Below are 65,248 nucleotides of genomic sequence, written 5' to 3'. Positions count from 1 at the left end.
GTACTTACATCATGTACTGTCACTGCTCTCTATGGTAAACTTTTATAAAACATCTTGCAAATCGCAAACAAGACAATGAACAACCCACTGCTTGATGTTTCACTTGAAAGCATGCAAATACAGACGTTTCCTTTTTGTGTGTTCCGGTATCTGCATTCAAGTCTTCTCTGACCTAGTGACTGGAAGAAGTTTGCTCGAGTCTGGTTCTTCATCAGTTCTAAAACCAATAAGACTTCATGCTGTGGTATATAAATGGTACGTCAGAAGAAATCATAAACTTATTGTTTAAAGGAAGTTGATCCTTGGAAGATTAAAGGAAAAAAGACTAATGTACAGGCTGCACTTCTCTAGATATGTTTGGATATTTCTGTGTGGAACAGGAAAGCTTCAAAGATAATGTTTACTGTTAAGCTAGTGTATATAAAGGCTAGTAGTAATGGCTACATATTAGGATTGGAGAGCAGAACGAAATTATCCAGGCTAGACTTGGGTCTTTGGCGGTGGGAAATAAACCAATGAGGGAATGATCTCATGCCACAAAAATGACATTCCAAAGTCTAAAATCTGATTATGAGTCATTATACATAGAAACAAATGGTAAGTTCAGTTATGAGGACCTGTTTGGGCCAGGCTATAAACTCCAGAGATGTTGGATGAGTTAGTGTGCATTTGGACATCATAACTAGTATAGGTACAGCAGGGTGCTCCTGCTTGTATGGATGCACTTCTGGTTTCTAATAATCCCTTCATAACTGTATATAAAATGTAATGCTAAACTATTTTGCTCTCAGGAGTGATTTTGGATGATATCAGCTGTATTCAGTGAAATTATGTAATATGGATTAAACTGTCTGTTCCTGAAATGGTTAGAACTTTGTGTGCTTGCTTGTGTACATAAATGTGAGAGTGTGTCCCTGTTACTAATAAGAATAAGTGTTGAAAAAATTGTGAGTCATCTGCCAACATTCAATATTGTGTATATTGCAAATTACTTGCTTCCACATCCTGAATGGCATAAGCCTTGCAATCAGAGTTTATAACACAATTTATTGACTGTGCTTTTAAAAACAAAGTACAATAGATAACATGCTGGTTTAATGTTACTGAGGATGCCTAAAAGAATCTGATCAACACAAAATATTTTCCCTTTTGTTGCTCAGTCTAACGTGATAAGCATTATACCAAGCCCAAGGTGTTTTTAAATCTGTTTACAAGGGAAGACTTCCCTTGAGCAATTTATCAGCATATACCCTAGCTTTACACAGCTGTAAAAGCATTGGACCTGTACACTAGGTGGCAGCTTATAAGTTGGTATAAAATGAATAATTTCAAAACTTTGTAAATATCTTAAGTAACAGTGAAATTCTAACATTATTAATAGTTACAGTACTATTGTGCACAGCAGGTAGTTTGTGATAAAACTTCAGTATTGCTTATTGTATACACAATTAAGAAAATAAAAACTGGACAGCCAGGCTATAAATACTAGTTAGCATGATTAGTAAATACAGCAAATGCATTGGGTTTTCAGAAGACTTATATGTGCTTGGATAAATTGTAACTATAGATCATCTGCTGTTTCTTAATAGAGAGGATCTTGGTGTATAAGCTTGAAAGAAAGCAATTGCAAGTAATTGTTGAAGAAGGAGGAAATGCACACACCTTGGTACCTGCAGTGTTGCCTGTATGATAAACTGAGGCTGTGATGGTGCCTGTAGCCTGATTTTTCAGGCTCTGATTCATCCTGCACTGATGCAAACGGTGAACAAAGCAAGCTTCCCACAGTGTACATGTATTTTCTGTGCACAGCAAGTAGGTGGCAGCCTAATATTGCAAGTGTGTGTAATGAATGAATGGAATCTGTAAGAGTAGAAGTTAGTGTTGTAGAGTAATGGGAGATTTCCAGTAGTTAGGCTGTTTCATACACAAGATAGGCTTTCATAGAAATTGCAGACCCCTCCATTGAGAATCTTTTTTCCCGGAGAGGTTTTCTATATTTTAATTTATTGTGATTCCGTCCATGTAGCTGTTTGATACTAATAAACCATTCCATACAGTACTCCTCTTAAAGAATTTTGTGTAAGAAGCCTCAGGAGCAATAAAGACTTACCTTAGCTGTCAAAAAGAAATGTATAGAACTAATAAAATAAACAGTGGCTATGTTGGAAATGAAGTTATGTCTGGTGATGTAAAGTGATGTAAAGATTTTGTGTTCATTTCTGTGAACATTCAACTACCAATCAGCAATGGGAGTAAGTGATTGATAGTTGGTGGAGCTTTCATATAGATATTGGTTGGATTTGTTTTCTTGTTAAAAATTTCATAGGGGATGTGGAAGTCTGTGGAAATAATTGCAGATAATCTATAAAGAGAACTTCTGAATGTGGCTTTGAGCTCACATAAATCCAGTTAACTTTACTGTTTCACATTTGGGGCCTGTAGCTTCTGGAATGGTTAGTGTGATATGCTTAAGATGTGTTAATTTAGCACAGAAATGGCATCACTGTTCCATCTGGTCATAGTAGCTGAGTAACCTGGCCAAAAATCCGGTCCAAGTTGCAATCCTTTGATATTAAGAATGTTATCCTGAAAATACTCATTGGAGAGTGCAGAGAAAGGGAACATGGCAATAAAGAAGCAGTAGGGCTAGAAGAAAAGTGGAAGCGCCTTAATAATAATAATAACATTCGATTTATATACCGCCCTTCAGGACAAGTTAATGCCCACTCAGAGCGGTTTACAAAGTGTTATTATTACCCCACAACAATGCCCCTGTGAGGTGGGTGGGGCTGAGAGAGCTCCAGAGAACTGTGACTGACCCAAGGTTACCCAGCTGGCTTCAGGTGGAGGAGTGGGGAATCAAACCCGGCTCTCCAGATTAGAGTCCCGTGCTCTTAACCACTACACCAAAGTGGCTTAGAGGAATGCTTCATAATACAGGATTGACTTCTTATCCCAAATGCCTTTTGTAACTGACTGCTCCTGCCTTTCTGCCTCAATCCCTATACCAAAGAGCTTAAAGCCTCAAAGACAACATTTTGGGCATAAACAGGAGTGGGTATGTGCAAGACAGTGATGCATGTTGAGGCTTTGCTTGGAGCTTTGTGTTCAGATACGTTTCTTGCCACCCCAATACTCTGCTGCCTCTTACTTGCAAGTAAAAAGAAAATTATGCAGCTATTTGATTTAGTGTGGTTAATTTCCACTTTTATGAAATACAGTAATCTTTGCTAAGTTTTCAGCTATATGCATTTTAAATGTTTTAAGCCTTTAACAAAAATTGCCATTTTGTTTCAGCTTATTCTTGAAGTGAACATCACCTTCTGAACAAGGGAGTTGCCACTATACAAAGGACAATATTCTGTATTTTTGTTTCCCTTTGTGACCTCTATGTAGGTCCCTTACAATTACAATTCCTCCTCCTTACACGCTACTGATAGTTTGAGAAAAGGCTTTCCTTTTACTTCATTTTGAAACTGCAAACTGGGCAGATCTTACAAAGTTACATTCATATTTTCAACCCAATTTGTGTTCAATATCCTCAGTCCCCTCTGCAGCACTGCACACTTAAATTAGAGGTACTGATAGGGAGAGAATAAACAGCAACTGCACTTACCATGATGAGCTTTTAAAACACACCAAGACCTGGTTTCATTTATTCTTGAATTGCCTTCAAAAGCATATTCTCTGAGCACAATCTTCAGATGATGAAGTACAACAGAATACCTATGCTAGCTTGCTAGCTCACATAGGTTACAGAAGATTTAACTCTTCAAGTAGTAATTCTTGCTGTAGTGTGTGTGCTGGTGCTGTTTTTCCCCCGAGAAGAGTGCCATTGCTTTGTAACACTGTTAAATCTCTACCAGGGTTAATGTATGAAAGCTCCTGTGAAGAGAGTTTTTGTTCAGTCAGCATGAGGCAAGGTATCACCGCTAGATGGCAATAGTTTTTTATGCCAGATCTTTTCTGGAAATGCTTAAGCGTGTCCTACTAAGCAGTGTTATACTCTGAAGTGTGTTGGTTAGGATGGCACAGTAAGCAATTTTCAGGCGATGTCTTCACTTAAATATGCATCTTTTGGGGGTTTTTTGGTTTTTTTTGCACCGTGGGGGGTGGGGGCGCATTGTATTAGTCCTTGACTGGTTTAAACGTCTAAATTTTCTAGTGTATTATCTACTCTAAACACTTGGGATTATGTAAAAAATCAAATGAAAGAAGTAAAGTTATCAAATGGCTAGTATGTATATCTTAAATTGGTTAAGCTGTAATGAATGAAAAGAAGTTTAATGGTTTGCTCAAGAGCTGCTTGAAAGACAGAGGAAGACTTTCCTCTGTTCCTGGAGTTTGCTGGATTCTACACCCATGACTAGCGAGATTGAAATTTTTAGGAGCAAACAGAGACTGGATAATTCCTTGTGATGTCCTAAATAAAAGAGAGCCCCTTTTTTAGAACTCTTGATTTTGAAACAGGACACTTACAAATTATTGGTCTCCGTTTAACCAAGGAGGGAGAGAGTAACAATTCATGGCAGATTATGTTAAGGGTAACTAAAGAGCAATGACGGGAAAGGAAACTCCAGGAAAAATTCAAGTGCTCACATTTCCTTCTGAGTAATAGCCATTTGTTGCAATAATGTTCCCAGTTTGAGTATGTCCCGTTTAATGGTACACAGTGTTTGTGTCACTGTACGTCAAGATGTCTATCAGATTTGATGGCTGTTCACACCAAAATTTGTTTAAATGACTATTTGTTTCAAATTTCTATTCCGCCCTCCTTGCGAGGACGGAATAGAATGTGATGTTGGGCTACAGAAGGAATACACCATTTGTTCCAAAGAATATTCTAATTATGGCAAAAAGCCTACAATTTCAAAAATGTTTTGACTTTCCAGTAAATCAAAAAAGGAAACGTTCACTATTGATAAAACACTGAAGAATTTCATTTTTGTTTATACTTTATTTGAACAAGTGCTCAAACTTCCCAAACAAATCTGTAAAACAACACTGGGAAGCAAAATAGCTTTTTATAATGGTACAAAAATAAAAAAAATATATATTAGAAACAATTCTAGGACTTTATGCAAATGTACAACTTTTAAACTGAAATTCTTTATAGCAGGATGCCATTTAGGGAATAAATCCAGTCTATGACACCATACTAGTCACACAATCTGAAATACGGAGCCAAATCTGATTTTTGAATACAGAAAAGTGGAGTAGTAATCAAAGATGTGAGACTTGTACGGCAACCTTGCTTCAGAATGACTGGAATCCTTTCCACTGCTACCTCCACTAACAAGTGCTGAAAATTAATACCAGGGAGAGAAGTTTCCAGTGTCTGGCAGTTTTGTGTGGTTTTTAAAAAGTAGTCTTGTGTTTTCTCCTAAACATATTATCTATCTTGTATCAGCTGACCCTATTGTTTTCTGATACTTACATGTTATAGGTGAGAAGCAATATGTTATGTAAAACCTTGTAAATTCAGCTTCTTTCTCAATAAGATTTAAATAGACAACTCTCTGGAGAGAGGCTTATTTTTACTCTTGGAATTTGTGATACTTCAAGACTAAATTTTACATTGCTACAAATGTTAATGCTACTTCAGATCTTGAATATTGAGCTGAAAAAGCAAACTGTTCTCTCTTTTGAAAAAATACTACATGATTCCTGTAAGGGATGGGCACGCTTCTTCCAGATCTGTTTGCAATTTTCTTAGGGTTTTTTTTTTTAGCATTCTCAGAAATATCCAGGTGCTGCATTCAGACATTATGACAGATTGCAGTTAAACTCTGGATCCAAAAACAGTTTGCTGCTGCACTCCCCCCTCCTTTGGCACACAAAGATCAAACACTCCAGTTCTATCGAGCTTCAGTTGCTGAGATTTAAACTAGGACACAAAGTCGCATTTTTAGATTCCTGCATTCAGATGTCACAAATTGGAGCTTCAATAAACCAAGAAGATTTTTATCAGTCTTCATAAACGAGAAGGTGGAGAAAATGAGGAGGATGTATATTACAGCTGTAATAGATTCTAGTGGGGCACAAATATAACTGCAGTTGGTTATGATGTCTGACTGCTGCCTTGGTCATTCCAGGAGGTTGGAAAGATGGAGCCCTGTGGGAATTTAACTCAAGCCCTTTTCTACCACTACCATCCAGGCAAATTTATTGTGAGGGAGTGGGGATGGCTGGTAATAGAAGAATCATAGTAGGGTTCACCCCAATACCTAGATGTTCCTGAGCAGGGTTCACAGCATGTTTTCTTGTGTGAGAGTTGATTTTTCCAGTGCCCCTTGGTCCAATTCATTAAAGTAGGGGGCACTGGAAACAACTCATATGCCTGTTTGTAGGAAAGGATGTTCATTGGGCTTAAGGATAAGGCCTTTGTTAGGAGTCAGACCCAAGCTTAATGAGGCTTCCCCAATTCAGAAATTTGCCAGCATCATTACCATTGCTCAATGAATATTGTTACACTAAATCATAATTAATGCAATGTAAGTGGTCAGTAACTAAAGTACTTGTTATAATTGAAGATATCACTGTTCTGAGAATACTTAAATCAGCTAGATTGAAAAACAGATACAAAACCTTACGAGAAGGTTTGCATTGTATGTTAGTATTAAGCCTTGACATTATTAAAAAATTAAGTATGTCACCACACCCTACAGACATACTAGTTGGGATTCAATTAACAGCTTCAAAGGGAAAACTGAAGGAACAAAAAAACCACTAAAGATGATTACTTAACAATAAACTATAATGTCAGTGAAATATCAGCAAAAAAAAACAAAGTGTTCATGCATTATGAAACATCAGGAGGGGTTTTCCAGTTGCTCCTTCATCCGGCATGGGCCTGAGATGCAGGTGATTATTGTCTTGGGGAAGAGCATGCACAGCACAGGACAGCTGTTACACAAGTGTGCCAGGAAGCCAGGAGAATGGAGGAACTCTGCAGCCCAAATGGGCTTCAGTTTTTCTTACTCTTACGGCTCCTGCTTAGCCTAACCACTGATTGAACTTTGAGAGACTTTTAAAAACTCAAGGATCTGATAATTCTGAGATCGCTGGTCTCTGAAAACTGGCAATAAGTAATGAAAAGTTGCAATAAGTAAGGCTACCAAGATCTAGAGTCTTGGTGGGGGAGAAACCTTGCACTGGAAATCCTTATAAAGAGTCCGGATTTCTTCCCAGCTAATGTCTGGTTCCATTCATTCCTGCCCATTTTTTAAAAAAAGTTCTTCCCCCTTCTTTTGGCTTCACCCTGTTATATACTTAAAGCAATTTTATAATTATGTAATGATCAACATTCAGAGACTATAGATAGTTATGTTACGTATTTGATGGAGCTATTTTTTTCAGAATTTTGAAGGTTGTCAACTATAGCTGGACTTCTACCCTAAAAATGTGAAGTTTTCAATTTCTAAGCCTTATGTAAATTTCTTGACTTTTGAATTTCTTGCATGGTTTCCCACTATATATTCAAGCCTGTTTCTACAGCCTTGTGTACTAGAAAATTAGGCTCGAGCACAGTTAGGTGTCCTTAACTGTTGAAATCAGTGTGATTAGAAGTCCTGATTTACTACGAAAGGAAAGTTAGTGCTATTTTATGATTTATTGAACTGGATTATTATGGATTCAACATCGAGTTTGCATTGTTAAAGGTTTCTCCACTGTTTTAAATGTGCAGTGGTTTTGAGGCGTGTACTATTTTGCTTTGTACTGTTCCATATTCTCTAGGAGGTGAGAAATTTTACACTGTATTAAAGCAACAGTGCATGGCAATACACCACAGGCCATGTTACTTTTTGAGTTATACAGGTCAGTTACATATCTGTGTGAATTAACTCATGCATATGCATCCAGGGGAAAACCAGTGCTGCTGGTTTTAAATAAGACAACAGTTTGGACAGGGTGTCTTGATTCTGTGTATCTTATTAGTCGTTTTTGAAAGGGCTACTGTCAAACTAAATTAAAAATGTTCATATAGATCTGTCCCATTTCCACTATTAAAAAAAAGAATTCTCATTAAATATTCATCAGTTTTTCTGCTTTCCAAACCAAAGAGAGTTTGTGACTTGGCCCACAGCCTGCTGGCTGCTAATATCCATTTTTTTACCACAACCTATTGTGAATTATTGTTTTTTAAAGTCTCTTGTAAAAATATGCTTTTATGGGAGTAGATTTAGTCTTGACTGCTTCATTCTAATAAAATGAGATTTAAGATAAGCACACCGCACATGGTAGGCATTCCATTCACCTGGCCTTTCATAAAAATATAACATAAGGCCCTCTGGCTTCATTTCCTTGGCACTTGAGAGATCTATCATTTTCTTCCCTTTGCCTTACTTTTAAAAGTTTGTTTATAACCAGTTGATGGACCCTGGAATGTTTTTTAATCTGCCTTGAGACAAGCACAAGAAAATGCTTGTGTCACCTACATCTTTTGATTTTCCTCAAATTAAAGAGTTATATGAAAATACCTTAAATTATCTCTGCAAATTTTAATCTGAGATACTTTCCTGTCAGTATCATTAACATAAAAGATCACTTAATATTTTATGTAAAGTCTATGAAAGTGTATTTAGACACATCCTGGCTTGGATTTCTCATATATACATATATACATTGTAGCATAAGAATGATGCAATTTACCAGTATTGACACAATACGATAAAAGCATAATTCCTGATAAACTCCAAGAAAAAAACTGATTTTGGTTTTAGGATGAACCACAACAGCAAAGTTGGCAGCGGAGAAAATGCTGTATAAGACGTTTAAGTTCAACCTAGCGTGTCCTTAAAAAAAAAAAAACCAACCAAGGAAGGGGGGGAAATCTGCAGTCTTAAAGTGCAATTACTGTTGTGCAGTCATGTCAGGCCATAGATCAGACTGGTTGAAGCTCAAAATAGAAACAAGTGAGCGAAGTTCAGGATGGAAGCAATTCTTGGCCACTCAAATGTATAGTTATATCTGTCTCCTCTCTTTTATTTTCCTGTGTCCTGAGGCATGCACCATCCTAGTTCTTCATCTGAAATTGTATATAGTCTCGACTCCTAGCTGTAAATACCCAAGTGACAAACAGTACAAATAGTCAGCATCATAACCAAAACAAAGGCACGGGGATTCCTGGCTCGGGTTCCACTGCTGTACCATCCTAGTTTATTTTCTTCTAATGATCCATCTGCTCTTGGGGTTGATGAAGTACACTGAATTAAGGGCATCTGGTATGATGTGGCTCTCTTCTCTGGCCTGTCTGGGCTGGATCCATCACTAGGCCTCTGACCATTATACAGCAAGTATCTTCCCTTTGCATCCTGTTCCATTTTGAAGATCTCATACTCTGTATGAGGAAGACGGATTCCCAGAGCAACACAGCCATTAGTGTGAGTAACATCCTGTTGTACCCCAACTTGCCATGATCCTTCTGCTCCACACTCATTTCCATTGAAGACATTCAACAGAGAAGCGGTAGCTATGTCCATAGGAGTGACCTTCATATGATTCACTACAAAAGAAGCAAAAAGAGATTTTAATGTGATTTGGAATGACATGAATTTGTCGTAGTCCAGACTGAATTCCACTTCAATAAGAACTTGATGTTATTTTGTAAATGATTCAGAGCTCATTGATGTTCCGGTTTGGGCCTTGAGGGTTGCTAATAAGAGTAATTGTGTAGAGTGTAATCAAAGCAGTTTTAAAATGGGATTCAGTAAGCAAATTGCAAGCTAGCCAACTGTCCAGCCAGTACAGCATCATTTTTCCAAATGCTTCTCAGCAGCCAGAAGCCCAGCATGAAGCCAACAGCACCCAGACACTGGTATTCGGGGGCATCCTGCCTCTAAATTGGTTGGTTCTGTGTTGCTTTTATGCTTAGTAGCTGTTGGAAGATATGCTTCTTAAAGTAACCTCAGCCAGCCAGCCACCACCCTACCTTCTGGCAGTAGGTTCTGTATGTTAAATTAGCATTGTTTTCAGAAGTTTTTAAGTCTTTTCAGTATTGGCAAACACTAGGGCTCAGATCCTGTCATAGGTCTGCACGTGCAGGGAGTGTGATTTTCTCTGTTTCCCTCTTCAGGTTGCTCCTGGGAATCCCCTGAAGGGGCATTTTGGGCTGCGGGGGGGTGGGGGTGGAACCCTAGGAGGGTGCATGGTTTATTTTATTGGTATTAGTGTTATATGACCTTCTTGTAGCAACATATTCTGCTTTGCTAGACAAAGTAATAATGGTTGCTAATTTTAACACTGGACACATTTAGATAAAATACATAAAAACTAAGCAATGAACTTTCAATGTCATTTCAAAACAGGCTAAAGAACAGTTGTAATGCAGATGACTTCTACAGTAGTGCTAAATGTTCACCTGTTAAGTTTTTAGGCTGGAAATTAATTTGTCAAGTGTTCTCCCAAACAGTCACTGGCCACACCCACCCCATGCACTGTTGTTAGTGGCTCCTTGCTTCCTCTGCTTCTTCCTTGGATGATCCCAGCCAGTTACAGATCACAGAGAATGCAGTGACTTCACAGAAGGTAAAACTTATTTAAGAGCCAGGATAGAGCTTCCTGATGGGTCCCTGCCAATTAGACTGCTGCTGCTAAATGCTACCAAATAGTTTTGCAAAAAGCATTTCCTGTTCTGGCTCAGTTCTTCCCCACCAGCTTGTCAAACTGCTACAGAATGGGGACACTTTTATTATATATATTAGCATGCAGAAATCTTCAAGAAAACACCTAAAAGCATTCCTAAATGTTGTATTTAGTAATTTGGGGGGTGCTACTTTGCAGGGCCGGATTGAGGGGGGCAGGGGGGGTAGTCTGCCTCCGGCACCACCAGGGAGGGGGTGCCGGGAGCAGCTGCCAGCGGGCGCAGGCAGCAGCCCCCCGCACTGCCTTTCGCCTGCCCTGCAGGACGGGGCAGCCAGCTTGCCGCACCCCCCTGTCCTGCAGGGCAGGCAAAAGGCAGCACGGGGGGCTGCGAGGACGCCTGCGCCATTTGCCTGCCCTGCAGGACGGGGCGGCCGGCCACCCCGTCCTGTGGGGCAGGCAAATGGTGTGGGTGGCCATGCTGCCTTTTGCCTGCCCTGCAGGGCAGGGGGGTGCGCAGCAAGACGGCCGCCCCGTCCTGCGGGGCAGGCGAAAGGCAGCGCGCAGGGCTGCGAGACCGCCTGAGCCATTTGCCTGCGGGGAGGCAAATGGTGCGCGTGGCTTCCCAGCCCAGCACGCTGCCTCCGCCGTTCCACCCTGCGTGATGACGTCACCGAAGTGACGTCATCACGCAGCGCGTGCTGTGCACGCGTGTGAGGTGGTTAGCCTACAGTTGCCCCGGGCACGGGCAACCCTAGATCCAGCGCTGCTATTTTGGCAATATTTTACTTATAACAAGAAAAATTAGATGTTCAATCCAGCACCTCTTTTCACGTTTCAACTTGTATACTGCAAATATACTTAGCAAATTGACTAGAATTGGCTCTGAAGTTTGCACATAATTAGCTTTTTAGGAGGAAAGGAAACAATCTTCCACCCAAAGGCTGGTGTCTAGATTGGAAAATCAGAAATTTAAGTGTTTGTTTCAGAGTTTCCTCCTTTCTCTCCATGCTCTGTGCAAGCCTACAAATAAAACCAAGCTGGTTTTCATGAGAGAATAAAGGGGGAAAGATGCTATAAAACCCCACTCAAATTTCATTTAAAAATTGTTCTAAGGCCAGGATATAAAGTTATGTCTTTTAACATATACTTGCTCACAAAGTTAATGAAGTAACCAGTTCCAAATGGAAACCAAAAACCTCAGAAAATGTCAGTTCCATTACCATCATATATCATCCACACTTTTAAGGCTTCATGTGCACAGCATCCTGAGAAATGGAGAATCTATAAACTTCAGCGCTTTAAAGAAACAACCTTGATTTATTTCAGCCAAGTTCTCCTGATCTGAAAAGACTGACTAGATTTAATTTAAAAGTAATTTAAATCATTTAGACTTCCAGCTGAACTGAATTGGCTTTGGAATTTCAAGCAAACTGAAACTGGCCTGGGTGGTATAGCTGAAAAAAAGTCACTAAATTAAATAAAAATGCAGACTTTCTTGGAAATTAGTGAATAGATGCAATCCTCTTAGTTTGTTTTGTTTAACTCTTCTGATAGTTTTTTTCACTTTGTTTTATAGTTGTGTGAATAATTCTGTGACGTATGGGTTGAATTCTAAGATTTCCACACTTGCAATGGGAGATGGTTTTTGCCAATATCACCCACTGCAGTCTTCCAGTTTCCCCTCAGAAGCAGAGTTTTGGGGGGAGATTTTGAGCTGCAGTGGGGAAAGCATAAAATGCTTTTTTATCTGCATTTTAATTTTCCTCATGATTTCCTCTGATAGAAAAGGCAGAAACAAGAGCTCCTTGGAGCTCGGCTTAGCAGCAATCTGGGCTTCCTCCCTCTCAGGTAATTAGGAGCAGGCACTGACTGCCCTATCCAAATCCATAGACACTTTTCATTTTATATTTGCTGTGTGTTTGATTTATTTTAAGCAAAATTGTGTAACATGCCTATCCCTGGGATTTTGCATAAAAGCCAGGAAGAGTTGTTCTCTTTAATGGTTTCTACACAAGGACAGGCTTTGTGCAGCATCTCAATTACTCCTGCCCATACAGTACTGTGGCAATGGAGCTCCCATATAGTAGGTTGCCCTGGTCCCTCAGCAGCAGCCATCTCCCCCCCCCCCGACCTGTTTTGTCCCCCACTTTTTAAAATGGCAATTGAATATCATTATATCGATAAAACATTATAACAATCCGTATACCAGGGTCTCTGAATTTCTGCCTTTCAATAAAAAAAGAAGTATCTGGCCACTTAAGTTGCAGAGAAATGCCCTTTCTCTTATCTTTACAACAAAAAGGGATAGAGACTTACTTTTAAAAAAATGAAAGCTGGAAATTCAGAGAATCTGGTACATAAATTGCTATAACATATCAGTATTCAACTGTCAATTTAAAATTAAAAAACAGAGGATGCTGAGGGGCATGGGAATGAAATGGACACAGCAGGGTCAGGGGAAATGATGGTCAAGAGTGTGGGGAAAACCAGAATTTACCAGCCGTGTGGCAGCTAGCTGGGCTTTATTGGGATCTTTCCAAACGTTTGCAGCAAAAGAGGTTTGAGAAAGGCTGCAGATAAGCCAGAGAAATCTCAGGAGGTACATGAATGAGGCACAATGCTTTGAGGAATGGGGGAGGGAAGGAAATCACTTTCCAACATCATCTAACAGGGCAAATAATCTGAGTGGAAATGGCTTTTGTTCTTGAATCAGTTAACTGCAATCTTTTTTTTTTTAAACTAACTACCCTAAGGAACAGAGACTCTGCTTGGTGGGTTCCCTTACCCTGCAGATTTCCGTTACACAGCTCAGTGATCAACCCTTCCCTTGTAGTGGGTAAAATCTCTGGGTAATCACTGAATCTTCACATTTTAGCTGTCACTTATCTCTCATGATATTTGACTAACATCCTCCTCTGCCTTTAGCTGATTTCAGTTAGCAGGGATGTGCTCAGTATATGAAAACATTAATTTCCACATAAACCATCTGCCATTTAGATTAATGTTATCTCTTCCGACAGTGTTGCTCCCCAGCCTGTTTCCTAGGCACAGTGCTTGAGGTTTGTATGTGACTCCTCCACTCCATCCACACTTCAAATTCAGTTACCCAAATCAGTCACTTCCTTTTCAGAAACTGTTGTGCACCTATCCATTTTAACAATTCCCATTGCTAAGTCCTTCAGCCATGCTCCCTGTTATGTATCTTGACTAGCGCAACCCTCGTTTCACTGGCATTCCTCACTCTCATCTTGATCCTACTTAGCTCTGCCCAGAACTCTGCTACCAGGCTTATTCATCTTACAGCCACTCCAAGGTCCTTCTACTGTCCTTTTGTCCATAAGCCACAGGCTCATCCCTACTCTTCTCTCTTGAGACACTTTCCATTACACTCTTTTCTTACAAGTACTTAGCCTCAAGTCTCAGTTTCAATTTTCACCTCTTCTTAATTTTTATACAAATGGCCTTTTTCTTCTAAATATGCAGCTCTTTAGTAGTTACTGTAGTTATAAATGAGTCATCTTGTGCTTTTCTTCGTTTTTATGTTATTGCAAATTTAAGCTGTAACTCTTCTCTACAGCAGGCACACATGTGCTTTGAAAAATGTTCAATGCTTTATATGTCAAATAGTCATCACCAGCTTTTATGACTGCATAGTGCAGTGCATGACTAGAGCAGATTAAAATCAAGGAAATCATACCTTTGAACACAAATTCTGTTCCACCCATCACTTTGGATGAATGCACTCCTCGGCTGTAACGGCCCTTGGCATAGATGGTGAAAGTAGGGTGCTTGCAGATTGGATCAGAGTAATGATAGTAGTGACCTTCCCAAGTATTATTATTGTCATGGAAGATGAAGTGCCTGGTGAGAAAAAGTACTTCCGGACGCACTTCACAGCGTTGGCTCACCCATTCCCCATGTAATCCAATAGTCAAATCAGCCTTTGGAGGTAAAATTGGAGGGTGGTGTTCATCCGACCGATAGATGATCCTGCATGCTATACATGAATGGTCATGGTTCTGAAATAAATACAACAGAAATTTGGTAAAGACATAGAGCTAACAGTCATTACTTGGTAAAAAAAAATAGTAACTAGCTGATAACTTCTGTACAGCTTAAAATTCTATAGGAATAATGGCTCCTAACTGTTAGAAAGTATTTTCCTATAATGGTTGAATTGATAGACCGAGATTATTAGGCTCCAGGTCAACTGCTGATACTTGTAAAAAGGAAAAAATGTCTAATGTGTTAATAATAGCACATTTCTATATTTTCTGACCAGAGTAATGGGTCTTGGTTTGTAAGCTAGTATGGAGTACCAGTGGAAGGGAAGACAGCATGGTATATTCTAACCTTGGAAGAGAAGCAGGGTCAGTAGGTGGATGGGCGACCACCAAGGAAAACCCTGCAAAGGAAGACAATGGCAAACAACTTCTACTTCTCATTTGCCTTGACAACCCCTTGCTAGGGTTGCCATAAGTCAATTGCGACTTGATGGCACACACACTCAAACACACACACACATGGAATACCAGTAAGAAAATGGACAAAAGTACCTACCATCTTCTGCTTTGAACTCCTTTAGAAAGACAGTACCAGTAAGAAATATAAGTTATGTTCACTCCTGATTCTAACCTATATTCACTTGGGGTGTAAAGAAATATGTATCTGTGTGTGTGTGTTCCATGTGCATCCAGGCATAAAAAACCCTACATGATTAGGGACCAACATGCCTGAAAGGGTGCGTACTCCCTCATGAACCCATCTGACCACTGTGGTCATCTTCAGAGGGCCTGCTTCAGGACTCCCTGCCTTCTGAGAGTAGGTGATAACCTGAGAGAGGGTTTCTCACTCATGGCAGAAGAACTCTGGAACTCACTCCCCAGGGAGATTTTACTGTCTCCTTCTGTTACCATCTTCCACCAGTGGGTGAAGACTTTCTTGTTTTGCTTGGCTTTTCCTCAATCCAATGTTTTAACTGTTGTTTATCTTTTGTCTTAGTGTTAATCTCTGGTTTAAAATTGTTTTAATGATATATTTGTGTGCTATTTTAATGGGTTTTATGATGAGATTCTAATTGAGATGTATTAATTTGTTAGCTGCCTTGGTGTCCCTATGAAGGTAGAAAGCCTGGGTAAAAATCTTTTAAGTAAATAAAAACCCCAACGGTTTCAGCTAGATTTCACACAATACAGAACTATGTTATGGGGATCAGCCATTCATGTATCCTTCCCTTGGGAAAACCAGGAAGGGTGTATAGTAGTGCTAGAAGACTGAGCACAAACCTGGTTTGGCACTGCTATAACCAACTGCCTCAATTCGCTGTTGTATATAGATAAACTAGCTTGATACCCGTGCTTCGCTACGGTATTTAACTACTTTAAATCCAGTTATAATATTTATAGGTATGTAACATTTTTTAGTTGGGGGGGGGGGGTTAGTTGGTTTTGTAGTATAATAGCATAGTACCTGAGCTTCACGAAGGTGTTTGAATAAAGCGAAGCGTGTTGATGCCGAAAACTGATGAAGTGAATTTTGAAATGTAACATTTATTAAAGAGATTTTTTAAAAGAAAAGATTGTAATGCAATATATAAAGTGAAACATGGTCTTTGTAGACCACATTGGTGATTTCCCCCTCAGGTGCTCGGATCACCAGGCTGCTGGGTGAGCTCACTCTGGAGCAGGCCATGTAGAACTGCCCATGTCAGAAGCACTCTTCCCTCAAGTCAATTCTTGCCACTTTCAGTGTCTGCCCCTGGGATTTGTTCATTGTCATAGCCAGGGCTTTTTTTCTGGGAAAAGAGGTGGTGGAACTCAGTGGGTTTCCCTCAGAGAAAATGGTCACATGGCTGGGAGCCCCGCCCCCTGATCTCCAGACAGAGGGGAGTTTAGATTGCCCTCCGTGCCGCTGGAGTGGCACGGAGGGCAATCTAAACTCCCCAATGTCTGGAGATCAGGGGGCGGGGCCCCCAGCCATGTGACCAATTTCAAGAGGTTCCGGAACTCTGTTCCCCCGCGTTCCAGCTGAAAAAAAGGCCTGGTCATAGCAAAGCAGGCCTTGAGGGGGAACTGCAGTCTCTTGAATTTGAAGGGATTTTATGGGTGGTATGAACACCAACTCCCCCCCCCAAGCACTGCTGGTGAACAATGTGGCCTCGATGATGTTCCTGTGGAGGACTTTCACTTGTAGACTGGTACCATTGCAGAGTTCGGGTAGGTTGAGGTTCTGGAGCAGCATCACTGGAGCCCCCACTTTGAGGAGAAGCTTGTGGGCTGGGAAGCCAGGAGGATTGAGCGTGTTGAGGAACTCCATGGAGTAGTGGACAGCGTCATCCATTTGTACCACTGAGTCCACAGATCTGTACTCCATTTCTGCCCCTTCGAGGCAGTTAAGTTGTGTTTCATTAATGATGGCAGCCTTGTTGTTCTTGGGGGTCAGAATGGCATGCTTGCACAGCCAGTCCATGAACTTCTCCGTGATAGCAGCGATATCAGGGTATATGTTAGATCTGCTAGGGTCATCACTACTGTGCCCAGACCTGCAGGGATGGTCACCGTTCCTTGGACTCAAGATACTCTCCGTCCCCTATTTTAGTAGGAGTTCAGAGAATTCCCCAGCAGACACCTCACCTCTCAAGTGTGGATCCTCATGTTCTTTCTTAGTGAGTTTCCTGATGAGGGGCCACAAATACGACGCCCGACACACACGGTAACCTTGTCAGCTCAAGTTCCTCTTGGGACTAATGGCAGTATCTGCCAGAAGTCTCCAGCCAGCAGCACGGTGACTCCCCCCATCACTCGTTGCCCCTGACATCTTTGAGGGTTATGGTCAGTGCCTCAAAACACGCCTTGTGTGCCATAGTGCTCTCATCCCAAACAATGAGCTTACAGTTCCGCAACACTTGGGCCATGTTGCTTTGTTCTGAGATGCTGAACAGGGGTGTTTCTGCATGGATAAGGTTAAGAGGCAGCTTGAAGGTAGTGAAGGCTCATCTGCCATGCCTGAGTGAGCCTTGACCTTCCATGGAAGTGAGCGCCTCCCTATTCATCTTCCAGGATTGCTTTGCTCATAGAGAGAGAGACTGCCACTCCGTGCACCTTGGGGTGATGTTGCTGGTACTTGGTGCTCCTCAAGGTTACAGGTTCTACACTTTTGATACATGGGAGATGTATTTTTTTTTCTATCTCCCTCTTCAGAATGTTTTAGTCCTGTTGCTAGAATGCTGTTGTTTAATGTAAGAATGTATATAAATACCCATTCCCAAGAGCAAATATCCCATAATGACAAATCATCTAATATTCTCTTTCAAAGTACTGGCTTCTACAACTGCTTTCATTAAGTTAGCAATAAATCATGGGACACAAAACGGAGCTTGGGGAGAGGTGGACTGGCAACACATTGCAAAGGGAAAGTTTTATTTTAAAAAAATTATACCGTGCACATATTATTGTCTGCAACAAGCAGCTCACGTCATGAGTATTCTCAACAACCAGAAATGTGGCAAATAGTCAGTTTTGAGGCAAAAGAAGACAATGTCTGAAAATGCATGGAACAATACGCATTGCTTTTAAGGTCTCATTGGGCAAGCAAATAGATACTGACATGGATCCAAAGGTACTAGAAAGCACTTCTGCTCACAGAAAATACTGTCTTACACCCCATGCTAGACTGTTGTGTGGAAAAGTAAACCAAATCCAAGGACATGCTAGTGCAACAAGTTGTGCACGGTGTTGCCCAACATCTTGTTCTATGAAGACAGGAAAAATGCTATAGAACCTATAACACTATGCAAGCTTTGCACATGCTCTTGCACAAGTATTTGTGGTTCATCACAAGCTGCTATTTTACTTCCACTTAGGAGTTGGATTTTGGAGAGGTGAGGTGAGGAGCCAGCCCAATGTATTCTTGTGTAGAAACAATTTTTTTAAAAACCTCAATATTGACCATTTCTAAACATTCTGCATTTGTTTCCTGGCAATATTCTTCATCTTCATTAATCCCATCTCCCAAGAGCTGAGGGTAAAATTCACTATGCTAAGCCTTTTTCATATTAATAAACTTCCTTCCTTTTTTGATTAATCAAACTTACCCTCATGAAACCCTTTCCTCATGTATACTTTTATTAATGATATACTCTGTCAGTTCACTTAGAATCTCCTGTCTTTAACCAAGATGATAAAATGTTTGCATAATAATATAACAAATATAAAAGACGAGCCCAGGATATAGTGATGCATTATTCCCTGGTTAAAAATAAGTGTCAGAACTAATGGAGATGCAAACCTTTTTACAAAGAACAGAACTAGAGAAGAGTTTGGGAGAATGTTTGTCTCCCTGCCAGAAAAGCTGCATGTAATGATGATGCCAACTTTATCTGAAGCTAAAATATGCCAAAATGTATGCTTTCCCAAATGATAGTGACTAAAAGCAAGACTATCAGCCCTTTACTAATCAAAAAAACAAACAAACTCCCTTATCCTTGTTCTTTTTCAGCTCTTCTTTATCCTACTCTTTCCTCTCCCAATGACATCACAAAGAAACAAAATCCCAGCCTAGAAACTCTTCATGGAATGATTTCATTTTTTCCCTCCTGTAATATCTCACTTGGGGCCCAGCACTCTGAAATTTCGTTTTTAATTTAAAGATAGCACACTGTGGGGAGGAGGGGGGAATGCTCCCAATTAATTTTTCTCCGCCCTTCCTGAACTTATTTTTATAGCAGTCTTTATGCTGCTATTGCTGCTAATCCTAGTTACAGACAATAACTCACCCACCATCTGCAGTGAAGCTATTTGCATCACAATTTTTTTAAAAGTCTTTGGAAACTTACGTTAAAGTACAAATTATTTCAGGAATTCTGTTTCTCTTGACTCTCCTCTCTTTTTAGCTTGGCACACTTCAAGCTAAACCATACAGATCTTCATCTGGTGTAAATCATTCTTGACCCAATGACCTTAATGGAGCTGTGTTGATTTATGCCAGATGAGATTTCTAGACTAAGAACTGGAACTTGTTTTGATTAAAAAGTTGAGAGTATTGCAGAGAGTTAGAATAGGCAGTCCTAGCCTATTAGAAATATTGACTAAAAGAACTGTTTCATTCTGCTGACTCTCGTTAGCCTTAGAAGATGTACTTAGCAGCGAACCATTAAGCCCATAAAACTATTGTGGTGCAAGCACAGGCAGCTAATGGCACAGAAGGGCACGTCAGGTCACGATTATTATACGCAATATTTTAAAAGCCTATTATAGTAGCTCTTGAATCTATGTCTAGTTTTTTGGGGGGTAAGATATACCACGATGAACCCATGGGAAGGACTGATTTTAAAAAGGGATCTCAAACTTAAAGCAAATGGAAAAGGCAGGAACTTTTCACCCTGCACTGCTGTAAAGCTGATGCCTTATAAAAACACTTTCATGAATGCTAAGTAGAGTTTCTCACTCCTGTGCCCCACTGCCCAGGTAAGTCAAACCCAAGAGAACACTTCACTAAATGGCTAGAATGACTCCCTCACCAAAGCAGGTTTTCTCCGAGTCACATACAAGACCAATGAGGGATAAGGCAACTCACTGGGGAGAAAGCCCTGAAAAACACAGGTGTAACTCAAGCTTGCAAATGGTGCACGGCCTTTACATATGATTTAAAAGTAATGACATAAAGAGATGATACCAGAAAGTCTTTTTTCCCCTTCAGCTCAAAGCCTAGGAATCTAGACCAGGATTGTGGTAAAGTTGTATTAAGAATTTTTAGCTGTCTTCTACCTTTAAGTGCTCCTTAAAAAACCAATCTGTACTAAAAATGTAAGTTGAAAAGTTAAAGCTGTCTGACTTGTCTGTTTCAATAGGATTTTATGACTATGTAAAGGCAAAAGGCATTGAGGAAAATAACTTTGGTTTCCCTCTGAATTTAAACTCTAAAATCTTGGGTGAAATTTCAGAAACGAGGCAAAAAGTGTCTTTCTCAGATTTAAATTCCCATAAATAAACTGGGAAGGAACATCCACAAGGTTCCTGCAAAAAGTAAATCAAAAGGCTGAATGTGAATATGCAAGGAATGGACTGTGGAACCTAAAGCCTTTTTCCCTTTTGTATTTGATTTATGTATCTAACATGTATCAATAAGTTCTCTTCCTTCCATATTTATCCCACATAGCGAATAAGCTGTGATTAGTTGAGGTGCATAGGCAAACTTATACTAAAGAAAGCGTATATATGCTAAACAGTGAGCAAGCTGTCAGGCATCACCTGTTTCCAGTATGTTAAGATTTTCTAACGTAAGTACAAATGTGAAAAAATACTCATACAACCCAACTTTCAAATGTTCAGCATACACTCAAGATTATAAATATCAATTCTGCTTTACAGCCACTGTACAAAGAATGACTTTTTGGTTATACTGTAAATACCAGACTGAATCCTATAATTTCATGCTACATTTTGTACCAGAAGGAGAGTCCTTACATTGGAAGAACAGTGTACAAGAATGGAATAAAATGGTAACATCCAAGCAAATGCAATTTGCATACAGAAGCAGGGCAAGAGTGACCACAGCTGTGCTTGCAGCCTGAGAAAGGAGTAGAGCAGGAGCAGGGGATCTTGTACTCTTTTACAGGTTTTCTGTATTCACTCTGTGTGTGTGTGTGTAAAGTGCTGTCAAGCTGCAGTCAACTTATGGCAACCCCTGCTGGGGTTTTCAAGGCAAGAGACTAACAGGTGGTTTGTTATTGCCTGCCTCTGCATAGCAACCCTGGACTTCCTTAGTGGTCTCACTAATCGGGGCTGAACCTGCCTTAGCTTGAGATCTGCCAAGCCTGTTGGCTACCAGGTACTGACAATGCCGGTTTCTTTGGTGGATACTGTTTGCATCAATGGATGTGGAAGTCCCTCCCAGTCATCAAGTTGCTGGTGCCAGGTGCTTCTAGCCTTCCTTAGTGATTACAACAGACCCTCACCATTCATAGGGGATCTGTTCCTAGATCATAAAGAATGGCAAAATCTGCTAACAGTGGGAATCTGCTGCCTTCCAGCAGATAAACAACCACATTTCCAGCAAAATGAAATTATATAATTATTACAAGGATGGTGTGGTGGTATTTAAAAATGGTGAGAAACAGCATCACATGGTTGGACTGCAGATAGAAAATACGTTAAATCACAAATGGAAAAGCATCTTCCTGCTTCTGATGGCTTTGCATGAATGACATTTAGTTTCTGTTCGGCCTCTAAATCTTTGATTGAGCTGATCAGCATCTTAAAATGGAACATGTTCCTAGAATGTCATTGCCTTCTAGGATTTTATTGACATTTCTTTTGTAAATGAGTGAAGTTGTAGATCCAAAATTTGATTTTGGTGTAATGGCTCAATTCCTGTAGTTTCGCAAGATTGTTGGCATGGTCTGTCTTTGGGTTGACTTGTAGGAACATTTTTTTATGTTGTGATTTTGCTACCAAATGAAACTTGTACCTGATTTTGTATCATTTGTAATAATCACAGAAACATGCTCGCTTTCTGAATGTTCTGACATGCTTTAAGAATGCAATTCAATCACCTTTGAAAACTTTTACAGGCAAATTTATTGAGGGTATGTGAGAATTCTCAAAATTACTTCTTTGTGCCAATATGAAATGTAATTGCACTGCAAGTTATCAGGTAGTCATTTTGTTTCTAAGCCTGAAGATCAACAGTCTGTTTCAGGCGTGTTCTGTAGCTTTTTAAAAATCTTGGCTGAATTCATGTTATTTAAATAACTAGCACATTGGTTAAGTGGTTTGGCTGTTAATCAGTACTCTACTGGTTTGAATCCCACTACTGCCATGAGCTCAGTAGGTGGCCTTGGGTAAGCTACTCCTCTCAGCCCCAACTCCCCAGCTGTATTGTGGGGATAATAATAACACTAACTTGTTCACCACTCTGGGTGAGGCACTAATCGTCTAGAAGAGTGATATATAAGTGAAGTTATTATTATTATTAAAAAAATATTCGAATTATATACCGCCCTTCAGGACAACTTAACACTCACTCAGAGTTGTTTACAAAGTATGTTGTTATTATCACCACTGCAACACACAGGGACACAAGGCCTTGTGAAGCCCAAGATAAAAAGGTATAGGAAATATCAGATAATTTAATTGTGACTAGAAACATTAAAGTGCAAGTGCAAAAAGCTACAATTCCAAATTTATGCTAAACGTTTCCTATATACAATATTGTTACAGTACTAATATTTTTTACACAATGAAGTAAAAGAGCCCCAAATAGTTCTCCCAAACTTGTACAACTTCCTCAGGGAGAGTACAAAATTCAATACAATGTTACATCAGGAACCAATGCAGTTCATACAGTAGTCAGTCTTTGTCAGTTCATTTACAGTGTTATTTCTTTCCTAGGCAGAAGCCTATATTGTATATAGGAAACTTTAGCATAAATTTGGAATTGTAGCTTTTTACACTTGCACTTTAATGTTTCTAGTCACTATTAATTTATCGAATATTTCCTATACCTTTTTGTCTTGGGCTTCACAGGACCTTGTGTCCCTGTGTGTTGCAGTTTGTTAGTGAAACCCATCCCTCCATTTGTAGTTCTGGTTATTATCACCACAACAAAATACCCTGTGAGGTGGGTGGGGATGAGAGAGCTCCAAGAAGCTGTGACTGACCCAAGGTCACCCAGTTAGCTTCAACTGGAGGAGTAAGGAAACAAACCCAGTTCTCCAGATTAGATTCCCAGCACTCTTAACCACTACACCAAACTGGCTCTCTAGAGTTCTCTGGAGTTTCTTGAGACCTTGCCACTCTTCCTTTCTGCTCTCTCACTCTGTCTTGTTGTTTAGTTCTATATCTTGGTCTGGAGCATTCAATCAGCTTACTTTAATCTTCTATAATTCCTGTATTCCACTAATGTGTACTAAATTTACAAACCAAGAGTGAATAGTTGAGATCTATTTAAAGATCAAGCATAATTAATTTGCATTAAGTGATTCTCAGTATTCACTTTTGCTTAAGAATGGAAGTACCTTGCTGGATCAGCAAAAAACTGACCTAGTCCAGCATTTGTGAGAATCTCTGTAAGCAGCAGCAACAGTCTATGTCTACCAAAAATGAGCCAATAAACCATCTTCAGTCTTATGCACACCAACTAATGTAAGCAACAACCATGTGCAAAGTGGCCAAATAGAGCAATTGTTCAGGTTTTGACTATATATGTGTGTGTGTTATTTGCCGTCAAGTCGCCTCAGACCTATGGCAACCCTATGAATGAAAGACCTCCAAAATATTCTATCATTAACAGACTGCTCAGATCTTGCAAACTGGATGACGTGGCATCTTTTATTGAGTCAAACCATCTCATTTAAGGGTCTTCCTCTTTTCCTACTGCTTTCTACTTTTCCTAGCATTATTGACTTTTCCAGAGAATCTTGTCTTCTCATAATATGACCAAAGTAAGATAGCCTCAGTTTGGTCATTTTAGCTTCTAGGGAGAATTCAGGCTTGATTTGATCTAGAACCCACTTGTTTGTCTTTTTGGCTGTCCATGATATCCGCAAAACTCTCCTCCAGCACTATATTTCAAATGAATCCATTTTCTTCCTGTCAGCGTTCTTCACCATACAACTTTCACATCCATACATTGTAATGGGGAATGCCATAGTTGAACAATTTCTTCATTGTCAACTTTAAAACTCCTCAGTAGTCATTACTTTTGTCTTCTTGATGTTCAGATGTAATCCTGCTTTAGTGCTTTCTCCTTTCTCTTTCATCAGTTTCAAGTCTTCACTATTTTCTGCCAGAAAGGGTGTCATCTGCATATCTCAAATTGTTAATGTTCCTTCCACAAATTTCCCCCCCGACTTCTTCTAGATCTAATCAAGCTTTTCTTATTATATGCTCTGTATAAAGGTTGAACAGATAGAGAGATAATATGCATCCTTGTCTGACACCCTTGCCAACTGGAAACCATTCTCTTTCCCCATATTCTGCCCTAACAGTAGCTTTTCATTGTCCTACTCTATTTTACAGCCTCCAAAAGCCAGTTATGTAAATACTAACTTCTCCATTTAATATACTTAATATTTGGTAATATTAAGTTTTTTTCAAGTGAAACAGCAACTGAAAGGCAGTCTTTGACTTGCTTCTCCTGTTTGCACAAGACAGATGCTGTAGCTACAATACAGCTACACACAAATTTGGCTATTAAACAAATGCATTATTTAGGGAGCATACAGTGATTTTATTGAACTATTAATCAATCTTATTTGCTTAAGATACCACAAAGGATATACTTTAAAAGAAAACCCCTTCATATTCTTCTATGTGCTTGAACAAGTATTGGGCTCTTGAAAATTCATTCAACTTAGGAGCTTGGCTTGAATCAGCTTGGTTTTCACTCTGGGCCTTTGATTTACCATCCTGCAGCTTAACCACTGTAAAGAATTTGGAATAAGCCCAATTCTGTTTGGCTTTAGCATTCCTAACAAATCCAGTAATCATTTGCTTTTAATTACCACTCATTTCAACCACTTGGATACCCTGTTCAACTTTGCAGCTTTATCAATGTAAGAAGCTTCAAGGCAACGCTTCTTCATAAATGTCTAATTATTTTTAGCTAGTTTTTATATTTTAAAATATAATAATAAAGAGGAAGTGAAACAAGCCTTGCCAGACAAATTCTGTACAACACACTTGATTCACTTCAGCAGTGATTTCCTCATGCAACTTACCACTTGACCATAAAAGCTTTAAAAAACAAGTTGATTTAACGTCTCTTGTTTATGCACAGTATTCCATTCCCAAAAGAGTTTGAGACTAGTGGTTTTAAACTCAATTTAGCATATAAGCTCATTTTTCAGCTACTTCCCTATGGGCCAGCAATTAGAAAAGGAAAAAAGTTCAAAGAAGCAAGGTTATAACTAGACATGGGAGCGAACCAAAAAAATGTAATGAATCAGTGGTTCGCGGTTCAGTGCCAACGATGATTCCAAGCTCGCGAACTGCAACGAACATTTCCTGTTACCAAACCGGTTCACGGTTCATTGGGTGCGGAACGGCTCCCGTGGCACTTACAGAGCCCATATTCCTGGGGAGTCTTTTGCAGCCTCTCCTACAGCCATCACCCAAGTATGGACAAGATTGCAAAAGGGATCTTGGAGTTATACCCTCTCCAATCCAAGGCCCCCAGGAAACTCCCACTTGACACAATTAGAGCCACCGGTTGACATTGGCCCAGTGTACAGAAGGTGGGTGTTGATAGCGGCTGCCAGGCCGCCGGACCTCAACCACCTTCCTGCCTTCGCGGAAAGGACACGTGACTGGTCATGGGTCCCATTCCCCCCATGCACAGAGAGGACAGCAGGTACACATGGATAGGAGTGCACCGTGCAGCTCAAACCTGTCAAGCTCAGCAAAAGCTTCTGAGCTGTCCCTCGGGGTCCAAAGCGGTGGCAGCAGACAGCACCCAACTTCCTGCCTTCGTGGAAAGGGTGGGAGGGACCCATTCCCCCCTGCTCAGAGGGGACACCAGGTGCCATGGAAGGGGGGGGGGGTACCGTACGGTGCCACTCTCACATCAGCAACAGCAGCAGAGCTGTTCCTCATGCCAAAAAAGCAGCATCAGCTGGCAGCACCACACCTTCCTGCCTTCGTGGAAAGGACGGGATGGGAAAGACAGGAGAGGTTGGGAAGCATCTGAGCAGATCCAGAGAGGGAGAGGTGTGAAGAGGAAATAGGAACGTGTCTGGGAGAGGAGGGCAAAGGGTCACCAGCCATGGAAGCAGCCCCGTGAACTGAGGGAGGCTTGAGCCCACTGTGGATGAGCTGGGCTGGCTACAACCCCAGGGTGGCTCAGAGCACGGGTAGGTTCAGGTCCACGGGAGGGTGCCCCAGTAGGTTGAGGTTCACCTTGATGAACGTCAACATGTCCACCAGGTCCTGGTGCAGACGTGCGCGGCGGGGACGGAGGAGGTCTCCCAGGTGGGAGAACACCCGCTCGCTCTGCACGCTGGTGGGAGGGCAGAACAGGATGTTTGTTGCCACGATGGACAGGTCCGGCCATCAGTCAGATTTCCGCGCCCAATACTGCAATGAGTTAGCATGGGGGAGCTCAGTGGGCTCAGAAAGGTACTCACGCACCATGGCCCCCGCCAAGTCATCCACTGAGAGGGACGCACTCGCCGCACAGCGGCCAACCACGCAGCCCACCGAGGAGGCCGAGAGATCGAATGTGTCCATTGGGGTGGCTTTTCCCTGGCGTGGTTCTCTTCCCACCTCCTCCCCCTCCTCCACCGCCTGCCCCTCACCGCTGCCTGGTTCCTTCTCTCCTGCCCTCTGTCTCTGGAAATGGAGCACCGCTCTGCAGAGCTCCTTTTTCCAGTGCTGCATCTGACCCGCCTGCATAGCGATGCTGCCCTTGATGCGGGAGTCACAGAGGGAGGCCAGTTGGTATGGTGCCTCACAACATAGAGGATGCAGGCATTCAGCGACGTAGGCCTGGATCCTCCGGACAAAGTCCCGGACTCTGGTGAGCAGCTCTTGCCCTTGCTGGAGCTCCTGGGCCAGAAACTGGTCTAGGCCATGGATCAGAGGGAGGACCTGACCCAGGCTGGCCTGGTAGGAGCACAAGAGTTCAGTGGCATCCTTGAAGGGTTTCAGGATCCGGGACATCTGGGCAAGGACTCTCCAGTCCATGGAGCTGAGGCTCAACTCCTCTCCCCTCCTCAGCACATCCGAAGAGGACAGGATGTCTTCCAACGCGCCCTTCTGCTCCACCAGACGACATATCATGTCATAGGTGGAATTCCAGTGGGTGGGCAGGTCCTGGAAGAGTTGGTGCTCGGGATCCTCTGCCTCCCCCTGCCTCTGGAATAGCTCGCGGGAAAAGTTTATGCTGCAGGAGAAATGGGAAGCGATGTGATGGCAGCTGTCCAGCAGACTGCACGTCCACAAGGTTCCCTCGTCCCAGCTGTCCCTCGGCTTGCTCCGCAGCCCGAGCACGTCCCCCATCACTAGGTACAGCTTGTGCGCCATGCACACCAGGCCCGGGAGGGATGCCTCTTTCAGGGCTGCCAACATGTTGGCTCCCGCATCCATGACCACGAAGCCACGGACAAACCCTTCCACCCCAGACGTCCACTCCCTCAGAGCTGCCTTGACGGTGGCGGCGATGTTCTTCCCGGTGTGGACCTCGTCCATCCCCTGGGCATGAAGAAGAACCGCCCTGTAGCCTGGTGTCAAGCTGGGCACCTTTTTACGGCTGCCAGATCTTGGCCTGGCGAGGCGGAGGTCCTCTGGTTGCCACCAGTGGGCAGTGATGGCAAGGTACCCGTGATGGCAGCCGCTCCACAGGTTGGCCGTGAAGTGCACTGTTCTGCCTTGGGCGGCCAACAGGTCTCTGCGCACCATGTCTCGCACTGCCTTGTACAGGGCAGGCATGACTCGACGCCCAACGGTGCACCGTGACGGCATGGAGAACTATGGGACAAAGTGCTGGAGCAGCAGTTGGAAGCCCACGTTCTCCATGACCGATAGGGGGAAGCCCTGCAGGGCAATCGTCTGAGCCACCACACGAACGCCTACCTCCAGAGCCCTTGACCTCACCCTTTTCAGCGGAGCCACCCCTGAGCCCAATGGAACAATTTCCCCCAGGGAGGCCTGCCTGATGCTTCTGCTCCCACCAGCCGCACCCTCGAGGCAAGGCTTCTTGCTCGGGGTGCATTCCGGAGACCCTCCCATCAATCCCAGATCAGATGAGCTGGTGGCCCTCAGTCTCACCCCGACGGACGTTATGCTGGCCGAGGACAGAGACCACAGGCTCGGGTGGTCCCTCTTCAGGTGCCGAGTCAGGGCCGTCAATGACAGGTGCTTCGGGTCATTGCCCCTGCGCACCAGGCCCTCACACACACAGCACTGCACCACGCAGGGGTCAGTAGGAAGGGACCGAAAGTGCCTCCAAACATTGAGGTTGAACCGTGGCCCACTAACGGTTCCAGAGGAGGGAGGATGAAGGGTTGCTGCTGGATGTGCCACGGAGCTGGCAATGGAAGATGGAGTGATGGGTAGACTGCAGGCAGGGTCAGCACCACCGGTAGTTTGGGGATGGGGACAGGCTGGATGTTTCCTCGAACCCCAACCATTCCTCCAAGGATCCCTTGGCCTCCTCCTGTCTGTGTTTGGCTGTCAGAGCTGCCTATCGGGGTTTGCAGGGATGAGATTGGAGTGCCCGTGGCTACTGGACACCCCTTCCCCCTCCCTCCCCTGGGTGTCTTCTCCCAACTTGTAACCGCTTTGCAGCTCCGTGGTTGGAAGGAAGACCTGCCGATCAAGCTAAGCTGGGCTTCCATTCGGGTTTCCAGGGCGACAGAAGGAGCGCAGACAGAGTTCCAGCATTCCCCCGGCTCCGTTGCCAGGGGAATTGATTGCTGGCGCCTGACTGTCTGGCTTCCTGAACCGCGGCCCAACGCACCAAACAAGGCTTTTACCGACCGCTGGTTCGTTGGCCATGGCCGATAATGAACCGCCAGATCGTGATTGCCATTTTTGTGGGTTTTTTGAAGTTCGTAATGCGGTTCGTGCCCATCTCTAGTTATAACCTTGCAATTCTAAGTTTGCATGGTCTCGAATTATATCAACTGAAGAAAACATTTCCACCCTCCAACTAGGTAAAACATTTCAGCTTTCCACATGACTAGTATGGATCTGTTTCTCAGGAGTTGTTCGTTTTTTAATTCACAGCTGCTACAGGAAGGCTGCAAAACTGGAACAGAAGTTGTGGTGGAGGGAAAGGAAGTGTGCAAGTGCTCTTTCTTGCAGGTCATTTTTACTCACAAAATTGCCCTCTCTCAGGTGCTTCTCCCTGTTGAGGAAAAGATACAAATGCCCACATACTTTGTCCTCCCGAGGCAAAAACAGTTTGGAGGGATCAAATTTTGAAAAAGAGCCTATAGGGAAAGAGGTAAGCATCTTCTCTCCTTTGTGATCTTCCAGTCCCATTGCACCTTCCCACAACCGTCCTGAATGATGATTTTAAACCCCCTCTTGGAAAAAATACATAGTCATACTTCAACAGTAGTGCTTTCTTCTGGTGCAAGCAGCTACCAACTGACACAAGAAGCCATCATGAGCAGAATGGATTCTCAGTCCAAAGCTTCATGATCAAGGCTGACTGATCTTTGATGGAAAGAGAATGTTGAGTTAGATGGATGAAGCTCTTACCCAGCAGAGTATATTCATGCTTTTTCATGAAAATGCAACACTTCTATCATTTGGCTTGGGTTTTTTATTTTTGGCATAAATGTAAAATAATATATGCTTGTTTTGTTTTATTATTGTTACTGTGGAAGGGTGTGCTATAGATGTTTTACATACATAACATATGTATTCCTTGTTTTAAAAATTCTGTTTAAAATTTGCACTGCTATCCATCACAGAAATATGATTATTTCTCAACCTCAACCCATGGAACCGTTTCTTTGTACCCAACCTGATGTGAAATCAGTGATAATCTTCAAACAGTGAAGAGCTCTAAGACAGAAGTAACCACAAAGCATTCTGTCTGGAATTAATTGATGACAACTAAAGTCTCCAATGTGGTTCCAATCGCTATGTGCATTCCTTTGAGATGTCATCAGAAAAGATGTAGGCACAGCCCCACTGCAAAACAGCTATACTGTATTTTCACTGTCAAATTACAGTTAGGTCACTGAGATACTGAGCTTTCACTGATGAAAGCTTTTGAGGTTCTCTCCAAGCTGAGAAAGACCATCCTTTGTCTCTTCATCCACCTCCCCACCTCTCATATGCAGTATCTGCATTCAGGCCCTTGATCGTGCATGATTTGCTGGTAGACTTGTTTTTCAGTTTCTTCTCAGCTTTTTTTTCTTTCTTTTTGCTCTTTACTGCTGGACTGCCATCATTCTACATTCCCAAATGTAACTGTTTTCCCCATGGTAGTTCTTCCCCTAACTTCTAAATAGCATTTGCTCTGTTCAGAGTTACATAACCAAAGCCTATTTTGTACCCAGCAAATCTGTAACTTCCAGAAAGTGGTATCCTCAGGGAATGTAGAGTAACAGAAACGAAAAAAGGGAACATTAGTAGAGCAGTGATTGCATTCAACTTAAGAGTATGTCAGAACCATTTGCAAACCTGTTTGGACAGAACAGGTGTCATCTCAGTCATACAGGGGCTGATTCTCTTGGCTTTTATTATTTTCAACCATGGCTATTGGTCATGACACAGGTTTAGAAGGTAGTTCTTAACTCATCCTATGATGAGAACCACAGGCCTAGCTTGCCAATTAACTCTGAGGACTATATGATCTCCTCCTCCTAGAGCTAATTTCATTTTCATGCCTGGGAAATTCTGAGTTAGGGATTCTCAATTTGACCTACAATGCACTAATCAGATACAAATTTGAAATAAGGTAACTGTTTGTATAATAAACAGAACAAAAGGGTCTTAAAGATAAATGAAGCCAGGATCTTCCAAACCCAGATCCTAATAGGAAAATCTACATTAGAAGCAGAGAGCAGAGAGCTAGACATAATTAATGTCATTTGTATAACAAATTCATTAATATGGACAAGCAACCATTGGTGAGCATTGTGAAACTGGTAGCAGGAAGAGGAAAGACAATTTTATCCTTGAAAAATATTAATTTCTGAATGCTGCAAAAGTTTTAAAAGTAAATGAAGAGAGTCTCTTTGTTCGTGCTTATCAGAATATTAATGAAATGATGTCACTGCCTTGACGTTAAACTGCTCCTGCCTGTTCCACAGATATTTTTTATTTATTTTACAAAATAATACCCTGCCTTTCTGCCCTCAGAAGGACCACCAAGGCAGCTAATGTATTAAAAAAATTAAAAGCAACAGCATTAAAACAATTAAAACCAGAGCATACAAAACATACAAAAACATAAAAAGAAGCAAACATTGGGCATGGAAGAGGGATCACTGAGAAAACATCGGCAACAGAAGGGGCAGATGAATCTCTCTAGGGTGAGAGTTCCAGATTTTGGGTGCAAGAAAGCATCTGTGTTGCCTAATCTCAAAAGGCAGGGGCACTTGAAGATGTCCATAATGGTGAGGAAGGTTCATAAGGAAGTAGGCAGTCCTTCAGGTATGTTGATCCCAAACCATATACTGCTTTAAAGGTCAACACCACTACCTTGAATTGTGCTCAGAATCAGACTGGGAGCCAGTGTAGATCACTCAAAAGTGGAGTGATACGGTCCCTGTCAGTCAACATCCTAGCTGCAGCATTCTGCACTAATTGAAGTTTCTGAACAGTTCTCAAGGGCAGCCCCACATACAGCCCATTGCTGTATCCTAATCTAGATGGAACAAGGACATGCACTACAGTGACCATACATAAAAACAAGATTATAGCAAAACATAAAACAGGAACACAGCCCATCAGGTTACTGATCAGCTGCAACAGCTTCCAAGCATTCAAGAAAAAACAGATTATTCTACACTACTGTCAAAAATATTCCAAATGCATGAAACTTTGAAAAGGGAAAAAGGATGGGAGTTTTTTCCCTCTGGAATATGGAACAAGAAGAATGTGATATTACTGAATGTTTACTAATTTAGCATTAACTGTAGTGCCAACAAGAAGAAAGTGTAGCTTGTCCATGCTGTCCCCAGACCTGGAAAATGAAGTGCTGCTTGGAAGGACAACAGCTGTTGTATCTTGAAGGAATGGTGCCCACCACAGTTAGAAGAGCAGTTTGCTGATCAGAAACTGGGAGGGAGTAATGCAGGCACTGGGATATGGGCTGGAAAGAACAGCAGTGACATGGACTGCATCTTGAAAGGAAGCAACAGGACTGTGTGAAAGTAATAAGGAAAACATTTGTGACATAGGCTGAAGCCCTTAGCCTTGTAAAGATTTTTTGCAGAAATTATTTTCCTTTAAATACATAGATACTTTATCTGTTTGCCTTGGAACTGAAATATTTACATACCTTGGCATTTTGTAAAGGAGGCTGGTAGCTAGATGGACGATAATACATCCTCTGAGCAGGATCAGTATGAATGTCTCCAAGAAACAGCTCTTCTACTAAGTGGTCTAAGTTATAGTGAAGGTACTGCTTTTCTACACGGATCAGCTGAAGTTCATGCATGGCAAAATTCAAAGCTCTGATGCATTCATAGCCATTTTCTTCTCTCCATATATCATAGCTCACATTCGGCTCCCAAGGTTTGTCTTCCGGTATAAATCCAGGGCATGTGCAATTCACCAACTGACTTAGTCTTCCAGCCACTGCCTCACTGTGACAGATGATCTGTATGTTGTGCAGCTGGTAATCGGCTTCAGTCCCTCCTCGAATGATCCATGATGCTTGGCGAAGGCGAACTTTACCACGGATAACTAAAGTATATATTGGGTTTGTGCAGCGGTTACCTCCATAATAAAACTGGTAGGCTTTGAATGTATTGTTGTGGTAGAATCTGTATGATCTTGTGATGAATTCTGGGCCAGACCGAACTTCACAACTGTAGCCAAATGGGAAATTGGGGGGGAGGGGGGCGGAGATTTAGTAAAGTGCAAAAATTATAGCATATCAAAGCCAAAGTTAGTATGACTGTTAGTATTACCACCACTAACTCAACATCATCTCATACCATGATTTTAACTTTAAGAAAACAGCTCTCTTACAGCTTTCTAGAGGAAGCTGTGATGATCACAAACATGTGGCTTTAAAAGGGGAATTAGACAGATGCATGCCTGTCAGTATCTGCTAGTCTTAACAGAAAGGGGGCTTCCCTATCCAGAGGCAGTAAATGTCTGAATTTCAGTCCCAAGAGGCAAGGTGAGGGGCCTCTATGTCCTGTTGTTGGTTCTCCAGGCCAACTGGTTAAGCACAGTGTGAAAGAGGATACTGGACTAGATAGACCACTAGTCTGATAAAGTAGGGCTCTTATGTTTTTATGCACAGCACAATTTCTTTAAAAGGCAACATCTTGAGCAAATGTTCGTTATTTGTTTCTCTAATTGTAAGTTGTGTTCACTTTTCTTGTTTGTTTTTTTTTAGAACCTTATCCTAAATTGGGGGGTTCCACACCTTTCCCCTGAACTTTTCATTGATATCAGTAAAGGATATGTGTGAAGATTACTGCTTACTTTCTACTCCCATTCATTTTGGTGGTGGTTTTGCCTGAAAAAGGATTACAGGACTGTGCTTGAAGAGATCCTTATATCGATGGTTGTTGGGGGTTTTCCGGGCTGTATTGCCGTGGTCTTGGCATTGTAGTTCCTGACGTTTCGCCAGCAGCTGTGGCTGGCATCTTCAGAGGTGTAGCACCAAAAGACAGAGATCTCTCAGTGTCACAGTGTGGAAAAGATGTAGGTCATTTGTATCTACTCAGGAGGGGTGGGGTTGAGCTGAGTCATTCTGTAAGAGTTTCCCAGGGTGTGGAATGCTAATGGCGGGAGGCTTCACTGTAACCTGAGGAGGTTCTTTTGCATATGGATTGGTGCTTGATGTGCTAATCTTCTCTGCAGGGCTATTGTCGGGTGTGGAGTGTTTTGTTGGCCTGGTGTTTTTCAGAACTGGAGCCCATGCTCTGTTCATTCTTAAGGTTTCTTCTTTCCTGTTGAAGTTTTGCTTATGCTTGTGAATTTCAATGGCTTCCCTGTGCAGTCTGACAAAGTAGTTGGAAGTGTTGTCCAGTATTTTGGTGTCCTGGAATAAGATACTGTGCCCTGTTTGAGTTAGGCTATGTTCAGCCACTGCTGATTTTTCAGGCTGTCCAAGTCTGCAGTGTCTTTCATGTTCTTTTATTCTTGTCTGGATGCTACGCTTTGTGGTCCCGATGTAAACTTGTCCACAGCTGCAGGGTATACGGTATACTCCTGCAGAGGTGAGGGGGTCTCTGCTGTCTTTTGCTGATCGTAGCATCTGTTGTATTTTTCGGGTGGGTCTGAATACTGCTTGAAGGTTATGCTTTTCCATAAGCTTTCCCATCTGATCAGTAATTCCTTTGATATATGGCAAAAACACTTTTCCTGTAGGTGACTGTTTTTCCTTGGTTGTTTGATTCATCCTGGGTTTGATTGCTCTTCGGATTTCATTTCTGGAGTAGCCATTTGCCTGAAGTGCGTGGTTTAGATGATTAATTTCCTCATTGAGAAAGCGCGGCTCACATATCCGTCTTGCACGATCCACTAATGTTTTCATTATGCCTCTTTTCTGTCGGGGGTGGTGATTGGAGTTTTTGTGTAAGTACCGATCAGTGTGAGTTGGTTTCCTGTAGACCTTGTGACCTAACTGAAAGTTTGCTTTGCGGATGACCAAGGTATCCAGGAATGAGAGTTTTCCCTCACTTTCTTTCTCCATTGTGAATTGTATGTTACATAGCCTAACTCAAACAGGGCACAGTATCTTATTCCAGGACACCAAAATACTGGACAACACTTCCAACTACTTTGTCAGACTGCACAGGGAAGCCATTGAAATTCACAAGCATAAGCAAAACTTCAACAGGAAAGAAGAAACCTTAAGAATGAACAGAGCATGGGCTCCAGTTCTGAAAAACACCAGGCCAACAAAACACTCCACACCCGACAATAGCCCTGCAGAGAAGATTAGCACATCAAGCACCAATCCATATGCAAAAGAACCTCCTCAGGTTACAGTGAAGCCTCCCGCCATTAGCATTCCACACCCTGGGAAACTCTTACAGAATGACTCAGCTCAACCCCACCCCTCCTGAGTAGATACAAATGACCTACATCTTTTCCACACTGTGACACTGAGAGATCTCTGTCTTTTGGTGCTACACCTCTGAAGATGCCAGCCACAGCTGCTGGCGAAACGTCAGGAACTACAATGCCAAGACCACGGCAATACAGCCCGGAAAACCCCCAACAACCATCGTTCTCCGGCCGTGAAAGCCTTCGACAATACATAGATCCTTATATCGCCAAATAGACTTCCTAAGAAAATAATTGAGAGTACAAAGCTGAATACTGCAAGCTAACTCTCTCTAACTGAAATGTTTGTGATCTCAGATAAGAAGTTAGGCAAGCTAGGACTAGTCAACAAAGTTTCATAATTTCATTTTGTTAATAAACTTTTTTATACATAAGTCACATGATATGGCATAAAGCCAAGCATTTATACTCTTGTCCTTTGAAAATGAGTTATGCTGTAACACAAAAACAACCTATAAACAGGTTATCAATGATCAAATGTCAAATTAACAACTACATTGTGATCAAGACTACAGCTACCATCCTGAAAGCAACACAGTGCCGCTTTCAACCTTCTTTCCAGAAGTAATCTCCCAGTACTACACCATACAGTGCTTTAGAAGCTCTCTTGATTTTGATTTTGAAAAGCAGCATGAAAAGGCACAGTAAAGATGCTGCAATGTTTAAAACTAGTTGAGAGTTTCAAAGGATTACAGCAGTGTGTTGAAGGGTGCCATAACACTCACCAGTTTTTCCTGTTGCCTGCGTGCTTCTTGAGTCTCAGGGATAAAATTCGTTGAATTGCTCCCTACCAGCTGACTATCTATCTTCCTTACGCGTCTGTGCTTGGCAGCCTACCCCTGTGGCCATGTAAGGCGCAAATCCTCCTCTTCCTCTAGAAACTGAAACTAAACCATGCCAAAGCAAAAAACTAGTCCTCACTGTTCTCCAAGTGTCCACAGAGGTTATCATAGAATCATAGAATCATAGAGTTGGTAGGGGCCATACAGACCATCTAGTCCAACCCCCTGCCCACTGCAGGATCAGCCTAAAGCATCTCTGACAAGTATTCATCCTGCCTCTTCTTGAAAACTGCCAGTGAGGGGGAGCTCACCACCTCCCTAGGCAGCTGATTCCACTTTTGAACTACTCTGACCGTGGAAAAAGTTTTTCCTAATATCCAGTTGGTACCTTTGTGCATGTAGTTTTAGCCCATTGCTTCGCGTCCTACCCTCTGCTGCCAACTGGAACAGCTCTTTGCCCTCCTCCAAATGACAGCCTTTCAAATATTTAAAGAGAGCAATCATGTCCCCCCTCAACCTCCTCTTCTCCAAACTAAACATTCCCAAGGCCCTCAGCCTTTCCTCGTAGGGCTCAGTCTCCAGACCGCTGATCATCCTTGTCGCTCTCCTCTGCACCCTCTCGATTTTGTCCACATCCTTTTTGAAGTGAGGCCTCCAGAACTGCACACAATACTCCAGGTGTGGCCTGACCAAGGCAGTATAGAGAGGGGCTATGACCTCCTGCGATTTCGACGCTATGGCCCCTTTGATACAACACAGGATTGAATTAACCTTTATTGCCACCGCATCACACTGACTGCTCATATTCAGTTTACAGTCCACTCTTACCCCAAGATCCCTTTCACAGGTTGGGGACCCATAGATTATCATAATAATAAGGTGCCATCAATTACAGCAGACTTATGATGACCCCTTCAAGGGGTTTTCAAGGTAAGAGATGAGCAGAGGAGGTTTGCCATTGTCCTGCTATAGTCTACAGAAAAATGGTATATAACCAAACAGCAGAGTAATGCATTTTGGTGTGCTTCTAAAATTGTTAATGTCTATCAATGTATTTAAATCTGTCTGGTTTGTGTTTTTCTACGATTTGACCATCTTGATTGTGGCTATCCTTACCCCGTGGAGACCCAATGTCCCTCAATTGTTGGAGGCATTTGTACAGTGATTCGGGCTCCACTGTGAAGATGTTTCAGCATGTGAGGACACTGTGACTCCTTGAAAGTTCGCCATGCATTCTTCTCCAGTGACCGAGGGTGGGACTTGCTGTCTGCATGAAGAAGTGCAGAACCTTCTCCCAGCCCTGAAAAATAAAAAAGGAAATATAAAAGAACTCAGGTGAATTTAGTCAACATTTCAGTTCCCAAGAAGCATGAACATTTAGAACTGACTTGCAGGTACATTCTTGTACTTATATATCCGCACTAACTTAGGAGGATCAATTTATTTTAGCAATGGAAGTATCCTTAGAAGCGAGAAGCATGTTGGGACCAGTTTTCTGACACACACGTAAGGTTGAAATACATGGGCATAGTTGCCACATTACAAAAGACATGCATTACAGACTTGCAAATACAACATTATATCACCCCTGAAAACAATAAACACAAATCAGTAACATCTTTTGGAGGTTTCAGAGCATGTGGAAACAACACTAAGCTTATATAGGATTTACCGAGTGTGCTCTATAGTGGATTATAATCATGTGGCTGAAAACAGATATCCATGTAAAACATTAATCAGGGTCAGATGCTTTATCTATAGCTGCAAAGATTTACATAACATGAATTGGCATGTCACAGTCCTGCTCACTCTAATAAAAGTGGACCGAACCATTGACATGCATACAAAATGCACACTCCCACAAATGAATAATGTGGAAATATACACTCAGACAAGTACTGAGATAAGAATGACCCAATACAAAAATGCCCACAGTGTATTCATGTGTGTCTGTTTCAGAAAAATAAACAGGACTCTTATAGCCAGGACTTTTTTTCAGCAGGAACGCGGAGGAACGGAGTTCCGGAACCTCTTGAAAATGGTCACATGGCTGGTGGCCCCACCCCAATCTCCAGACAGAGGAGAGTTGAGATTCCCCTTGGAGGGCAATCTCAACTCCCCTCTGTCTGGAGATCAGGGGGCAGGGCCACCAGCCATGTGACCATTTTTGCCGAGGGAAACCCACTGAGTTCCACCACCTCTTTTCCCAGAAAAAAAGCCCTGCTTATAGCACATTTAAAGAATATTTGTGCTAGTATAAGCTTTCACAAACTAACACCCAGAAAAGCAATCTACTAGCTTGTCTAACTTGATATATTCGATTCCAAAGGTGTATGTTGGTACACTTAACTAAAAAGTATGGCAAAAAGTGGGTATCATACTGAATCCTATTTATTTAAAGCTGCTCCCTAACTGCATGTATGCATGTAGTTTTCTGTTCTACAGATGTAACAACACCTTAGATGTAAACAACACCTACAGATGTAATCAACACCTTAGCATACATCAGACCCTTTGATTCTATGATCCACAGCTCATCCAGATCATCTGTGCTTCAACAGATAAAAGTTTTACACAGATTCCTAAGTTCAATGTTAGCCACCAACTCAAAGGAAACTGTAGATAAGCTGATACAACCATTTTCCATCTATGGAAGCAGAATAGTAGCAGTTTTCTACACAAGATTGTTGAGACGTGAAAAATCAAAGGTGTCTTATGTATTTTTAAGTTCAAAATGTGGCTGTCATCATGATGGGCAGGGATGTAGACCTTCAAATTGGAAGGATCCTTGGGAGGATGTACAGTACATTTCTGTGTACTTGCTTCTTCTTACAAGATTCCTGACAAGGGGGCAGTCTCCTGTTACCTTACCGTCTAGGTCAACCAGTGGCCATTAGCCAGGATGGCAAAACAGAACTTCCATGTTCACAAGCAGTGTACATCTGAATACCAGTTTCTTGTGGGGGGGGGGAGACATCAACAACAGAGGCAGGCTTTTGCCCTGTTTCATAGGACTTATGGTTGGGCATTGGCAGAAACAGAACGCTGGACTAGATGGGCCACTGGTCTGTTTCAGCAGGGTTTCTCTTAAGTTTGTATGATATTTTCCAAAGGTATCACCCAATTCATAGCTATATGGCCAAAGATAAGGAAATATGTTTTTGACCAAGAATACCCCCAAAGCAATTTTATTTCCTGCTGAGAAACATTGAACATATTTGTCTTAAACAACTTCCCATGAAAGTTAAAGAACTTTCATTTTAAAACCTGAAAACTGTTGGACATCTAATCACGTATTGAATTTAAAGTATATGCAGAATTAATATTAAAGTATGCATAATAATGCAGATTGAGACATAATGTATGGTGAATATGGAGAGATTACTAGTTTACATACCCTGATATTCCATTGGTCAATATTTCCTGATTTACACCAAAATAAATAAAAACTTGTTCCACTCTGGCCCCATAGATAAAGCAAAAGCCAAGTATAACCTATGAGCATTAAATATGTTATGCCAATATTAACATGATGATTTTGTCTCTGCAACAAACTATTCAAGTGGAAACTTGTCAGAAGCTTTAAAAAGTTTCCAAAATATACAACATAATTGACCTAGATTAAAAATTTGACTTTCGCTATCTAGTCAATTACCCTACAAAATTAAGTAAATATACTTTAGGATTATCTTTTGATGTGGAAACAGCTAGATAACCTGATTGCATGGTAAAATGTATAAAGTTCCAATCTGACTATCATGTCTCACTGCCAAGCAGGTGTTTGTTTTGAGCTCTACTTCAGTCACTCTGAACATCAAAAGGAGTAAAATCTTGAAGAACTGGTCACTAAATTAGCCATAAAGAAAGGATGAGATGCAGAAAGCAGAATATTAAAGCCATTATTTTAAAAAACAGTCTGTGTGCGTGCATGCGTGTGTGTCGGGGACAAACTTTGCTTCCTCCTTGAATTCAACAGCAGTCTTTACTCATAAAAGTGAAGGTTAGCTCATAATCCACCCACTGCGCTGGTCCTCAGGTTTCTTAATGCCGGACTAGCAAATGTGGACCACAGCACACAATACACAACTGGACAATATCAAGTGCAAATGCATATCTAAACACAATGTGGAAATGGATGCACCTTCCCTATATGTTTTTGAGGCAGCGATTAGAGGCCATTGAAGGATTATTGTATTTCTTACCATGCTTTTCACTGTCACATAGAACACCCTGTGCTCATCTCTGGATTTGGGTCATTGTTAGTACAGTTCAGGATACTATTTTTGCTGTATGTTTAAAAGGCATACATAAAATCAAATATTACTACTAAAGTCAGTAGTGATTTCATCAGACATGAAAAGAATCCTCCCGCAGTTAAATTAAATGCATATTAAAATATTTTAATAATGAATTTGAATACTTCGCACAGCAATAAAAGTTTTTCAAGGCAAGTATTTTCGATATATACTAAACCATATCCTACACTATGCAAGAGAGGATATAATTACTTAGTAAGGGACAAGTTTTACACTATCTTAAATAATCCTGTAATATGTATGATAAAAGCCATTCACCTCTTATGAGGTTCAAATACCATAAAGTACGAACTGGGAAAATTCAATATACCTGCAACAAGTGCTACATTGAGAAATATACGGAAAAGCAGCAAGTATGTATTGCACAAAAACATGATCTTATGGAAAGGCTGCATGTCTGGTGTAGCTCCTCCAAGCATTTTGAAGCATGGGGATGGGGGCGGGTGCTGAAAAAGAAATTAGCCAAATTGTTTAGAATTCACTCTACTGTCGTATTTTAATCTGAATGATTTTAGCATTTGACATCTGAAACTTTTGTGGCTTTTTGTATAAGCAAAGAAAACCATGATAATGGACATGTTCCAGCTGCAAATCTCCTTTGACATTCAACAGGTTTCATTTAGACTAATGAATACAAGGGTTTTATTTATTTGTTTTTAGAGAAGGCTATTCCTATGGTGTAGAGACATTTATGAGGCAACAGAAGTATGAACTTGTATTTTACTTAATTTATATTTCCATTGCATGAGTAAACCCTTGACTTTGAAAAGGTAAACTAAGAATTTTAATGCTTATTTATATAAACATATTTAATATACTCCTGGATTTCCAAATGCAGTCCAGCTGCCCGAGTCATGGTTATGTGATCTAAAATAGCTTGGTAGCACTGCTTTTCAGCTATTGTTCAGTTATCTTGATGGATGCTGGTAGGTGGCTAAGAAGTCAGAGTGGCTGAAGTGCCACTGTTCAACACTATGACTCAAAAGACCAATTCCATTTCAGCTTGCCCTAACCAAAGTAATACTTCCAAATCTGGCAAGTAATACAGCCAAATGCCGTCATTACATAGTACTATGTAAAATCTTGCCTTAAACACAATTCAGTTTGGCAGCACTTGATTTCAAGGCCACCAATATTGAGAGTGGCAGAAGTCTAGAGCACATCACAGAAGGAAAAGATAATGGAACTGGATTTGTTTAGAACACTCAAGAAGCCCTTTTATATCAGTAAATATCCAACTGGTTCACTACCTTGTTATACACAACCATATGCTTCTAGAAAATGTACAAGCATAGCTGGAACAGCCTGCCCCCATTGTTTGTCCACCAGCAGTTTTTATTCAAAGATATATTACCTGAGACTATGGGAGTTCTATTTAGCTAGTAGGGCTAACAGCCATGAATTTGTAAAGCTATCTAAGCTAGTGGTTATGGATTCCAAAAGTTAATTATATGTTGTGTAAAAAAACACTTTCTTTTCTCTATCCAGGACTCTACCACCAATTTATATTACTGTGTAACCCCCAAATTCTATGATAGAAAATTACAGGAGATACTGTTCTTTAATTTATATTCTCTGAAACCATGTTTTAGGCAGTTTAAAAATCTCAAAACAAACAGCAGTTGGCCTAACTAGGATGAAAGTAAAATCTTCATATATAGACAAAAAAAGTTCCTCAGTAGTCTTAAGAGAAATGCCTTACATCATTTTTTCAAACCAAGAAGGTTCAAGCTGAGCAATATTTTCTTGGGCAACACATACCACCATGTGCTGAAAAGATCCCACTCAATCTACCACAGAATAGAATAGTAGAAAAGACATTGAGCAAGCCTTCCTCTGAAAACCTCAAATGATGTGGGCCCATATGAAGGCAACTGCCCTCTACATTGACCATTTTAGAGCTTGGTCTTAAAGTGTTTACTCAACAGTAAGTGCTGCTGAATACAATAGGAGTTGCTTAGGGTAGCAGCAGAAAATGTAACAGAAGCAAAACAAATTAAACTGTTGATATACATCACATAAAATAAAACTCATGTGTTGAAATTACAGAAATATACATTTAGTTTATACGCTAGGAAAAAGCTAAATATAACAGTAGCTTTTTCATCTACTATCCTCCCATTGGAGGCTATAAAACCTCTTTATCTGGAAATTTAATGAAAGGTCTCTCTCAGAAAATATAGATCACTAACTGAGGGCAAGCCGGTTGGGACAAGATAGCCAAAACTAGATGGCAATATTAAGATTCTACAACTATAAATGAGAAAACAGAACTTGTACATGCATGAAGTAAAACTAACAAGATCCTTTTAAAAAGTTTGCCTAAGCATTCTCCTAAACAAGTGTTATTGACAGAACAGTTTCAGGAAATTAGTTTAGGAATAAAAATTAAAATAATACAAAGAAGTTATAAGTTACAAATCCAAGCACTATATCCAATTGTCTGTCTCTATTTGAGCCCAAGGGGGCAATGGTTTTCCACCACAAATCTTCATCCCTATGATGTTGATTCTTTCTCCTCCCTTTAAAAAAAATGCTTCCATTTGATGACACTGTGAAATGGGGAAAAGAACAGTTTCCCCCTTTCAACTTCTCTTGGCAGAAGCTGGTTTGATCTGACTATTGGCCCTGATTTGTTTCACATTTCAGCCAAAGTTTAAAACAGCTCTGTAATTCCAAGCAGATGAGCCTGGGAGACTAACCCTATAATTATACCTTCTCTCCTAACTTAGCCTCTAACTTCAAATCTTCCGTTTTGATTCCTAGACGCCCAGATCAGAGAATTCTAAAGTACACCTTGGCGTCCAGGCAGGTCTGTCTCAACCAGACATATTTATACAGTCTATATATTTTGTAGTTGTGGGAGGAGAATAAAAATGCCTTTTGATGAGCAAGAACTCTTTATCTCAAGAAAGACAAGCTGAAAGATCATGGCCTTTATTATTTATGGCATTTGTATACTTAGTGTTGTCCAAACAAAGGGGAAGATATTAATTCCTTTATTCTAAATCCACATCGTCAGATCCTATAGGGTAGTTTCTGAATTTTCAAATACTGATAATACATATAAGCAAGCATGTAATTTAGTAATATATCTGAATAATACAAATACAGTTTTCAAAGAGGTTGTCTTTTCACAGCTGCTGCTTGGAAGGGGAAAAAAAGAAATTTTGGTGCTCAATGCCTTGGAAAACTGAGTGATGTGGTTACGTGTCTGGGTTAATACAACTGCAGGGCTGATGCTACTTGATCTTATGCTGGATGGCCACACAGCAATAAAAACAGCCTGATCATTTTAGTTGGAGAGAAGGATCAACAAATGTTGGCACAAACCAATTCTTATGGTTGCATTGCCCACTCCACCTTTCTTCCAGATCTAGCATGTGCTGAAGGCTTGGAGGAGAGGCCAGTCAGTTGTGCAAGAAAGTGTGGAAGGTAAGAAGCAGCTTCAATCTTGCCAAATCTCATCATACTGAGAACTCTAAGGAGGGCAACTTGCTTGCTCTTGTGGAAAGTTGTTGGATTATATTCTGTACACAAAAACAATGCAAACTGAAACAGGTGGTGATATAAATCTTTGATCTCCTTCTGAGTAGCCTTTGTTTTGGTAACTCTTTCAATGAACATTTCTGAGACATATAGCCCTGGATTGGGAAATAGTAAAGTTAAACATATAGAAGAACAAGCCTTGCTGGGAAAAGATCAGCACGGTTTCTAGAAAGGAAAGGATGATACAGACTTTCTATATTGAGAGCCAGTTTGGTGTAGCGGTTAAGAGCGTGGGACTCTAATCCGGAGAGCCGGGTTTGATTCCCAACTCCACTTGAAGCCAGCTGGGTGACCTTGGGCTAGTCATGGCTCTCTGGAGCTCTCTCAACCCCACCCACCTCACAGGGTGTTTTGTTGTGGGGATAATAACAACATACTTTGTAAACCGCTCTGAGTGGGCATTAAGTTGCCCTGAAGAGCAGTATATAAATTGAATGTTGTTGTTGTTGACTCCCAAATTCTTTTCAGCAAAGGTTGTCACCAAAGGCTCCAGATCAAATTTAGCAGTTATGAAATAAGAGAATGGGTCTTCTTACAGATTGGTAACTTGTAAAAGAACAGAAGCAGGGGTAAGACTAAAGAGAGTTCTGCCATAATGTGGGAGGTAATAAGGGTCTCCTAGGGATCACTGCTATTTATTCTTAAGTGATCTGGAGTCGGTTGCGAAGTGTCAATGTCTGCAAATGACAGCAAATAACTCAGGTGATATTCAAACCAAACTCTTAAGAGAAGCTTTCCACAGTGAGTACAGTAAGTAAATGTGATATAATCTGAATATTATGCACAGTTCTGAAAGCTCCATCTCAAAAAAATTGTACATCTGGAAAAGGTGAGGAAAAAGTGGAGAAAAGGGCAACCAAAATGATCAAAGTGTTGAAGCACCTTACATATGAGAAAATGCTAACACATTTGAGGATTTTTGATTTCACAAAAAAGATGACAAGATCAAGGTTTCTAAAAATCATGATAGCATGGAGACAGCAGAAGTGTTTTTTTTCTCCTTTCCCCTTACATAAAGTTTGGTACATCTACGCACCACATAATTTATTCAAGGTCACAAGATTTGATGATGGCCGTTACTTTAGAAGGCTTTAAGACACCAGACAAATTCACAAAGCATAAGACTATCAACAGCTATTACACATGATAGCTACGTGGAATATTCATATTGGAAGTAATGTAAACACCTCTAGCTACCAGTCACTGGAATGTCAGCAACAAACATGGCAGTTGTCTTCATGCCTTCACTTAGCTTCCTGAAAGCACCTGCTTGGCCATAGTTCATAACAACATACTTGATCCCTGGTCTGATCCAATCTTAAATTCTTATTTGCATGTTATACAGTTAGTGCAAGTCAAAATTTATAGTGGGTTTTTTGTTTTTACATATCCCATGAAACTGTGGATGCAGCTCACAGGTCTTATGTTGCTGAATAGTGTGCCTGAAATTGGTAGAATAATTTGGGCCTATGGGCTAAGATGTGTTCCAGGTGATCATGCATGGAGAGTCCCACTTACTTTAGCTATGGGTTTCAAAAGAAGGAAAACATAAGTACAATGCTTCCTCCCTGACTCTGAGCTTCTATGCACCAACTGAACTGCTCAAATACGAAAAGGCAATAATATGGATTATGTATAAAGTTCAAAGCAAAACAGGCAAAATGGACTTTCCCTAAACAGTTATCCAGTTGGATCTTTTACAATCCAATACATGTAAGCACATCAGTAAGAACCCCATCAGTAATAATCCCAACAGCACCTAGGATTGTTTTAAAAAATGACCCAAAGATATGTAAGTAGTTCTTAATAGCTCTGTATGTCTTTTGGAAATCTCTCCCTGTGCAATACCGCTTCTTTAAAACCTGAAAACAGACCACACTATTTCCGATGGCATAAATTGTTCAGTAATCTGCCCCTGCAGTTTTCTCAAGGAAATGAGAACCCCTGGTGCCACCCTATTAAATAGGTGAATAATGCTAACAAATGCACAGCATTTTGATGACAATTTATATACCTGCAATAAAATAGAACAGCCTGGGATAACAGGTTAAGAAAGAAGAAAGCGTATTTAAATAATGATTATTACTGTTATAATCACACCACAACCAATGTGCATGTCGACATACAGAGCCAGATCCCAACTCTGAATAGTATTTCACCTAAAGCTCCCTAAGAGAAGAAATAATAATAATAATCATAGTGACGGTGACGAGAAGAACTACACTGCTAATTCAGCAGCCCTTTCTATCTACGTATCTACGACACTCACCATGCAAGAGCAGGGCTAGGAACAGGTACCTAACCAGGCTGCAGCAGGGACAGGACATCGCCAGTTCTCCAACAACGTCTCTTCTACCCAGGCCCCCCCTCCCTTTGATTCTCTTCGGTTTCTTCGTCCGAAGCGCGGAGGCTCCTTGAAGTCCCAGGATGAAAGGCGTGCTGGAAAGCCGCTGGAGCCACCTGGCCAAATGAAAATTCCACAGTGCGGCGACTGGCCGCCTCCTCCGCTCTCTCCCCCTCAAAAAGGAGGGCAGCTGCAAGAACAGAAGGCAGAGCCCGCCGCCCCAGGCTGAGCTTCCCCGCAGCCGAGGGCTCTGCAGCGGAGAAGGGCCGTTGGGCGTGCGCCGAGGTGCCCGCGTCCCTTCTGCTCAGATACCGCCTTGGACAGCTGCGGCCGCCCTTCGCTGCCTCGTGTTCTCCTCTGCGCGTCTCCTCTTGCGGCTCTTTCTCCTCCTCGCTGGGCTGGTGCTGCAGCGGCTGCGACGGCTGCAGCAACTCCCCTTCATATTTTCCCTTGCAGCGGCATGAGGAGGAGGGGTCAGGGAGGTGGCGCGGGAGGGACTCCGATCGCCGCCGGCTCCCGAAATCGGACACCCTTGACTTGAAGGGAGACTACAAAGGCGAGGGTTTTTTTTTGTAATGGGAGGCTTCCGCGGTTCCCGCCCAGGATGCGTTCCTGTCCGGCCCCCTGCCTGCCCCCAGTACCAAAGCCAGCCCAAGGAGCCGGCTGAGGCCCCGTCAAAGAGCTTCCCAAAACATTCTCCAGCGTCAAAACAAGAACGGCTAGGGAGGCTCATAGAGGCTCAGCCACTCGCTGTCGCTTGCGGCTGGCAAAAAAGGAGGCGGGGAATGCCGCGTGCTCCGCTGTCTGTGGAGGAGGAATCCCCCCGTGCTCCCCTCCCCGGCCTCTTCCTCCGCACGCCTCAATACCGAAGGTGCGGAGGGATCTGTAAATGTAAAAGGTACCCAGCAGGTAGGTTCTGGGGTGCCAATATCTTGCGTGTTATGGAATATTCCTTGTGTTTCTCAGGGAATTAGATTGGGGGGACGTGTTTTTTTTCCAGGCAGGTTACCTCTGCCTGCAGGTAGCCTCAAGCCACTTGGGATTTCTGTTCAGTGTGGACTGGATTCACACTCCCTTTGGAACACAAATGAAAAGCAATCTTAGCTCCAGAACATGCTGAACCTAGAAGATATTGGAGCTTCCATTTTTCTACACGTCATATGCCAAAAATATGCACATAGTGTATTAAGGCCCCACAGAAGGTATAAAAGCAACAGGTAACTTTACCCTAAAAACTAAGCAACGTATCTAAGAAACCTTGAACTGAATTGGCCTGGAAAGTGAAACTTCTGCTAAGAGGCTGTATTCTTAGTAGCTCCTAATATGTAAGGTGGGAGAGCTAATTGCTTTATCTAATTCTGAACAGTTGCCCCAGGACACACCCAGGTTTGTACAAAAATCCCCAAAGTTTTTTTTTTTAAAAAAAGGTCAGAGAAGGGCTTATAATTGCCCGCTCCCCCAATGGAGAATACTGTTCAAGATCTCTTGAGAGTTTACTTAGCAACTTACTTGGCAGGAAAGTAAAGTACTGCTGGAGGAGTCCAGTGAAGGGAAGTAAAGGGAGATGAAATGGTAGGATGTGGTTAAAAAGAGAGGGAAAGTTCTAGTAGAGAAAGGAGACCAGTGGAATGACAAAAATAGAAAGAAAATGCCTGGGGGCAGAAGAAGCAAGAGAAAGCACCCGGGAAGGAAAAAAAAAGGAAAGGGGCTGGTAGGAGACAGCAGAGGAAAAGGTTGGATCTCCCCTGTGAGCCTTGTGTGTTCCAGTTTGTACAAGGTCATATAGTGTCTCTCCATGAGTATTGAGTCTTGCCTTTAGAGTGCCAAACAGCCTGGGACCAGGTATCTATAGGACCCCCTGTTCCTATGTGAACCTTCTGTCAGGTCCTGCTTCATATGTTATTAGAGAAAAGGCTTCTGTGGTGGCTGTCAGAACTGTGGCTAGATAATGTCCTTACTCCAGACTACCTTCTGCAATTAGACAACAGTCCATTGTTTCCAAAAGGTTTTTACTGAAGAATTAGTTCATTATAGTCCACTAGCCTGAATACAATATTCAGGATGGTACATATGCATTGTTATCAATGATAGGCAAAGCATGAGGTACAAAGTAACAGATCACAACAGGCCCAACCTCCCCCCACAGTTCCCAAAACAACCCCTTTGAAGTTAGGAAAGCGAAAGTTCTTCAAGGCCCGTTCATGCTGGAACATCGGTAGCCAAAACAATCCTTTTCTGTGAGATAGCTGCCTGGGAACCTTGGCACCTGTGAAGAGAGCACTTAAACACTGAAAGGATTAAAAATGGAGTCGGTTAAGCAAAGGCATACAAGAAAGCATTCTGGACCTGACAGTGGCAATCTGGCCTTTGCCATGCACCAAGCTTCTTGAGCTTTAAGTGTGGATTTTATATTTCCCTCATTTTTCAAATATATATATTTGATGGAACCTACTTTGCTTTTTCTTTTTGCAATTGCTGTTTTGATGTTTTCATAATGACAGCTTTATTGCTCTGATTTTTAGATTCTGTATAATGCTGTTGCTTTTATTAGAAATGTTTTTGCTTTGTTTTACTTATTTGTATTTTTTTAGCTTTTGCAAGCTGCTTTCCAAATGTTTAGACTAAGGTTCAACCTACACAAGATATTACCATTCTGTGACTAGAATTCCTAATGTGTGGTTTGGCCCTAAAAAGTGGCACTGAGGAAGGAGGGAGTTAATGCTCTCCCCTGTGGTGTTTCCCTGATCAAAGACATCTCTCCCACCCCAACTGCTTTAAGCCTCAGCTGTAGTTCAGGAGAAACAATAAAAGGCCAAAAAAATTACTAACTGAAGCATACAGGAATCAGAAATGCAAGGTAAAATTTTATAACAAAAATAATTTAAAAATAAGACAATTTGTCTTAAAAATAAGATGGGACCATTTAGAATTAACAACTGAACTGAAAGAAGCAAGGAAAACAAGGGGTTAGCTTCTTTGATTTATTGTTTTTAAATTGAAGACTCTGTTTTGTTCTTTATTCCAGATCCTAACCGTTCCAGATTCTAACCATTCCAGATTCTAACCAATACCCAATGACATTTAAAATGACATTAAAGCATTCTGGATAAATTGGGTTCTGGATCTAGCTGAAACTGACTCAAATCTCGCTACTCAAATCTGATAGACGAGTGTTTGGTTCTTCAGATTAAATAAATTATGCCCTTCAACTTCAGCGTAAAACGATTGATAATTGGGATGGAATCAGCAAACCTTCTGTTCTAGGGTGATATTAGAGGCAATATGGAATGGAATGACAAAAACCAAATCTTTAGGTTTGGATCCAGACTAGATATTTCCATGGGTGCAACGATCTCCACTCATGGAGTGCAGTTTCCCTACCTCCAATGGCAGCCAGCCCAAAATTCCCCCTCAAAGCCACTTCCTAGGTATTGCCTCTTCAGGATTTCAGGGGAGGCATTTGGGCTACCATAGAAGGGGGTGGAATTGCACTCTTTGGGTTGAAATCCTTGAACCCCATGGAAACATTAGTCTGGATCCAGCCCATAATCTGGATTGTCTTCAGTATTATGTACATAAGCCAATTTGCAGTGTTGCCTTAGGGTTCTTTCACACTACACTGCATTTTCTGTGCTTCTGAGTTAGTCCTAAAGAGTTGCACTAAGGCTACTTCCACAAAAGATTTTTATCCAAGATGGAAACCAACAAGTCCCTGCATTTTGGGGGAGTTTCCACACAATGTTGTGCGCCTTTCAAGCACAACTTGTGTGGTTCCTGGGGCTTCTCTGATTAAATCAAATCAAATGAAAACCTCCTTCGATCCAATTTAAATAGTGCAATTCAAGGTGACTGTGGGTGGAACTTCTGTGTAGATGCTCCACCTGCAGCCAATACAGATGGTTAGTTCCACCTTTTTTGTAACCCCTGTCCCATGTGGGAGTAGTTTATATGCAGGAATGTATTTAAGGAAAATTCTCTAAAGAAAAGTTTGTGAACCTCTGAGTAGAGGTTCCTGGTCTAGAGAAAAATGTCCTGTCCCTTTAATAGAGCCTTAATGTATGGAAATAGGCAGTTGAACCTTTAAATAACCAAAAGTTTATTATGGTCACATGACCAGTCAGGCTAAATACAGTTCAAAAAGATGTTTTTTAAAAAAAAATAGGATGAATTAATACATGAAAGATAAGATCTTTTATGTTTTAATATATACACACACAACAATATAGAACTGTAATGCACTTTCCAGCATTTGACATTTCCTTAGTCAGACAGTTCCGCTTTCTGAGTGCTAATACACAAAATTTTGCAACCGCATAGGAAACAATTTTCTGAGTATCTTCTGAGAGGTATATCCAGAGAGTTTCAAGGCTGAAGTCAATATAATATTGTAATGGTTTAAATCTAGAAAGTAGGGAATAATTATTTGAAGTCTTTCTTGTTGATAGTATTCGCAGTGTATATGTGTGACAGACTCAACCACTTTATTCAGACAGAGACAACAGCGCTGCTGTAAAGGCAGGTGAGAGAATCTCCCAAGTAGAACTGCAGAGGAGAATGCATCGAATCGTGCTCTTGAAAAAGTCCATCTATGTCTCTCATTAGTGATATCTGAGAGGTATGGGGTACTCTTATAACTTAGAGGAAGTACTGCGTCATCATTTTGGGACTCTATGTCAGTTACTCTTTGAGTGATTAGAGCTTTTACTTTGCTGAGCCCCATGTCAACCAGGGCTTCTGGGTCCAAGCCAATCAGTTTAGTTTTGTCAGCTATCTTTGAAGACTACGTAGGATAAATAACATGACCTGGTAACTAACATCACAGTAAGCTTCTGTTAAATGAAGAGGACATTTTTATTCTCCAGCCACTTGATAACCCTACCTTGGAGTGAACCACTTTTTTTTAACGAGAAAGATCTCTTGAATTCTGAACTATGAAGCTGCAGGAATTAGTTGTATGGCATTGATAACTCGCTCCTCAGTGGATGGACATGTAGAATTCTTAATCAAGAACAGGGTTCTCCATTGTTTTTAATTATCTTAAGGAAGAACAAGCTATACAGGTACAAGCAGTGGCAGCATTCAGTGTGAGCCTAGAAATTGCATTGTTGTGTTGGAATCCACTGTCTTGATTGTTCCTTTCTCTCACTCTCATTATAACTCAAAGAATTTAGGAGGGTTTGAGTCTGGGAAGTCAAAGAAAGACAGACTTGGGAACAAACTGCTATTAAATTTAATTAGTCTCACTAAGGCATCTTTTTAATCAAAACCAAATGACACATTGCAAAACAATATTAAGCAGATGAATCAACATCCTAAAATTGTTTCATCCCACAGATATGCCAGCAGTCTGATACATAAAGAGGTTGGAATACTTGATTTAATCTAATTTAACTTGGACTAATTTGATACATTTAGATAGATTTAGTTTAAACCTGGGTGCTCTGGGATTAATTGATAGAATTTCAGTGAGATTTTGTTGGTTTAAATGTGTCTTGGAGTGGGGTGGGATTATGAGCAACGAAATAAGAATCACCAACTGTGCTGTCATGTTTAGAAGAAAGGAAAACAATGACTTTATTACTGCCTTGCCAGCTTCAAAAATGAGGCTGTTTGTGATTTTCAATCAATGCCGTTTTAGATGTGGTAATGCAATCACTACCCATATCTAGGCTTAACTTCCAGAACATTCCAAAAACAACACAGACTGTGCCTTTACTTTTAAATTTTTCATTACTTTTTGTTATCTTGAGGATATGTGACTTGCTGACTGATATAACAGTAGATCTGGAATCAGCACATAGTAGTTTCATTTGTCGGTTATGCTTATTACTTTATTATTGTAAAGAAGAAGAAATGGGTTGGAGGGAATACCCTTGAATTTTGACTTTGCTCTTTAATTTGAGGACTGCTTAGGAAGATAATATTAAAGAGTCAGTTTGGTGTAGTGGTTAAGAGTGTGGGACTCTAATCTAGATAACCAGGTTTGATTCCCCACTCCTCCACTTGAAGCCAGCTGGGTGACCTTGGGTCAGTCACAGCTTCTAGGAGCTCTCTCAGCCCCACCCGCCTCACAGGGTAATTATTGTTGTGGTGATAATAATAACATACTTTATAAACTGCTCTGAGTGGGCGTTAAGTTGTCCTGAAGGGCAGTATATAAATCAAATGTTATATTGTTATTAAAATGGTGACCATTGCTAACAGGATATGTCAAATTAGATAGCTATTTAAAGGATGCTGTTCTGGCTTCCACAAGGTGTCAACACCACGGGTCATATCAAGGTGGAGAGAGGATGTCTGTCCATTTGGGTTCTCCCTCAATAACATGCGTGAGAACTGAGGAAGAATACTTAACAATCTTTTATTTCTCTCTTTTACGGAGCAACAGTAGCCCTGCAGACTTCTTCCAACCCACAGAAGACTTGTATGTCTCCTCCTCCTATTTCACCAGCCCCAAACTGCACCCTCCCTTTAAGTCTCTCCCTACCAAGCACCTTCTGCCCCCTTGCCTTGGCTCCACCATGGCTGCACCATGCCCTTGCTTTTTCCAAGCCACACTCCCCTCCCCCCCGCTAGCCAGCCCCTCACCCCATCTCTGTTGGTGCATAGCCAGATGCAGAGGTCAACTTGCCTGTGGGGCAGGCTCCTGTCAGACAGGATGATATTGCTGCCCATCCCAGGAATTTCATCTCCTGTCAGAGGTGGCAGACATTCACTACTGTAAGTTTTAGTTTAAATTATTGCAGAATATATTTAGGGAAGGAAGTCACAGTGACAACTTGTGCCATGATAGCACTCATTTGTTCCTATTTACAGAACCAAGAGCACAACTGTGATTGCAGAATGCTCCTGTTCCCTTTACCTTTCAAGCAGGTAATCATTGCCTTAAGGTCTGAAGCATTAATCGCCTATGTGACTGGATGGGGAAAGGCACTGTGAGTACTGAGAAGTAATGTACTCTCAGGTCAAACTACAGATTATGAATGTTGGTGAGTAAGCTTGCTTTTCCGACAGTCACACACTATCTGTGGGGACCAAGTCACCTTGGGACAAGAACATGTAGGGAGAGGCATTCTCCTACTGTACCATCATCCTTAGAGCCAAATTGCACCTCCATGGATGTTTAAAAATTCCTTTCCTGTAGGCTGTGACTTGATGGTACTCTGCACCACCACCAGTCACACAGCAGCTGCAGGAAAAGTGGGTTAGGTCTGGGGATCCCTGACCAGACTTACCAGAATTCATAATGTGTCATGTGGCCTATAGTTCTCTGGATTGGAGACATGAGACTGAAAGGGAGCATGCCTCCTGTAGCAGTTTCACTTCATGAGGGGTGATGCGCATCTGTGCATGGAAATTGGTTCCCTATGCAAATTGGTTCCACATGCAAATCAACCTTCACTAGAATGAATGACGTCAGCCACTTTGAGTCCCTACTGGAAAGAAAGACAGGGTATAAATGAAGTAAATAAATGAATAAATTAGATAGTCATTTTAAAAGATTAAAGCAGGGACTCAAATTGTATATTTGAATGGACATGGGTTTGTAAATTGCACCTGTAATCTTCAAAAGATAAAAACATGAGCTTGTCATCAACAGGCAATGTCAAAGCAATGGTGAAAGTTTTTTAAAATGCAAACTATAAGATAAATGAGTGATAAGAAAACTAATTTGTTATGCAACATGTCCAAGAGGGAGAATAAGTGGGGACAGCAGAGGTCAATGGTGAGGCTACAGTGAGAGGAGAAACTTCCTGACTTCCACATGTGAAATACCTAGGAGTGAGTGGAAAGGGGAGCTAGAATCTAAGCCTTTATAAGCCAACCTGAGCTTCTTGCAGAAAGGGTAGGATAAAAATCAAATAAATATGTATGTATGTATGCAACTATGTATGCATATATGTATGAACTAAATCCAAGTTTCTTCCCTCTACTTTTAACCTGCTTCTTTGTTTTAAATTGATTTTGCTGATCACCCTAGGCTGAGCCCTAGCATTCATATCTGATAATTTTGTCCACATTTAGGAAGTCCAACTAGGGAGAAAGCAGGAAAATTGGTGGGGGGAGCAAAATGTTTTTTCAGTTATTCCAGTGGTAAAACAGGTCATTTTGGAGAGCTCTGGAAAAAAAAAAAGAAATACTTGCTCTTGGAAAGAGTGAAAAGCTTTTAACACAAGGTTTGTCACTCAGACTGTATATTAGGAACATTGTTATGTAAGAAAATGTACTGTTACCACAAGAGGTCTTCTTGTGAATTAGGGGGATTAGCTTGCAAGGAAAGGAAGTGAGAGCCGGGTAACTAAGCGAGATCACCTATGTATATGAGGGTTCCTTCCTCTAGAGAACTCTTTAATAAACTGGCAGATGTTCAACCAAAAGAGCTTTTCTTAAAATAAAATAATAAAATAATAAAGATAAATAGCATAAACTACACACAGAAAATACACACACAGCACACAGAGAGAGCTAACTAGAGAATCAGTGATAAAAGTGAGAATAGAAGTTCAAGGGTTGGGTGTTATTTACCAGTTCCAGGAGAGCTTGGAGAGTGAAGACGTTTCCATGGAGGAGCAGTATGGACGGCCAGTGTCTCATGAAAGGGAAGAAAGGAAGCATAGTCTGAGGGTATGTGGGGAGAGATTCCAAAACACACACTGAGCATATGGCAGGACAGTCAAATATACTGTGAAACATGTGCTGAGGCAGAATTAGGGTTGCCAGTCACCCAGCGGGGGATCTCTCATTCCCATGGCCAGTAGGGGAGGCCCTTTCCCAGAGGCGCGCTCCTAAGTGTGGTGTGCTCCCACGAGCCTGATCCAGCCTGGATCAGGCTGCTGTGGAGTGCAGGAGTGCTCTCATGCTCTGCAGAGACCCGAATCAGGCTGCTGCAGAGTGTGAGAGTGCTCCTGTGCTCTGCAGCAGCCCGTTCCAGGCCAATCTGGGCCAATTTTGGCCCGATCCAGGCTTATCCGGCCCCCAGTAGAGCACGGGAGTGCACCCGGAGGTGGCTGCAGACCGTGTGATGACATCACTTCCTGGAAGTGACATCAGCATGCAGGCTCAGGAGCACGCACAAAGCCAAAGTAGGTGCTGGGTCCCCACCCTCCACTGGGGGGAACATGGGGACCTGGCAACCCTAGGCAGAACTGAGAGTCTCTACCCTAAAATGATGGCTTGATGGCTGTCTCTGAAGGTGAGACAGTAGGACTGGGAAAGCTTGATTGTGCCATCCTGAGAGGAACTAAAGGTGTAAAAAGATGATTGATGACTCCTGGTGGCTGGATAGGTGAGGTTTATCGGTCTTTGAGTGACTCAGGTGGGGAAATGGGATCAGGAAAGATCAGCAGGGCAGATGACAAGATTAACTCGAGCATCTGGATACCGTTTTGTTCTACAGTTCTGCCCACCTTCAGGGGTGACGTGAAAGCTGGCTTCACCTAATAACTCACATTCCAGTAATTCTCCATCTCCCATCCCAGATATGGCTTCCATTTTTTTGCCTGGCTTAGGGAGCACATCTGTGTTTAAAACACATGAGGGGAAGGACTTATGATATAGCCATATTCATAGGTACCTCCAATTAGACATGGGCACGAACAGAAAAAAAAACCTGAACAAGCTGTTCATTGTTCATTGCCATCCACGAACAACGAGCAGTAACGAACATGACCCTGTTCACAAACATGTTCGTTGTTCGTGGCCCCTTAAAGATCCCTTTAAACTAGCAGGTGGCAGGGGGAATTCCCCCCTGCCGTCTGCCAGCTGATAGTTTAAAGGGCCCTTTCCTACCACATGCAAGGGGCAGGGCCCTTTAAACACCCTAACAAACTGACCTTCCCAATGTCCAATACCCATCATATTTGCAGGGGACATAGTCCTCACTGTCCTTCAAAGACCCCCGCCCCCAAGTTTCAGAGAGATTGCACCCCAGGAAAGGCATGATCCATGGGTCATTTCCTTTGTTATTTTCTGTTCACAGTGGCAAAAACGGAACTGCCTGTTGGAAGGAAGGTACTTTGAGGGGTTACAAACTGACCTTCTCAATGTCCAATGCCCACCAGATTTGCAGGGGACATAGTCCTCACTGTCCTCCAAAGACCCCCAAGTTTCAGAGAGTTTGCACCCCGGGAAAGGCATGATCCATGGGTCCATTCCCTTTGTTGTCATTTTCTCTTCACAGCGGCAAAACCGGGACTCTCTGGTGGAAGCTAATTTGAGGGGTTACAAACTGATCTTCCCAATGTCCAATACCCACCAAATTTGCAGGGGACATAGTCCTCACTGTCCTCCAAAGACCCCCCCAAGTTTCAGAGAGTTTGCACCCCGGGAAAGGCATGATCCATGTGTCCCCTCCTTTGCTGTCATTTTCTCTTCACGGTGGCAAAAATGGGACTTTCTGCTGGAAGTACTTTGAAGGGTTAAAGCCAGAAGGAGTTCAGACAGAGTACAGTCCCTGCCATTGCCAGGGAAATTGATTGAAAGGCTCCAGACTGTCTGGCTTGATGAACGGCTGACAAAGGCAACGAACAAGGCTTGCAATGACCACTTGTTCATTTAGAATGGAGCTTCACGAACAGCTTGTTCGCGAACGGGCGAATGGGCTGTTTGTGGGTTTTTTCCGTTCATAATGCTGTTCATGCCTATGTGTACCTCCAGTATTGTGAGAGCAGGTCTGACCACTAAAAGCATTATATAGTGATAATTCCTGTGTGTACTTTAAAAATGCATCATCTTTTGAAGCATATTTATTGTTTAAGTGTGACTAATTTTGTTCACAGTTGATATGCTATAAGCTGTATTTTGAAAAGTTCAGTGTTTTCAGTGTTATGCTGCTAACCATAAGACTGTATGAGACAAAGTGTACAATAAGCCACACGTGCTATGGAAGCTTCCATCCTCTATTGTTCTTAAAATAATACAGTGAGAAGAACCATGTCAATGACACTGTAGAAACAAGTTGACCTAACATTTTTATATTGCCTGTACATGACCTTCAAAATTAGGTTTCAGAGGGTAGCTGATTCTATAGAGCTACACCTCAAAAGGTCCTGACACAAGTTATAATGACTCTTGCCATTTGATTGAAAGGGACTTCGTGTTGGATACTGCAAGAAACTTCCTTATTGGTTAATAAATTTTAGAAAAAGATTATCTGAACAGGTCCTGGGAAAGCTTTCAGAACTGCTCCTAGAAACAGAAATAGGCCAGCATCACACAGAACCTGAACTGGAATTCAGTTGAAAACTGCTAGTGGCTATTGTCTATAGAAGCAGAACAGTATAACTTTATAATGAAATCCTTTATATTGCGTAGTTCAGTTTTATTTCTGATGGATGTATTAGGGATGTATCCTACTTGGTGTTGCTCAGTCAATTATGATTTCTAGGATAGAGCTGTTGGAACCCAAAGACCAATTAGTGCATTTGCAGGCTAATGTCATGAGGTGATTTGAAGCTTGGTAACTATAGGCAGTGGTGATACTGTGAGTTTCTATCTTCAAAAGTGGGGGGAAGGCAATTCCTTCCTTGGAGTGCTCCTGCCCTCATACCTAAAAAAATTGGAGGTTCCTGTTTCCATGTTGTCTAAATGGGCATGAGAAGGATTCTTTGTTAGTCCTTACAAGGCCTTACAGACAACTTGATGGACCTCAGTTTCAGAAATGCTGGTTTAGAGAAAAGAGTATGGAAATTTCTATTCTGATTACGTAGATTTTTCACTTAGGCACTCTCTTATCTTACTCAGCAGTTTATGGATTAAATTGTAACAGACTCAAAATTCAATCTCTCTATTTACTCAGAAGTAAACCTTACATAATCCAATGGAACTTGTTCCCAGATATGTGTATATGGGACCATAGCCCAAATGTTGCATTCTGAATTTGCTGAACGGAACAAATTGCAAAAAATAAACAGTTAAAGTAAACAGAGTTGAAGGCTGCTTCTTTTTGATACAATAAAGAGACAGTTGTGAAAACATGTTATCAATTAATTTTTTTCAGGATTTATGCTAATAAGCAATATTTTAAATGTTTTTTTTAGAAGAAATCTGCTAATGTGGGACAGATGGTATATTGTTTCAGCTGGAGAAAAACAACAACAGAACTGTGTGCAATTTACAGTGCCATCTAAATTATATATTTTTGCATGTTTTAGAAGAAGAGACAAACTGGATACCCTCACAGTTTTCCCCTTCACCCCCTTGTGTCTGCAACCAAATCCTTTTATTCATAAGCCATAGATTGTGTCAGAAGATTGGGAAAGGATTTTTTGGAAAATAAAATAAACCATCTGCTTTAAAAGATGCTTTCAGAAACTTTTCTGGATTTAATGAACATTAGACACACCCCTTTAACATTATTTTAATTCAAAAGTTGGTCTCATAAGTATTAATGAAGGAGGATGAATGAAATGTCGAGGAGGAGGTGCTTGTCTTAACTTGCCAGAGCTAAGGTTGCATAACACTTACGTAGATCCATTTTCAGCCTCTTCCAGAAGTCTTTCTGGGCTGAAATTTGAAGTCTTGCATATTTAAAGTCTCACATGCATGACCAAATTTAGGGTTACATGTTTATTGTAAGTGTTGTCATGATGGTTCCTATGCCATGCTCCAATTAGCAATATATGTTTGTGCAAATGCACTTTCTGTGCCATTCAACACCCTCAAATCTGGGGCAGCCAAAATGGGAGGTGAAAAGCACACCTGCCTACTAAATAGTGAAGAGAAGTTGATTCTAGCTTGTACTGGGGGACCAAGGACTCTTCAGCCCAACTCCTATTTGAGAAAGCAAAGTGGATCCCATATCGTGTAATGCATGTCATATTTCCTGAAATTCAGGGGAGTGCGGTTCTCTTCCCATGTTGTTCACAATCTGGACAGGATAAGGAGATTGTTTGACTGACCAATAATGGTTTCTCACAATCGATATTACTGCTAGTGATAATGAACTACTGTCTGTTCCACTTCGTTATTACATCAGTGCAGTGATTATATTTAAATGTCTGCTTGATCACCCTTCCTCTCTTAAAATAATAGCAGTGTTATTCCCTCATCAGGTGGCATTTGATCATGTATATGAGGCAGGTTGGGGGTAGATTTTCTTGTACATGTTGAGGAAAAGAAGTACAAGCATATAAAAAAACAAATCCATGTCACCTCTTCTCCAAACAGCCCAAGAACTGTTAGTTTAGAGTAAAAAATGTACATTTTGAACATAAGTATCCTTAGGAGCAGAGCAATGGTTTTTCACACTCCAGAATAATTTCATGTGTGACTTTGCAGAGTTATTCACATTTTACAATGCAATAATAAGCATACCAATTAGTAGATTTAGCACCAGGGTCTTGACACTGTTTTTGGGGGGTGGGGTGGGATTTTGAGTATCTGTACATGCCTTAGGTACTCAAAGCATGTTCGTGCACATACAGGCACATATATACACATATTCATTGCACATACTGAGAAAGCCTACCGTATTTCCCCCCAAATATATTAGTAAGTTTATCATCCACATTCCTTGAGCAAGATGTTGGGATCTGGAAAATACAGTGATCGTTGTCTTCTGCTTTTTAAAACCCAGCAGCCTTGGTCTTCTAGCTTCATATATTCCTACTGCGAACATTATGGAAATCCCCCTTTCCTCTTTGTTACAGATCCTTGAGGAGATTGCAGGTTTAAGGGGAAAGCCCACAGTGATGTACAGTTGTTACCTTATAGGCATTTGAGGCTTGATCTTGCTGATTATAGCTTTACTACCACCCCAATGAACTGCCATAACGCCTCTAGGTATACAGTTAAATCCCAAAAAATTCCATCTCATTTTCTGTCTTACATAGTTGATCTTAACATTTGGAAGAAGCACATAGTACAGCTTTTTGGGACTGTATCACTTTGGGAGTCAAATGAGGAAACATGATTGCATGCTGCCCTGCATAATAAACTAAAGTAAAATTACATTTTAAAAATCTCCTTCCTGCTCACAGAAGCTTCTGGGCTTGTTTTATTCCTGTTATACTGATTTTTATGAGCAGGGAGTTTGTTTGCTTAACATGTACAATTTCAAAATGTAAGAATGACCACTTGACGAATGAGCTTGATTCATGATCAGATTTATATTTAGGAATTACTAATTCCTCTGCTAGTTCTGATGCTAGATTTCCATGTTGGTGGAAATTGGTAAATTTTAAGAGGGCTTGGGGGGTTTAGTGGGGCCTGTCCTTAGCCTTCTCCATGATATAGTCTGTTTATGAAAATTTTCCTCCATGATTCTGGAGATTGTATGTATTAGAATGTGTTCATGTGCACATGTGTGAATTGCAAATTAATGCTGGACTCAAGAGAACTTGTGCTTGGACCTTGCTTCTGCGTCATCACTGCAGCTCAGTTACTACAGATTGTCATTTTGCAGCTTTATGAATGGAAAATTTGAGGGAAATTGACAATTTCTATTGTTTAATTTTTGCAAATCTGTGATTCATGCCAAAAATATCTACTGACACGAGCATTTCTGTCAGCAGAGCGTGGTTTCTCTGCCTCCCCCCTCTTGCTGCAGCCCAAGATGGCTCCCCTCTGCTCATCATGGGCAAAGGACCCTCCTGCCAGGAACAGCATGCAAGCCAGTTGGAGGTCTTCCATAGGTGGAGCAAAATGATGACTGTTGCTCCCTCTTGTACACATGGAACTGATAGGTGGGATCCAACCCTAAATATTCTATACTTCGAAATCTTATCCATGCCTCTGTAATCAAAGATCCCAAACAATATATTGATGAAGAAAGGATTTAAAATATGATATAGATACAAAATACAAATAATCTACACTTCCTGCAGTAAAACCTCTTCTCTATAGATTAGCTGTACTTATAAAATATTGTTTCCAGTGGAATCACCACAAAAATGAATAAGATTTGCCCAGGCAGGCAGAGAACTTTGAGGACTGGAGTCTGAACCATCAAAGTGAATGCAAGTTAGGCTTATTTTCATATGGTTTTTATTGTGGTTAAACAACTGTTTTAAAACTTTAAAAGCAGCTTGTTAGTGTCCATGTGGATATAATTTAACTGTCTTTTTTCCCTCACTCATACTTGCATTTTGACATTTTAAAAGACAGTGGTAAAGCATGAAAGTAAACAAAAGAGGGGAATGAGACCATAACACAAAGTGCAATTGTTTTCAGAAAAGCCAGATGCAATGCTACAGATTGCAGTGAAATATTACAGTACAGTAAATGTAGAACAATAAAAGAAGCAAGAAAAATAAAGATGAATAATTCCAAACAATACAAGAAAACATTAGAAGTATTAAAATCATATCATTCAAAATATACCACAAAGACTGATCATAAGTTGTTTTTTTGTTTGCATTTCTATGCCACCTTTCCACCCTAATGAGGTTACCAAGGCAGGGAATATTAGTGGGAAAAGATGCAGAGGAGTTAGCCGTGTTAGTTTGTAGTAGCAAAAATCAAAAAGAGTCCAGTAGCACGATGGTTGTTGTGGGTTTTCTGGGCTGTATTGCCGTGGTCTTGGCATTGTAGTTCCTGACGTTTCGCCAGCAGCTGTGGCTGGCACCTTCAGAGGTGTAGCACCAAAAGACAGCGGTCTCTCAGTGTCACTGAGAGATCTCTGTCTTTTGGTGTCACTGAGAGATCTCTGTCTTTTGGTGCTACACCTCTGAAGATGCCAGCCACAGCTGCTGGCGAAACATCAGGAACTACAATGCCAAGACCACGGCAATACAGCCCGGAAAACCCACAACAACCATCGTTCTCTGGCCGTGAAAGCCTTCGACAATACAAGTCCAGTAGCACCTTTAAGACTAACCAACTTTACTGTAGCATAAGCTTTCGAGAATCACAGTTCTCTTCATCAGATGCATCTGACAAAGAGAACTGTGATTGTTGGTTGTTGGGGGTTTTCCGGGCTGTATTGCCGTGGTCTTGGCATTGTAGTTCCTGACGTTTCGCCAGCAGCTGTGGCTGGCATCTTCAGAGGTGTAGCACCAAAAGACAGAGATCTCTCAGTGTCACAGTGTGGAAAAGATGTAGGTCATTTGTATCTACTCAGGAGGGGTGGGGTTGAGCTGAGTCATCCTGTAAGAGTTTCCCAGGGTGTGGAATGCTAATGGCGGGAGGCTTCACTGAATCCTGAGGAGGTTCTTTTGCATATGGATTGGTGCTTGATGTGCTAATCTTCTCTGCAGGGCTATTGTCGGGTGTGGAGTGTTTTGTTGGCCTGGTGTTTTTCAGAACTGGAAATATTTCCAGTTCTGAAAAACACCAGGCCAACAAAACACTCCACACCCGACAATAGCCCTGCAGAGAAGATTAGCACATCAAGCACCAATCCATATGCAAAAGAACCTCCTCAGGATTCAGTGAAGCCTCCCGCCATTAGCATTCCACACCCTGGGAAACTCTTACAGGATGACTCAGCTCAACCCCACCCCTCCTGAGTAGATACAAATGACCTACATCTTTTCCACACTGTGACACTGAGAGATCTCTGTCTTTTGGTGCTACACCTCTGAAGATGCCAGCCACAGCTGCTGGCGAAACGTCAGGAACTACAATGCCAAGACCACGGCAATACAGCCCGGAAAACCCCCAACAACCATCGTTCTCCGGCCGTGAAAGCCTTCGACAGAACTGTGATTCTCGAAAGCTTATGCTACAATAAAGTTGGTTAGTCTTAAAGGTGCTACTGGACTCTTTTTGATTAGTGGAAAAAGCAATAGGAATAACTGCTCTTTAGAATGAGAAAAAAATCAAAAACTATTTTCAGGCTGTTTCTTACATGATCCTTGGTTGGTTGGTTTGGTTTGGTTTGGTTGGTTGGTTGGTTGGTTGGTTGGTTGGTTTGTACAGCTTAAAATCAGTATGTGTTGGTGGTGGTACTACTATGATGACAACTACTACTATTTAATGGATAACAGGTGCTACTTAAAATTGCAGAATATTGCATGGCCTTGGGCAAGCTCCAAAGATTAATTTTCATTGGCTGGAATAACAGGTTGTGAAAGTTCATAAGTACATAGAAAGTGGTACTAAACCTTCAATTCAGCACTAAGGTTAAACCATTAATTTCAGTGTTTTTTTAAAATAAAGACTGTGACCAACAACTTACTCATTTAGAAAATGTATGTGCCACCTCTCCAGGTGTCTCTTGCAGCACTGAGCCCACTGGCTTAGTTTTGTACTGGTTCAATAGCTGTAATGTTTTAACATTACTCAGATGGCAACCGCTATCAATAGGTATAACAGCAAATGAGGCTAATAAAAAATGAGTGGAAAGGGTGGATAGTGCAAGTGGATTAAGAAGACAGGATTGGATACAGCTTCCATAATATAATGTAATAGTACAAGCTGCTATAAAGGGATGTCAGCTAGCAGAAATAGAATGCACTTATCTAAAATAACATCTTGAAGTATCTGTGCCTGGTTTAAGACACTACTATGCATTCTATTCAGTTCAGAGTTGTGCCTGGCTTTTGGTGTATCAGGTCTTATATAAAATGAAATCAACTGAGTGCTTCTTTGGGTTGTTTTATTCTTCTCAAAACTCGTTTCTTTAGACATTTCTTTATATTTGTAGTGTCACATAATTAACAAGAAAAAGATATGGCAGTCTCCTATTTCCACATTATTGGTGCTGTTTGTTTGTATATGGTCCATAAAAGTATGTTGCAAAAAACTGGCATTACATTGCAGATTCTCTACATGAACACAAACACTTGCCTATGTAATCTATGTAATCATATACCCTGGAAACTCTTTGTTTAAGGTGCTATTGGGCTTGAACCTTGTTCATCTATATAATCTGAAATCCTATCTAGTCCGTTTCTAGTTATGGGCACGTGTTGCACATGATGAGGTTCCAGGCTACAGCATGGAGCTTTTTCAAGTTGTCACTCATGTTCAGATGATATGTAAATAGATTCTAAGTTTCATTTCTAGCAATTCTAAGTATTCTAAGATTTCTTATTCTTGGCATATCGATCTACCTAGCTCTCGAAACATGGAACATTGTCCTTTCATTTTTTTATTACAGTAGTTAAATTGTGACTGTTTCAATAGGAAAAGACTCATTACCACTGCTTCAGAAAACATTTTTTTTCACCATCAGAGCCCTCAATTATCAGGCACTGAAACGGCTGACCAGATTTCTCCTGCAGTTACACCCCTCTAAGCCCACTGACTTCAGTAGTTTTAGAGGGTGTGACTGTTTAGGAATGTACTGGTAGGGTGCAATCCCAAAGACATTTTCTTGGAATGAAATCTCACTGAATAACATGGAACTTACTCCTGAATAGACCTTCTTAGGATTGCTCCCTTAGTCTTTTAACATGATGAAGAATTTAGGTGGTTCCATGCCTTCTTTTTTATATATAATTGCTGTTAAATCTTGAGTTTAGGAGAATAATCTAATACTTAGATTTTGTGTAGTGGTCACTTTTGTCCATTTTTAGAATTTTCCTTTTTTGAGGGGCTGATTTCAATGCTTGGTATATTTTGATCCTGAGGTGTAGAATTTTTTAATCTTTGGATTTTCTGTTGTTTTTTATGTTTGTATTTAATTGCTTAGAATTCCCCATTCATCCTCCCAGGCTACATAGAATCACAACAGACCTGCCTATGGCATGTGATCTGTTTTTGTTTTAGTATTGGTATTTTATGAAAAAAGTGGTTGACCAGTTGCTAATAAAGTTGGCTCTCCTTTACAAACTTAATTAACAGCCATCTTAATCCTTATTGCAGATCTTTAATAAAATAAAATGCTTTCAGATCTCTAGCTTTGAATGGTATCTTGCTTTTGTATTTTGACAGCCTTTTTCATATTGTGCATTATGTTTTACAGTTGCTCATTTTCTTACTGGTATATGTAAGTTGTTACAGATGTAGACTTCAGCTTGCATGCTTGCAAAGTGAATCAGTGGCAACATCTGTTTCCCCAGAGGCATGGGT

General features: G+C 41.3%; 1 protein-coding gene across 1 annotated transcript; it reads right to left on the bottom strand.

Moving 5' to 3' along the window:
- Positions 1-4,977: 4,977 nt before the first annotated feature.
- APCDD1 (APC down-regulated 1) lies at positions 4,978-46,828 on the bottom strand. The gene is made up of 5 exons (XM_054984682.1): positions 46,217-46,828; positions 37,199-37,382; positions 32,548-33,079; positions 14,282-14,603; positions 4,978-9,505 (listed from the first exon to the last, which is right to left on the bottom strand). The coding sequence occupies exons 1-5, from the start codon at positions 46,272-46,274 to the stop codon at positions 9,054-9,056; spliced, it is 1,548 nt and encodes a 515-aa protein (XP_054840657.1). The 5' UTR covers positions 46,275-46,828; the 3' UTR covers positions 4,978-9,053.
- Between the last annotated feature and the right edge of the window lie 18,420 nt (positions 46,829-65,248).

Source organism: Eublepharis macularius, chromosome 7 (assembly GCF_028583425.1).
Source record: "Eublepharis macularius isolate TG4126 chromosome 7, MPM_Emac_v1.0, whole genome shotgun sequence".
NCBI classification, from domain to species: Eukaryota; Metazoa; Chordata; class Lepidosauria; order Squamata; family Eublepharidae; genus Eublepharis; species Eublepharis macularius.
The sequence above is the reverse complement of the archived record's forward strand: the minus strand, read 5'-3'. Positions and strand labels throughout refer to the sequence as shown.

Coding starts and splice junctions, on each gene's coding strand:
- APCDD1 (XM_054984682.1), bottom strand. CDS start 46,274: ATGTCCTGTCCCTGCTGCAGCCTGGTTAGGTACCTGTTCCTAGCCCTG. Junction 37,383..46,216: donor CCTAGCCCTGCTCTTGCATG/GTGAGTGTCGTA, acceptor TTTATTTTTCAG/GGCTGGGAGAAGGTTCTGCA. Junction 9,506..14,281: donor AACAGAATTTGTGTTCAAAG/GTATGATTTCCT, acceptor CTTCTTTTGTAG/TGAATCATATGAAGGTCACT.